The sequence below is a fragment of the Scardinius erythrophthalmus genome, assembly GCF_964197995.2.
Source record: "Scardinius erythrophthalmus genome assembly, chromosome: 18".
NCBI classification, from domain to species: domain Eukaryota; kingdom Metazoa; phylum Chordata; class Actinopteri; order Cypriniformes; family Leuciscidae; genus Scardinius; species Scardinius erythrophthalmus.
Genome location: NC_138238.1, coordinates 146927 through 217872, shown reverse-complemented (window position 1 = coordinate 217872; position 70946 = coordinate 146927). Strand labels below are relative to the sequence as shown.

Genomic DNA, 70946 nt, shown 5'->3' with positions numbered 1-70946 from the left:
CTATAGTATCGAACGCAGCACTAAGATCAAGTAAAACTAATATTGAGATACAGCCTTGGTCAGAAGCTAAAAGTAAATCATTTGTGATTTTAACGAGCGCAGTTTCAGTGCTATGATGCGGCCTGAACCCAGACTGAAACTTTTCATAGGTGTCATTTTCTTGTAAGAAAGAGCCCAGTTGAGCGGACACAATTTTTTCTAGTATTTTAGACATAAAAGGTAGATTTGAAATGGGTCTATAATTTACTAGATTATTCGGATCTAATTGTGGTTTCTTAATGAGAGGTTTTATAACTGCCAGTTTAAATGTTTTTGGAACATAACCTAAAGATAAAGACGAGTTAATAATATTGAGGAGAGGCTCTTCCACTACAGGTAACACTTCTTTCAATAGTTTAGTTGGTATAGGATCTAGTAAACATGTTGTTGTTTTAGATGAAGTAAAAAGTTTATTTAACTCTTTTTGTTCTATAGTTGTAAAGCACTGTAATTGTTCTTGCGGGGTGATAATTGAGGCTGAATTATAAGGCGCGATTGAGGATTGAACGTTTACAATTGTGGTTCTGATGTTTTCTATTTTCTCAGTGAAGAACTTCATGAAATCATTACTACTAAACTGTAATGGAATATTTTGTTCAGGAGACATCTGTTTATTTGTTAGTCTCGCCACTGTGTTAAATAAGAACTTAGGATTGTTATGGTTGTTTTCTATTAGTTTGCGTAGATGCTCAGCCCTGGCCGCTTTTAGGGCCTTTTTATAACGTGACATACTGTCTTTCCATGCGATTCTAAAGACCTCTAAGTTGGTTTGTTTCCATTTACGCTCTAAATTACGGGTTTCTCTCTTTAGAACACGCGTAGTATTGTTGTACCATGGTGCTTTACTTTTCTCTCTGACCTTTTTTAATCTAATGGGCGCAACAATATCCAATGATCCAGAGAGAGTGGTGCTCATAGTGCTAGTTAATTCCTCAAGTTCATCTGTTTGTTTGGGTTCACTGAGCAGCTGAGACAGATCCGATAAGCTGTTTGAAAAATTATCTATGGTGGATGGAAGGATTGTTCTGCCTAATCGATAACGCGGCGCAGCATGATATATTACAGGAGTACGTAATATGCAAGTTACCATGTAATGGTCAGTGACATCGTCACTTTGTGGAATGATATCTATATCGGTTGGATCGGTTCCATGTGATATAATTAAATCGAGTGTATGATTAAATCGATGAGTCGGTCCGGTAATGTTTTGCTTGACCCCAAAGGAGTTTAATAAATCAGTAAACGCAGCCCCTAACGCATCATTTTGATTATCTACATGGATATTAAAGTCTCCAACAATTAATGCTTTATCGAAGTTAACTAATAGGTCTGAGAGAAAATCTGCAAACTCTTTTAGGAAATCAGCGTAAGGCCCAGGCGGTCTATATACGGTAGCCAAGGCTAGAGATAATAGGGATGTTTTTCGAACATCTAAGAGCGTAACATTTAGTACAAGTACTTCAAATGAAATAAACTTATAACCCGTTTTCTGAGTAACATTGAGAAGATGTCTATAGATTGTTGCAACACCGCCGCCACGACCATTCAGACGGGGCTCGTGCTTATAGGAGTATCCTGATGGAGTAGACTCATTTAAACCGAAATAATCATTTGGTTTAAGCCAGGTTTCAGTAAGGCAAAGTACATCGAAGCTATTATCTGTGACTATTTCATTTACAATAACTGCCTTAGGTGTGAGTGATCTAATGTTTAGAAGACCTAGCTTTAAAAATTGTTTTTGATTACCAATAGCAACATTTTCTGGTTTAATAACAATTAGATTTTTTCTAGATCCTGCAGTAGATTTATGATTTGATCTCACTAAACGAGGAATAGACACAGTTTCTATGCAATGTTCTACACTATTTATATCAGTTAAATTGGTGCAGCAGAGACTATGATTTGGACTTTTGGTTACTAGTCAAAAGGTATTTAACATTTTGGAGATGTTATCTGACAGAAGATCCGATCCGAATCTGCTTGGGTGTAAGCCATCAGCACGGTAAAGCCTAGGACGCTCCCAAAACAGATTCCAATTATTTACAAAGAGAAGTTTCTGCTCATTGCACCATGACATTAACCATTCATTAAGCGCAAATAATCTACTAAACTTTTCATGACCTAGTCGGTACGTGGGAAGCGGTCCTGACACAATAATCGTTATATCAGGCGATGTGCTGCGTACCGTATCGATCAGATTCCTGAAGTCTTTCTTCAGAACTTCCGTCTGGCACAGCCTGATGTCGGCCCCTCCCGCGTGCAGGACAACAGTTCCGACGCGCTCGTTCAAAATCTCGGGAACGTGAGCAGCGATTTCAGAAACACGAGCACCAGGAAAGCAGTGACTATGCACCTTACTTTTATTTAACGTAGCGTGTACGTGTCGAACGATGGAATCGCCGATGATCACAGCATCGCGTTCTGTTTCGCGAAGAGGGGAGAAGCGGTTTTGTGTGGATATCTCGAAAACCGGGAGGGTCGGAGAGAGTTTTCTTGGTCTAGACCTGGCTCGCGTCTCCCGCCGCGGAAAAATCCAGGCTTCGTGATGGCATGTTGGAGCCGGAGTGAACGAGACCATGGCTGATCGCGACCTCGACGTTCGGGACCGATGTTGAGGAACGCACGGAGTAGACGAGGTCGGAGTCATCGGGTTAGTAACGTTAGTCTCTGATTTGTGTGCCTCGGCACGTGATGTTTCAAGAGCTAACCGCCGGTCTATCAGCTCGGCTTTTCTTACTAAAAGGTCGTGGATCTGTTTCTCAACAGCTTCCAGCTCAGACTGCACCGCGTGCAGCTCAAATGTGTCCTCACCTGCACCAAAAGGTAGACTACTTACATTTGATATATTCGCCATTTTAACAGATGGACAGTAAGTTAAGTTAGCAACGACGCTACCAGTGGTGCTATCAATATTAATACTAATTTATGGCTTAAGTCTTGGATATAATCCGTCTTTTCAGTGGTACGGGTGTAGAGTAGACGCACGATAGGCGAAAAAATGTTTGTTTGTAAGTGAGTGCGGAGAAGACGCGTTCAGCCGTGATCCACGGACGTAACCTATAAGAGTATCCAGCGTTGGATCACTAGGCTTGAGACGCGTCTGCTCAACAATCCGCGTTATAACTATGAGGTGAGGAAAAGTAGAAAATGTTCGTTGTAAGTGAGTTTAAAGAGAAATCAAGAATTATAAATCAATCGATGGAGCTCCAAAGACAACAACGCGCTCAGACGCGACGCATGCGCATTCGAAACAGGAAGACAAATTTACGTTTGTCTAGTAGGATATTACTAGTCGTAAGTAGTAGGATATTACTAGTCATCCAATTTTTTATATCAGCTATACATTCCGTTAATTTTGTGAATTGGTAAGTTTCGTCTGTGTGTGAAGAAATATAGAGCTTAGTATCATCAGCACAACAGTGAAAACTAATGCCATGCTTCCTAATGATATCTCCTAAGGGTAGCATGTACAGTGTGTGTGTGTGTGTGTGTGTGTGTGTGTCTTCATTTACTGCTACAAACTGATAACGGTCAGACAAGTATGATGTCAGGCACTGTAATTTGCTCTGGCCCCCTTCCTGTTCGCCGGAGTGATGAGATACTTAGTAGATTGTCCTCACTCAATGGCTGGCTGTCGAAGTGGTGTCCGCAAAATAATATAGGGTTCATAGACAATTGGAAAAGTTTTTGGGGCAGACCTGACCTGTTGAAAAGTGATGGTATTCATCCCTCCTGGGATGGTGCTGCTCTTCTCTCTAGTAATATGGCTCATAGTCTTAGAGCTCAAACATGACAATCTGGGGCTCAGGTCAGGAAGCAGACAGACTGGCTAAACCGACCGTCTGCTAGCGGCCTCGCGTCACCAAGGTCAGATAAATCCCATCACATAGAGCCTCTTTCACCTAGATAATATCACATAGTTTCATGATGACTGTTTTCAGATAGGTTTCCCGTCGTCACAGACAGTGCTTCACAGTAATAAACAGGAGAATAACTGTCAATGTTGTAAAGTTCATAAATTCTGAAAATATAATGCTGCTCTAAATACGTTATAGTAGTTATTCAGCTCAAGTATGAATATTACTCTGTTGTATTAACAGGAACAGAGCAGTTCAGCAGATACTCGGGATACTCACACACCTACCGATGGGACGGTAACCATGACGACCAGACGCCAAGGTGATGCCGACATGCAACTCGTCTGACTGTGAGTGTGTGTTCTCAGAGACGCTGATGCGTGTGTGTTTGTCCGTAGGGACAAATGGCAGCGCAGGGTCACGGAGATCGTCGCCATCGACGCCCTGCATTACAGGAACTTCCTGCAGCAGTTTCTCCCCGACAACATGACAAGAGAACTCAACAAGGTCAATCACACAATATAACATGACCAGAGAACTCAACAAGGTCAATCACTAGATATCACTCATCATTATCACTAAATATCCCACATCATCTGTGCAATAAGAGATAAAGCACCTTGATCATGTGACGAGACTCGGTTCGCAGCTGTAAACTGGTCTGGTTTATTGCTGCATTATTAACGCGAGCGGATGAACAGCAGGACGTCTGTTTCTGTGTTTGATGTGTTGCTTTGATCATCTGCACTTCACTGGAAACTTTAATTGCCGTTTCCTTTCAAACCTAATTAATGATGAATTCATATCTGTATTGTTGTGGACAAACAGAGTAAATAAGCATTAATGATTGATTGATTGCAGATTGTAGAGCTTTTAGCATTGTCCATTAAATTTAAATGGTGAATGAATCTGTTGCAGAGACACTCCATATCACTGATCCACGAGGGACAGATAATAAAACATATCCTTACAGATATAAGTGTTAAGATCTGCTCACTGAATGAGACTCAGCTGAAGTTCAGTCCGATTCAGCGATGGTCACTCATGATCTCTCTCTCTCTCTCTCTCTCTCTCTCTCTCTCTCACACTCACTCTCTCTCTCTCTCTCTCTCTCTCTCTCTCTCTCTCTCTCTCTCTCTCTCTCTCTCTCTCTCTCTCTCTCTCTCTCTCTCTCTCTCTCTCTCTCTCTCTCTCTCTCTCTCTCTCTCTCTCTCTCTCTCTCTCTCTCTCTCTCTCTCTCTCTCTCACTCTCTCTCTCTCTCTCTCTCTGTCCATCAGGCCTTCTGTGGTTTTGCTCGTCTTGGAGTCGAGTCGGAGAATCTGTCAGCCGTTGCGACGGGAAACTGGGGATGTGGAGCGTTTGGAGGAGACACTCGTCTCAAAGGTTCGACTGAAAGCCTGAAATCAACAGTTATATGTTTCCATCCTAAACGGCACATGTTATTGGGAACAAATGAACTCTCGTTTACTGAAGAGCATCTGTCTCTCCTCTATTGATCCTCACACAGTTTCTCATTAGCGAGAGAGTAAACGACTCAAACTCACACTGTTATTCAGATGAAGAGTGATTGTGGTGATATTTGTTATTGTTATCGGCTGTTGTTCTCAACGTGTGTTTGTGTGTATCTGTCTGTGTGTGTGTGTGTGTGTGTGTAGCTGTTCTGCAGATGATGGCGGCAGCAGAAGCGGAGCGTGATTTGATGTACTTCACGTTTGGAGACGCTGATCTGCTCAGAGATGTCCACCGCATCCACACACACTTCACACACCGTCACGTCAGCGTAGGTGAGACACACCTGAGATCACAGGAGCATTGGATGCGGGACATCATATTTGTGCAGGTTTTCATCAGTCATTTTCCTCCTCTGTCTTGCAGGATCCGTGTTCAACATGTTGCAGCAATACTATGAGCGTGTGATTAAGGAAACATCAAGAGCAAAACCTCAGGAAACACTTTACAGCTTCCTCTCTGAACACCTCTGACCTCCGACCTCTGACCCCAGCAGCTCTCAGCTCTGACCCCTGACTGACCCCAGCAGCCCTGACCTCTGACCCCAGCAGCTCTGACCCCTGACCTCTGACCCATGACTGACCCCAGCAGCTCTGACCCCTGACCTCTGACCCATGACTGACCCCAGCAGCTCTGAACTCTGACCCCAGCAGCTCTGACCCTCTGAACTGTGACCCCAGCAGCTCTGACCCCTGACCTCTGACCCCAGCAGCTCTGACCCCTGACGACTGACCTCAGCAGCTCTGACCCCTGACCTCTGACCCCAGCAGCTCTGACATGACTCCTGAATTGTTTTCTGTACCTCTGACATCACTGAATGAGCCTCAATAAATCTGTTTAATAGTTTGTCAGCTGTGTTGTGCTTCTGCGGGTGCGGGTCCAGAGATGAAAGCCGCTGGACCCGCTGGGTTTGATCGACCGAGCCTCTCGCTGGCAGAACCCAGGCTTTGTAGCGCAGATTTCAAACGCGGATCTGCGCTCGGTGTGTCCCCCTGAATGAGTTTGACCTTTGAAGCTCACACAGTCAGTATGAATGTCAAACACGCCTGAAGCTCAACCAGTCTCACAGATGGATTAAATCGTTACCAATTCAATCGTTCTTACTCTTACTAAGAAGAGTATTTTAAAACAGAAAATCATATGTCTGATGAAACTCAAGATTTAACATTGAGTTTGTTTGATTTACATCTCAATCTTTCTACGGCGTATGAATCAGATCTTTTACTGTAAATCCCGCAGTGAAACTTTGACCCTTGCTGAAGGATCCTGTAGTTTCTCCAGCTCCAGGAATAACGGCTCATCGAGTGTGTTTCGCGTGCGGAGAGATGAGTGTGTTTCGCGTGCGGAGAGATGAGCGTGTTTCGTGTGCTGAGAGATTAGTGTGTTTCATGTGTGTGGAGAGATGAGCGTGTTTCGTGTGCGGAGAGATGAGTGTGTTTCGCGTGCGGAGAGATGAGTGTGTTTCGCGTGCGGAGAGATGAGTGTGTTTCGTGTGCGGAGAGATGAGTGTGTTTCGTGTGCTGAGAGATGAGCGTGTTTCGTGTGCTGAGAGATTAGTGTGTTTCATGTGTGTGGAGAGATGAGCGTGTTTCGTGTGCGGAGAGATGAGTGTGTTTCGCGTGCGGAGAGATGAGTGTGTTTCGTGTGCTGAGAGATGAGCGTGTTTCGTGTGCTGAGAGATTAGTGTGTTTCATGTGTGTGGAGAGATGAGTGTGTTTCGTGTGCGGAGAGATGAGCGTGTTTCATGTGCGGAGAGATGAGTGTGTTTCATGTGCGGAGAGATTAGTGTGTTTCATGTGTGTGGAGAGATGAGTGTGTTTTGTGTGCGGAGAGATGAGTGTGTTTCATGTGCGGAGAGATGAGTGTGTTTCGTGTGCGGAGAGATGAGCGTGTTTCATGTGCGGAGAGATGAGTGTGTTTCATGTGCGGAGAGATTAGTGTGTTTCATGTGTGTGGAGAGATGAGTGTGTTTCGTGTGCTGAGAGATTAGTGTGTTTCATGTGTGTGGAGAGATGAGTGTGTTTCGTGTGCAGAGAGATGAGCGTGTTTCATGTGCGGAGAGATGAGTGTGTTTCATGTGCTGAGAGATTAGTGTGTTTCATGTGTGTGGAGAGATGAGCGTGTTTCGTGTGCGGAGAGATGAGTGTGTTTCGCGTGCGGAGAGATGAGTGTGTTTCGTGTGCTGAGAGATGAGCGTGTTTCGTGTGCTGAGAGATTAGTGTGTTTCATGTGTGTGGAGAGATGAGTGTGTTTCGTGTGCGGAGAGATGAGCGTGTTTCATGTGCGGAGAGATGAGTGTGTTTCATGTGCTGAGAGATTAGTGTGTTTCATGTGTGTGGAGAGATGAGTGTGTTTCGTGTGCGGAGAGATGAGTGTGTTTCGCGTGCGGAGAGATGAGTGTGTTTCGTGTGCGGAGAGATGAGTGTGTTTCGTGTGCGGAGAGATGAGTGTGTTTCGCGTGCGGAGAGATGAGTGTGTTTCGTGTGCTGAGAGATGAGCGTGTTTCGTGTGCTGAGAGATTAGTGTGTTTCATGTGTGTGGAGAGATGAGTGTGTTTCGTGTGCGGAGAGATGAGCGTGTTTCATGTGCGGAGAGATGAGTGTGTTTCATGTGCGGAGAGATTAGTGTGTTTCATGTGTGTGGAGAGATGAGTGTGTTTTGTGTGCGGAGAGATGAGCGTGTTTCGTGTGCGGAGAGATGAGTGTGTTTCGTGTGCGGAGAGATTAGTGTGTTTCATGTGTGTGGAGAGATGAGTGTGTTTCGTGTGCGGAGAGATGAGTGTGTTTCATGTGCGGAGAGATGAGTGTGTTTCATGTGCGGAGAGATGAGTGTGTTTCATGTGCGGAGAGATGGGTGTGTTTCGTGTGCGGAGAGATGAGTGTGTTTCGTGTGCGGAGAGATGGGTGTGTTTCGTGTGCGGAGAGATGGGTGTGTTTCGTGTGTGGAGAGATGAGTGTGTTTCATGTGCGGAGAGATGAGTGTGTTTCATGTGCGGAGAGATGAGTGTGTTTCATGTGCGGAGAGATGAGTGTGTTTCATGTGCGGAGAGATGAGTGTGTTTCATGTGCGGAGAGATGAGTGTGTTTCATGTGCGGAGAGATGAGTGTGTTTCATGTGCGGAGAGATGAGTGTGTTTCATGTGCGGAGAGATGAGTGTGTTTCATGTGCGGAGAGATGAGTGTGTTTCGTGTGCGGAGAGATGAGTGTGTTTTGTGTGCGGAGAGATGAGTGTGTTTCATGTGCGGAGAGATGAGTGTGTTTCGTGTGCGGAGAGATGGGTGTGTTTCGTGTGTGGAGAGATGAGTGTGTTTCATGTGCGGAGAGATGAGTGTGTTTCATGTGCGGAGAGATGAGTGTGTTTCATGTGCGGAGAGATGAGTGTGTTTCATGTGCGGAGAGATGAGCGTGTTTCATGTGCGGAGAGATGAGTGTGTTTCGTGTGCGGAGAGATGAGTGTGTTTCGTGTGCGGAGAGATGAGTGTGTTTCGTGTGCGGAGAGATGAGTGTGTTTCATGTGTGTGGAGAGATGAGTGTGTTTCGTGTGCGGAGAGATGAGTGTGTTTCATGTGTGTGGAGAGATGAGTGTGTTTCGTGTGTGGAGAGATGGGTGTGTTTCGTGTGTGGAGAGATGAGTGTGTTTCATGTGCGGAGAGATGAGTGTGTTTCGTGTGCGGAGAGATGAGTGTGTTTCATGTGCGGAGAGATGAGTGTGTTTCATGTGCGGAGAGATGAGTGTGTTTCATGTGCGGAGAGATGAGTGTGTTTCATGTGCGGAGAGATGAGTGTGTTTCGTGTGCGGAGAGATGAGTGTGTTTCATGTGTGTGGAGAGATGAGTGTGTTTCGTGTGTGGAGAGATGGGTGTGTTTCGTGTGTGGAGAGATGAGTGTGTTTCATGTGCGGAGAGATGAGTGTGTTTCATGTGCGGAGAGATGAGTGTGTTTCATGTGCGGAGAGATGAGTGTGTTTCATGTGCGGAGAGATGAGCGTGTTTCATGTGCGGAGAGATGAGTGTGTTTCGTGTGCGGAGAGATGAGTGTGTTTCGTGTGCGGAGAGATGAGTGTGTTTCGTGTGCGGAGAGATGAGTGTGTTTCATGTGTGTGGAGAGATGAGTGTGTTTCATGTGCGGAGAGATGAGTGTGTTTCATGTGTGTGGAGAGATGAGTGTGTTTCATGTGCGGAGAGATGAGTGTGTTTCATGTGCGGAGAGATGAGTGTGTTTCGTGTGCGGAGAGATGAGTGTGTTTCATGTGCGGAGAGATGAGTGTGTTTCATGTGCTGAGAGATGAGTGTGTTTCGTGTGCGGAGAGATGATTGTTTCATGTGTGTGGAGAGATGAGTGTGTTTCGTGTGCGGAGAGATGATTGTTTCATGTGTGTGGAGAGATGAGTGTGTTTCGTGTGCTGAGAGATGAGTGTGTTTCATGTGTGTGGAGAGATGAGTGTGTTTCGTGTGTGTGGAGAGATGAGTGTGTTTCGTGTGCGGAGAGATGAGTGTGTTTCGTGTGCGGAGAGATGAGTGTGTTTCATGTGTGTGGAGAGATGAGTGTGTTTCATGTGCGGAGAGATGAGTGTGTTTCATGTGCGGAGAGATGAGCGTGTTTCATGTGCAGAGAGATGAGCGTGTTTCGTGTGCGGAGAGATGAGTGTGTTTCGTGTGCGGAGAGATGAGTGTGTTTCGTGTGCGGAGAGATGAGTGTGTTTCATGTGTGTGGAGAGATGAGTGTGTTTCGTGTGCGGAGAGATGAGTGTGTTTCATGTGTGTGGAGAGATGAGTGTGTTTCATGTGCGGAGAGATGAGTGTGTTTCATGTGCGGAGAGATGAGTGTGTTTCGTGTGTGTGGAGAGATGAGTGTGTTTCGTGTGCGGAGAGATGAGTGTGTTTCGTGTGCGGAGAGATGAGTGTGTTTCGTGTGTGGAGAGATGAGTGTGTTTCATGTGTGTGGAGAGATGAGTGTGTTTCGTGTGCGGAGAAATGAGTGAGTTTCATGTGCGGAGAGATGAGCGTGTTTCATGTGTGTGGAGAGATGAGTGTGTTTCATGTGTGGAGAGATGAGTGTGTTTCATGTGCGGAGAGATGAGTGTGTTTCATGTGCGGAGAGATGAGTGTGTTTCGTGTGTGTGGAGAGATGAGTGTGTTTCGTGTGTGTGGAGAGATGAGTGTGTTTCATGTGCGGAGAGATGAGTGTGTTTCGTGTGCGGAGAGATGAGTGTGTTTCATGTGCGGAGAGATGAGTGTGTTTCGTGTGTGTGGAGAGATGAGTGTGTTTCGTGTGTGTGGAGAGATGAGTGTGTTTCATGTGCGGAGAGATGAGTGTGTTTCATGTGCGGAGAGATGAGTGTGTTTCGTGTGTGTGGAGAGATGAGTGTGTTTCGTGTGTGTGGAGAGATGAGTGTGTTTCATGTGCGGAGAGATGAGTGTGTTTCGTGTGTGTGGAGAGATGAGCGTGTTTCATGGGTGTGGAGAGATGAGTGTGTTTCATGTGCGGAGAGATGAGTGTGTTTCATGTGCGGAGAGATGAGTGTGTTTCATGTGCGGAGAGATGAGTGTGTTTCATGTGCGGAGAGATGAGTGTGTTTCATGTGCGGAGAGATGAGCGTGTTTCATGTGCAGAGAGATGAGTGTGTTTCGTGTGCGGAGAGATGAGTGTGTTTCATGTGCGGAGAGATGAGTGTGTTTCGCGTGCGGAGAGATGAGTGTGTTTCGTGTGCGGAGAGATGAGTGTGTTTCATGTGCGGAGAGATGAGTGTGTTTCATGTGCGGAGAGATGAGTGTGTTTCGCGTGCGGAGAGATGAGTGTGTTTCGCGTGCGGAGAGATGAGAGATGAGCGTGTTTCGTGTGCGGAGAGATGAGTGTGTTTCATGTGCGGAGAGATGAGTGTGTTTCATGTGCGGAGAGATGAGCGTGTTTCGTGTGCGGAGAGATGAGTGTGTTTCATGTGCGGAGAGATGAGTGTGTTTCATGTGCGGAGAGATGAGTGTGTTTCATGTGTGGAGAGATGAGCGTGTTTCGTGTGCGGAGAGATGAGTGTGTTTCATGTGCGGAGAGATGAGTGTGTTTCATGTGTGGAGAGATGAGCGTGTTTCGTGTGCTGAGAGATGAGTGTGTTTCATGTGCGGAGAGATGAGTGTGTTTCATGTGCTGAGAGATGAGTGTGTTTCATGTGTGGAGAGATGAGTGTGTTTCATGTGCGGAGAGATGAGTGTGTTTCATGTGCGGAGAGATGAGTGTGTTTCATGTGCGGAGAGATGAGCGTGTTTCATGTGTGTGGAGAGATGAGTGTGTTTCATGTGTGTGGAGAGATGAGCGTGTTTCGTGTGTGTGGAGAGATGAGCGTGTTTCATGTGCGGAGAGATGAGTGTGTTTCATGTGCGGAGAGATGAGTGTGTTTCATGTGCGGAGAGATGAGTGTGTTTCATGTGCGGAGAGATGAGTGTGTTTCGTGTGTGTGGAGAGATGAGCGTGTTTCGTGTGTGTGGAGAGATGAGTGTGTTTCGTGTGTGTGGAGAGATGAGTGTGTTTCATGTGCGGAGAGATGAGTGTGTTTCGTGTGTGTGGAGAGATGAGTGTGTTTCGTGTGTGTGGAGAGATGAGTGTGTTTCATGTGCGGAGAGATGAGTGTGTTTCATGTGCGGAGAGATGAGTGTGTTTCGTGTGTGTGGAGAGATGAGTGTGTTTCGTGTGTGTGGAGAGATGAGTGTGTTTCATGTGCGGAGAGATGAGTGTGTTTCGTGTGTGTGGAGAGATGAGCGTGTTTCATGGGTGTGGAGAGATGAGTGTGTTTCATGTGCGGAGAGATGAGTGTGTTTCATGTGCGGAGAGATGAGTGTTTCATGTGCGGAGAGATGAGTGTGTTTCATGTGCGGAGAGATGAGTGTGTTTCATGTGCGGAGAGATGAGTGTGTTTCATGTGCGGAGAGATGAGTGTGTTTCATGTGCGGAGAGATGAGTGTGTTTCATGTGCGGAGAGATGAGCGTGTTTCATGTGCAGAGAGATGAGTGTGTTTCGTGTGCGGAGAGATGAGTGTGTTTCATGTGCGGAGAGATGAGTGTGTTTCGCGTGCGGAGAGATGAGTGTGTTTCGTGTGCGGAGAGATGAGTGTGTTTCATGTGCGGAGAGATGAGTGTGTTTCATGTGCGGAGAGATGAGTGTGTTTCGCGTGCGGAGAGATGAGTGTGTTTCGCGTGCGGAGAGATGAGAGATGAGCGTGTTTCGTGTGCGGAGAGATGAGTGTGTTTCATGTGCGGAGAGATGAGTGTGTTTCATGTGCGGAGAGATGAGTGTGTTTCATGTGTGGAGAGATGAGCGTGTTTCGTGTGCGGAGAGATGAGTGTGTTTCGTGTGTGTGGAGAGATGAGCGTGTTTCATGTGCGGAGAGATGAGTGTGTTTCATGTGTGGAGAGATGAGTGTGTTTCGTGTGCTGAGAGATGAGTGTGTTTCATGTGCAGAGAGATGAGTGTGTTTCGTGTGCGGAGAGATGAGCGTGTTTCGTGTGCTGAGAGATGAGTGTGTTTCATGTGCGGAGAGATGAGTGTGTTTCATGTGCGGAGAGATGAGTGTGTTTCATGTGCGGAGAGATGAGTGTGTTTCATGTGCGGAGAGATGAGTGTGTTTCATGTGCGGAGAGATGAGCGTGTTTCATGTGCGGAGAGATGAGCGTGTTTCATGTGTGCTGAGAGATGAGTGTGTTTCATGTGCGGAGAGATGAGCGTGTTTCATGTGTGTGGAGAGATGAGTGTGTTTCGTGTGCTGAGAGATGAGTGTGTTTCATGTGCGGAGAGATGAGTGTGTTTCATGTGCGGAGAGATGAGCGTGTTTCATGTGCGGAGAGATGAGCGTGTTTTGTGTGCTGAGAGATGAGTGTGTTTCATGTGTGGAGAGATGAGTGTGTTTCATGTGCGGAGAGATGAGTGTGTTTCATGTGCGGAGAGATGAGTGTGTTTCATGTGCGGAGAGATGAGCGTGTTTCATGTGCGGAGAGATGAGCGTGTTTCATGTGTGCTGAGAGATGAGTGTGTTTCATGTGCGGAGAGATGAGCGTGTTTCATGTGTGTGGAGAGATGAGTGTGTTTCATGTGCGGAGAGATGAGTGTGTTTTGTGTGCTGAGAGATGAGTGTGTTTCATGTGTGGAGAGATGAGTGTGTTTCATGTGCGGAGAGATGAGTGTGTTTCATGTGCGGAGAGATGAGTGTGTTTCATGTGCGGAGAGATGAGTGTGTTTCATGTGCGGAGAGATGAGTGTTTCGTGTGTGGAGAGATGAGTGTGTTTCATGTGCGGAGAGATGAGTGTGTTTCATGTGTGTGGAGAGATGAGTGTGTTTCGTGTGTGGAGAGATGAGTGTGTTTCATGTGCGGAGAGATGAGCGTGTTTCGTGTGCTGAGAGATGAGTGTGTTTCATGTGCGGAGAGATGAGCGTGTTTCGTGTGCTGAGAGATGAGTGTGTTTCGTGTGCGGAGAGATGAGTGTGTTTCATGTGCGGAGAGATGAGTGTTTCGTGTGCGGAGAGATGAGTGTGTTTCGTGTGCGGAGAGATGAGTGTGTTTCGTGTGCGGAGAGATGAGTGTGTTTCATGTGCGGAGAGATGAGTGTGTTTCATGTGCGGAGAGATGAGTGTGTTTCATGTGCGGAGAGATGAGTGTGTTTCATGTGCGGAGAGATGAGCGTGTTTCATGTGTGCTGAGAGATGAGTGTGTTTCATGTGCGGAGAGATGAGCGTGTTTCATGTGTGTGGAGAGATGAGTGTGTTTCGTGTGCGGAGAGATGAGCGTGTTTCATGTGTGTGGAGAGATGAGTGTGTTTCGTGTGCTGAGAGATGAGTGTGTTTCATGTGTGTGGAGAGATGAGTGTGTTTCATGTGCGGAGAGATGAGTGTGTTTCATGTGCGGAGAGATGAGCGTGTTTCGTGTGCTGAGAGATGAGTGTGTTACATGTGCGGAGACATGAGTGTTTCGTGTGCGGAGAGATGAGTGTGTTTCGTGTGCGGAGAGATGAGTGTGTTTCATGTGCGGAGAGATGAGCGTGTTTCATGTGTGTGGAGAGATGAGTGTGTTTCATGTGCGGAGAGATGAGTGTGTTTCATGTGTGTGGAGAGATGAGTGTGTTTCGTGTGTGGAGAGATGAGTGTGTTTCATGTGCGGAGAGATGAGCGTGTTTCGTGTGCGGAGAGATGAGTGTGTTTCATGTGCGGAGAGATGAGTGTTTCGTGTGTGGAGAGATGAGTGTGTTTCATGTGCGGAGAGATGAGTGTGTTTCATGTGTGTGGAGAGATGAGTGTGTTTCGTGTGTGGAGAGATGAGTGTGTTTCATGTGCGGAGAGATGAGTGTGTTTCGTGTGCTGAGAGATGAGTGTGTTTCATGTGCGGAGAGATGAGCGTGTTTCGTGTGCTGAGAGATGAATGTGTTTCATGTGTGTGGAGAGATGAGTGTGTTTCATGTGCGGAGAGATGAGCGTGTTTCGTGTGCTGAGAGATGAGTGTGTTTCATGTGCGGAGAGATGAGCGTGTTTCGTGTGCTGAGAGATGAGTGTGTTTCGTGTGCGGAGAGATGAGTGTGTTTCATGTGCGGAGAGATGAGTGTTTCGTGTGCGGAGAGATGAGTGTGTTTCGTGTGCGGAGAGATGAGTGTGTTTCGTGTGCGGAGAGATGAGTGTGTTTCATGTGCGGAGAGATGAGAGTGTTTCATGTGCGGAGAGATGAGTGTGTTTCATGTGCGGAGAGATTAGTGTGTTTCATGTGTGGAGAGATGAGTGTGTTTCATGTGCGGAGAGATGAGTGTGTTTCATGTGCGGAGAGATGAGTGTGTTTCGTGTGTGTGGAGAGATGAGCGTGTTTCGTGTGTGTGGAGAGATGAGCGTGTTTCATGTGCGGAGAGATGAGTGTGTTTCATGTGTGTGGAGAGATGAGTGTGTTTCGTGTGTGCGGAGAGATGAGTGTGTTTCATGTGCGGAGAGATGAGTGTGTTTCATGTGTGTGGAGAGATGAGTGTGTTTCGTGTGTGTGGAGAGATGAGCGTGTTTCATGTGCGGAGAGATGAGCGTGTTTCATGTGCGGAGAGATGAGTGTGTTTCATGTGCGGAGAGATGAGTGTGTTTCATGTGCGGAGAGATGAGTGTGTTTCATGTGCGGAGAGATGAGTGTGTTTCATGTGCGGAGAGATGAGTGTGTTTCGTGTGCTGAGAGATGAGTGTGTTTCATGTGCGGAGAGATGAGTGTGTTTCATGTGCGGAGAGATGAGTGTGTTTCGCGTGCGGAGAGATGAGTGTGTTTCGTGTGCGGAGAGATGAGTGTGTTTCATGTGTGTGGAGAGATGAGTGTGTTTCATGTGTGTGGAGAGATGAGTGTGTTTCATGTGCGGAGAGATGAGTGTGTTTCGTGTGTGCGGAGAGTTGAGTGTGTTTCGCGTGCGGAGAGATGAGTGTGTTTCGTGTGTGGAGAGATGAGTGTGTTTCGTGTGCGGAGAGATGAGTGTGTTTCGTGTGCGGAGAGATGAGTGTGTTTCGTGTGCGGAGAGATGAGTGTTTCATGTGTGTGGAGAGATGAGTGTGTTTCGTGTGCGGAGAGATGAGTGTGTTTCATGTGCGGAGAGATGAGTGTTTCATGTGTGTGGAGAGATGAGTGTGTTTCATGTGCGGAGAGATGAGTGTGTTTCATGTGCGGAGAGATGAGTGTGTTTCATGTGCGGAGAGATGAGTGTGTTTCGTGTGCTGAGAGATGAGTGTGTTTCGTGTGCGGAGAGATGAGTGTGTTTCATGTGTGTGGAGAGATGAGTGTGTTTCGTGTGCGGAGAGATGAGTGTGTTTCGCGTGTGTGGAGAGATGAGTGTGTTTCGCGTGTGGAGAGATGAGTGTGTTTCGCGTGTGGAGAGATGAGTGTGTTTCGCGTGTGTGGAGAGATGAGTGTGTTTCGCGTGCGGAGAGATGAGTGTGTTTCGTGTGCGGAGAGATGAGTGTGTTTCGTGTGCGGAGAGATGAGTGTGTTTCGTGTGCGGAGAGATGAGTGTGTTTCATGTGTGTGGAGAGATGAGTGTGTTTCATGTGTGTGGAGAGATGAGTGTGTTTCGCGTGTGGAGAGATGAGTGTGTTTCGTGTGCGGAGAGATGAGTGTGTTTCGTGTGCGGAGAGATGAGTGTGTTTCGTGTGCGGAGAGATGAGTGTGTTTCATGTGTGTGGAGAGATGAGTGTGTTTCATGTGTGTGGAGAGATGAGTGTTTCATGTGTGTGGAGAGATGAGTGTTTCATGTGTGTGGAGAGATGAGTGTGTTTCATGTGTGTGGAGAGATGAGTGTGTTTCATGTGTGTGGAGAGATGAGTGTTTCATGTGTGTGGAGAGATGAGTGTTTCATGTGTGTGGAGAGATGAGTGTGTTTCATGTGTGTGGAGAGATGAGTGTGTTTCATGTGTGTGGAGAGATGAGTGTGTTTCGTGTGTGGAGAGATGAGTGTGTTTCGTGTGCTGAGAGATGAGTGTGTTTCATGTGTGTGGAGAGATGAGTGTTTCATGTGTGTGGAGAGATGAGTGTGTTTCATGTGTGTGGAGAGATGAGTGTGTTTCATGTGTGTGGAGAGATGAGTGTTTCATGTGTGTGGAGAGATGAGTGTGTTTCGTGTGCGGAGAGATGAGTGTGTTTCGTGTGCGGAGAGATGAGTGTGTTTCGCGTGTGTGGAGAGATGAGTGTGTTTCATGTGCGGAGAGATGAGTGTGTTTCGTGTGCGGAGAGATGAGTGTGTTTCGCGTGCGGAGAGATGAGTGTGTTTCGCGTGTGTGGAGAGATGAGTGTGTTTCGCGTGCGGAGAGATTAGTGTGTTTCATGTGTGTGGAGAGATGAGTGTGTTTCGCGTGCGGAGAGATGAGTGTGTTTCGCGTGTGTGGAGAGATGAGTGTGTTTCGCGTGCGGAGAGATTAGTGTGTTTCATGTGTGTGGAGAGATGAGTGTGTTTCGTGTGTGGAGAGATGAGTGTGTTTCGTGTGCGGAGAGATGAGTGTTTCGCGTGCGGAGAGATGAGTGTGTTTCGCGTGTGTGGAGAGATGAGTGTGTTTCGCGTGCGGAGAGATTAGTGTGTTTCATGTGTGTGGAGAGATGAGTGTGTTTCGCGTGCGGAGAGATGAGTGTGTTTCGCGTGTGTGGAGAGATGAGTGTGTTTCGCGTGCGGAGAGATTAGTGTGTTTCATGTGTGTGGAGAGATGAGTGTGTTTCGTGTGCGGAGAGATTAGTGTGTTTCGTGTGTGGAGAGATGAGTGTGTTTCGTGTGCGGAGAGATGAGTGTGTTTCATGTGTGTGGAGAGATGAGTGTGTTTCGTGTGCGGAGAGATGAGTGTGTTTCGTGTACGGAGAGATGAGTGTGTTTCGTGTGCGGAGAGATGAGTGTTTCATGTGTGTGGAGAGATGAGTGTGTTTCGCGTGTGGAGAGATGAGTGTGTTTCGTGTGCGGAGAGATGAGTGTGTTTCGTGTGCGGAGAGATGAGTGTTTCATGTGTGTGGAGAGATGAGTGTGTTTCGTGTGCGGAGAGATGAGTGTGTTTCGCGTGTGTGGAGAGATGAGTGTGTTTCATGTGTGTGGAGAGATGAGTGTGTTTCGCGTGCGGAGAGATTAGTGTGTTTCATGTGTGTGGAGAGATGAGTGTGTTTCGCGTGCTGAGAGATGAGTGTGTTTCATGTGCGGAGAGATGAGCGTGTTTCATGTGTGTGGAGAGATGAGTGTGTTTCGTGTGCTGAGAGATGAGTGTGTTTCATGTGCGGAGAGATGAGCGTGTTTCGTGTGCTGAGAGATGAGTGTGTTTCATGTGTGGAGAGATGAGTGTGTTTCATGTGTGTGGAGAGATGAGTGTGTTTCGTGTGCGGAGAGATGAGTGTGTTTCGTGTGCTGAGAGATGAGTGTGTTTCATGTGTGGAGAGATGAGTGTGTTTCATGTGCGGAGAGATGAGTGTGTTTCATGTGCGGAGAGATGAGTGTGTTTCATGTGCGGAGAGATGAGTGTGTTTCATGTGCGGAGAGATGAGTGTGTTTCATGTGCGGAGAGATGAGTGTGTTTCGTGTGTGTGGAGAGATGAGTGTGTTTCATGTGTGTGGAGAGATGAGTGTGTTTCGTGTGCTGAGAGATGAGTGTGTTTCATGTGCGGAGAGATGAGTGTGTTTCGTGTGCGGAGAGATGAGTGTGTTTCGTGTGCTGAGAGATGAGTGTGTTTCATGTGCGGAGAGATGAGTGTGTTTCATGTGCGGAGAGATGAGTGTGTTTCGTGTGCTGAGAGATGAGTGTGTTTCATGTGTGGAGAGATGAGTGTGTTTCATGTGCGGAGAGATGAGTGTGTTTCATGTGCGGAGAGATGAGTGTGTTTCATGTGCGGAGAGATGAGTGTGTTTCATGTGCGGAGAGATGAGTGTGTTTCATGTGCGGAGAGATGAGTGTGTTTCGTGTGTGGAGAGATGAGTGTGTTTCATGTGTGTGGAGAGATGAGTGTGTTTCATGTGCGGAGAGATGAGTGTGTTTCATGTGCGGAGAGATGAGTGTGTTTCGTGTGCTGAGAGATGAGTGTGTTTCGTGTGCGGAGAGATGAGTGTGTTTCGTGTGCGGAGAGATGAGTGTGTTTCATGTGCGGAGAGATGAGTGTGTTTCATGTGCGGAGAGATGAGTGTGTTTCATGTGCGGAGAGATGAGTGTGTTTCGTGTGTGGAGAGATGAGTGTGTTTCGTGTGTGGAGAGATGAGTGTGTTTCATGTGTGTGGAGAGATGAGTGTGTTTCGTGTGTGGAGAGATGAGTGTGTTTCATGTGCGGAGAGATGAGCGTGTTTCATGTGTGCTGAGAGATGAGTGTGTTTCATGTGCGGAGAGATGAGCGTGTTTCATGTGTGTGGAGAGATGAGTGTGTTTCGTGTGTGTGGAGAGATGAGTGTGTTTCGTGTGTGGAGAGATGAGTGTGTTTCATGTGCGGAGAGATGAGCGTGTTTCATGTGTGCTGAGAGATGAGTGTGTTTCATGTGCGGAGAGATGAGCGTGTTTCATGTGTGTGGAGAGATGAGTGTGTTTCGTGTGCTGAGAGATGAGTGTGTTTCATGTGCGGAGAGATGAGCGTGTTTCGTGTGCGGAGAGATGAGTGTGTTTCATGTGCGGAGAGATGAGTGTGTTTCGTGTGCGGAGAGATGAGTGTGTTTCATGTGCGGAGAGATGAGTGTGTTTCGTGTGCGGAGAGATGAGTGTGTTTCATGTGCGGAGAGATGAGTGTGTTTCGTGTGCGGAGAGATGAGTGTGTTTCGTGTGCGGAGAGATGAATGTGTTTCATGTGCGGAGAGATGAGAGATGAGCGTGTTTCATGTGCGGAGAGATGAGTGTGTTTCGTGTGCTGAGAGATGAGTGTGTTTCGTGTGCGGAGAGATGAGTGTGTTTCATGTGCGGAGAGATGAGTGTGTTTCATGTGCGGAGAGATGAGTGTGTTTCGTGTGCTGAGAGATGAGTGTGTTTCGTGTGCGGAGAGATGAGTGTGTTTCATGTGCGGAGAGATGAGTGTGTTTCATGTGCGGAGAGATGAGCGTGTTTCATGTGTGTGGAGAGATGAGTGTGTTTCGTGTGCTGAGAGATGAGTGTGTTTCATGTGCGGAGAGATGAGTGTGTTTCATGTGCGGAGAGATGAGCGTGTTTCATGTGCGGAGAGATGAGCGTGTTTCATGTGTGTGGAGAGATGAGTGTGTTTCGTGTGCGGAGAGATGAGTGTGTTTCGTGTGCGGAGAGATGAGTGTGTTTCATGTGTGGAGAGATGAGTGTGTTTCATGTGCGGAGAGATGAGTGTGTTTCATGTGCGGAGAGATGAGTGTGTTTCATGTGCGGAGAGATGAGTGTGTTTCATGTGCGGAGAGATGAGTGTGTTTCGTGTGTGGAGAGATGAGTGTGTTTCATGTGCGGAGAGATGAGTGTGTTTCATGTGCGGAGAGATGAGTGTGTTTCATGTGCGGAGAGATGAGTGTGTTTCATGTGTGGAGAGATGAGTGTGTTTCATGTGCGGAGAGATGAGTGTGTTTCATGTGCGGAGAGATGAGTGTGTTTCATGTGCGGAGAGATGAGTGTGTTTCGTGTGTGGAGAGATGAGTGTGTTTCATGTGCGGAGAGATGAGTGTGTTTCATGTGCGGAGAGATGAGTGTGTTTCATGTGTGTGGAGAGATGAGTGTGTTTCGTGTGTGGAGAGATGAGTGTGTTTCATGTGCGGAGAGATGAGCGTGTTTCATGTGTGCTGAGAGATGAGTGTGTTTCATGTGCGGAGAGATGAGTGTGTTTCGTGTGCTGAGAGATTAGTGTGTTTCATGTGTGTGGAGAGATGAGTGTGTTTCGTGTGCTGAGAGATTAGTGTGTTTCATGTGCGGAGAGATGAGTGTGTTTCGTGTGCGGAGAGATGAGTGTGTTTCATGTGCGGAGAGATGAGTGTGTTTCGTGTGCGGAGAGATGAGTGTGTTTCATGTGCGGAGAGATGAGTGTGTTTCGTGTGCGGAGAGATGAGTGTGTTTCATGTGTGGAGAGATGAGTGTGTTTCGTGTGCGGAGAGATGAGTGTGTTTCGCGTGTGGAGAGATGAGTGTGTTTCGTGTGTGGAGAGATGAGTGTGTTTCGTGTGTGGAGAGATGAGTGTGTTTCATGTGCGGAGAGATGAGCGTGTTTCGTGTGCGGAGAGATGAGTGTGTTTCATGTGCGGAGAGATGAGTGTGTTTCGTGTGCGGAGAGATGAGTGTGTTTCATGTGCGGAGAGATGAGTGTGTTTCGTGTGCGGAGAGATGAGTGTGTTTCATGTGCGGAGAGATGAGTGTGTTTCGTGTGCGGAGAGATGAGTGTGTTTCATGTGCGGAGAGATGAGTGTGTTTCATGTGCGGAGAGATGAGTGTGTTTCGTGTGCGGAGAGATGAGTGTGTTTCGTGTGCGGAGAGATGAGTGTGTTTCATGTGCGGAGAGATGAGAGATGAGCGTGTTTCATGTGCGGAGAGATGAGTGTGTTTCGTGTGCTGAGAGATGAGTGTGTTTCATGTGTGTGGAGAGATGAGTGTGTTTCATGTGCGGAGAGATGAGTGTGTTTCGTGTGCGGAGAGATGAGTGTGTTTCATGTGCGGAGAGATGAGTGTGTTTCGTGTGTGGAGAGATGAGTGTGTTTCATGTGCGGAGAGATGAGCGTGTTTCGTGTGCGGAGAGATGAGTGTGTTTCATGTGCGGAGAGATGAGTGTGTTTCGTGTGCGGAGAGATGAGTGTGTTTCATGTGCGGAGAGATGAGTGTGTTTCGTGTGCGGAGAGATGAGTGTGTTTCATGTGCGGAGAGATGAGTGTGTTTCGTGTGCGGAGAGATGAGTGTGTTTCGTGTGCGGAGAGATGAGTGTGTTTCGTGTGCGGAGAGATGAGTGTGTTTCATGTGCGGAGAGATGAGTGTGTTTCATGTGCGGAGAGATGAGTGTGTTTCATGTGCGGAGAGATGAGAGATGAGCGTGTTTCATGTGCGGAGAGATGAGTGTGTTTCGTGTGCTGAGAGATGAGTGTGTTTCGTGTGCGGAGAGATGAGTGTGTTTCATGTGCGGAGAGATGAGCGTGTTTCATGTGCGGAGAGATGAGCGTGTTTCATGTGCGGAGAGATGAGCGTGTTTCGTGTGCGGAGAGATGAGTGTGTTTCGTGTGTGGAGAGATGAGTGTGTTTCATGTGCGGAGAGATGAGCGTGTTTCGTGTGCGGAGAGATGAGTGTGTTTCATGTGCGGAGAGATGAGCGTGTTTCGTGTGCTGAGAGATGAGTGTGTTTCGTGTGCGGAGAGATGAGTGTGTTTCATGTGCGGAGAGATGAGTGTGTTTCATGTGTGGAGAGATGAGTGTGTTTCGCGTGCGGAGAGATGAGTGTGTTTCGTGTGCGGAGAGATGAGTGTGTTTCGTGTGCGGAGAGATGAGTGTGTTTCATGTGCGGAGAGATGAGTGTGTTTCGTGTGCGGAGAGATGAGTGTGTTTCGTGTGTGTGGAGAGATGAGTGTGTTTCATGTGCGGAGAGATGAGTGTGTTTCGCGTGCGGAGAGATGAGTGTGTTTCGTGTGCGGAGAGATGAGTGTGTTTCGTGTGCGGAGAGATGAGTGTGTTTCATGTGTGTGGAGAGATGAGTGTGTTTCATGTGTGTGGAGAGATGAGTGTGTTTCATGTGTGTGGAGAGATGAGTGTGTTTCATGTGTGTGGAGAGATGAGTGTGTTTCGTGTGCGGAGAGATGAGTGTGTTTCATGTGTGTGGAGAGATGAGTGTGTTTCATGTGCGGAGAGATGAGTGTGTTTCATGTGTGTGGAGAGATGAGTGTGTTTCATGTGTGTGGAGAGATGAGTGTGTTTCGCGTGTGTGGAGAGATGAGTGTGTTTCATGTGCGGAGAGATGAGTGTGTTTCGTGTGCGGAGAGTTGAGTGTGTTTCGCGTGCGGAGAGATGAGTGTGTTTCTTGTGTGGAGAGATGAGTGTGTTTCGTGTGTGGAGAGATGAGTGTTTCATGTGTGTGGAGAGATGAGTGTGTTTCGTGTGCGGAGAGATGATTGTTTCATGTGTGTGGAGAGATGAGTGTGTTTCGTGTGCTGAGAGATGAGTGTGTTTCGTGTGCGGAGAGATGAGTGTGTTTCATGTGTGTGGAGAGATGAGTGTGTTTCGTGTGCGGAGAGATGAGTGTGTTTCGCGTGTGTGGAGAGATGAGTGTGTTTCGCGTGCGGAGAGATTAGTGTGTTTCATGTGTGCGGAGAGATGAGTGTGTTTCGTGTGTGGAGAGATGAGTGTGTTTCGCGTGTGGAGAGATGAGTGTGTTTCGCGTGTGTGGAGAGATGAGTGTGTTTCGCGTGCGGAGAGATTAGTGTGTTTCATGTGTGGAGAGATGAGTGTGTTTCGTGTGCGGAGAGATGAGTGTGTTTCGTGTGCGGAGAGATTAGTGTGTTTCATGTGTGTGGAGAGATGAGTGTTTCATGTGTGTGGAGAGATGAGTGTGTTTCGTGTGCGGAGAGATGAGTGTGTTTCGTGTGCGGAGAGATGAGTGTGTTTCGCGTGTGTGGAGAGATGAGTGTGTTTCATGTGCGGAGAGATGAGTGTGTTTCGTGTGCGGAGAGATGAGTGTGTTTCGCGTGCGGAGAGATGAGTGTGTTTCGCGTGTGTGGAGAGATGAGTGTGTTTCGCGTGCGGAGAGATTAGTGTGTTTCATGTGTGTGGAGAGATGAGTGTGTTTCGCGTGCGGAGAGATGAGTGTGTTTCGCGTGTGTGGAGAGATGAGTGTGTTTCGCGTGCGGAGAGATTAGTGTGTTTCATGTGTGTGGAGAGATGAGTGTGTTTCGTGTGCGGAGAGATGAGTGTGTTTCGTGTGCGGAGAGATGAGTGTGTTTCGTGTGCGGAGAGATGAGTGTGTTTCGCGTGTGTGGAGAGATGAGTGTGTTTCGCGTGCGGAGAGATTAGTGTGTTTCATGTGTGTGGAGAGATGAGTGTGTTTCGCGTGCGGAGAGATGAGTGTGTTTCGCGTGTGTGGAGAGATGAGTGTGTTTCGCGTGCGGAGAGATTAGTGTGTTTCATGTGTGTGGAGAGATGAGTGTGTTTCGTGTGCGGAGAGATTAGTGTGTTTCGTGTGTGGAGAGATGAGTGTGTTTCGTGTGCGGAGAGATGAGTGTGTTTCATGTGTGTGGAGAGATGAGTGTGTTTCATGTGCGGAGAGATGAGTGTGTTTCGTGTGCGGAGAGATGAGTGTGTTTCGTGTGCGGAGAGATGAGTGTGTTTCGTGTGCGGAGAGATGAGTGTGTTTCGTGTGCGGAGAGATGAGTGTTTCATGTGTGTGGAGAGATGAGTGTGTTTCGTGTGCGGAGAGATGAGTGTGTTTCGTGTGCGGAGAGATGAGTGTGTTTCGTGTGCGGAGAGATGAGTGTGTTTCGTGTGCGGAGAGATGAGTGTGTTTCGTGTGCGGAGAGATGAGTGTGTTTCGTGTGCGGAGAGATGAGTGTTTCATGTGTGTGGAGAGATGAGTGTGTTTCGTGTGCGGAGAGATGAGTGTGTTTCGCGTGTGTGGAGAGATGAGTGTGTTTCGCGTGCGGAGAGATTAGTGTGTTTCATGTGTGTGGAGAGATGAGTGTGTTTCGCGTGCGGAGAGATGAGTGTGTTTCGCGTGTGCGGAGAGATGAGTGTGTTTCGCGTGCGGAGAGATTAGTGTGTTTCATGTGTGCGGAGAGATGAGTGTGTTTCGTGTGCGGAGAGATGAGTGTGTTTCGTGTGCGGAGAGATGAGTGTGTTTCGTGTGCGGAGAGATGAGTGTGTTTCGTGTGCGGAGAGATGAGTGTGTTTCGTGTGCGGAGAGATGAGTGTGTTTCGTGTGCGGAGAGATGAGTGTGTTTCGTGTGCGGAGAGATGAGTGTTTCATGTGTGTGGAGAGATGAGTGTGTTTCGTGTGCGGAGAGATGATTGTTTCATGTGTGTGGAGAGATGAGTGTGTTTCATGTGCGGAGAGATGAGTGTGTTTCGCGTGCGGAGAGATGAGTGTGTTTCGTGTGCTGAGAGATGAGTGTGTTTCGTGTGTCGAGAGATGAGTGTGTTTCGTGTGCGGAGAGATGAGTGTGTTTCGTGTGTGGAGAGATGAGTGTGTTTCGTGTGCGGAGAGATGAGTGTGTTTCGCGTGCGGAGAGATGAGTGTGTTTCATGTGCGGAGAGATGAGTGTGTTTCGTGTGTGGAGAGATGAGTGTGTTTCGTGTGCGGAGAGATGAGTGTGTTTCGTGTGTGGAGAGATGAGTGTGTTTCGTGTGCGGAGAGATGAGTGTGTTTCGTGTGTGTGGAGAGATGAGTGTGTTTCGTGTGTGTGGAGAGATGAGTGTGTTTCATGTGCGGAGAGATGAGTGTGTTTCATGTGCGGAGAGATGAGTGTGTTTCATGTGCGGAGAGATGAGTGTGTTTCGTGTGTGGAGAGATGAGTGTGTTTCGTGTGTGTGGAGAGATGAGTGTGTTTCGCGTGCGGAGAGATGAGTGTGTTTCGTGTGTGGAGAGATGAGTGTGTTTCGTGTGCGGAGAGATGAGTGTGTTTCGTGTGTGGAGAGATGAGTGTGTTTCGCGTGCGGAGAGATGAGTGTGTTTCGTGTGCGGAGAGATGAGTGTGTTTCGCATGCGGAGAGATGAGTGTGTTTCGTGTGCGGAGAGATGAGTGTGTTTCGTGTGCGGAGAGATGAGTGTGTTTCGCGTGCGGAGAGATGAGTGTGTTTCGCGTGTGTGGAGAGATGAGTGTGTTTCGCGTGCGGAGAGATTAGTGTGTTTCGTGTGTGTGGAGAGATGAGTGTGTTTCATGTGTGTGGAGAGATGAGTGTGTTTCATGTGTGTGGAGAGATGAGTGTGTTTCGCGTGCGGAGAGATGAGTGTGTTTCGCGTGTGTGGAGAGATGAGTGTGTTTCGCGTGCGGAGAGATGAGTGTGTTTCGCGTGCGGAGAGATGAGTGTGTTTCGTGTGCGGAGAGATGAGTGTGTTTCGCGTGTGTGTAGAGATGAGTGTGTTTCGCGTGCGGAGAGATGAGTGTGTTTCGTGTGTGGAGAGATGAGTGTGTTTCGTGTGCGGAGAGATGAGTGTGTTTCGCGTGTGTGGAGAGATGAGTGTGTTTCGTGTGCGGAGAGATGAGTGTGTTTCGCGTGTGTGGAGAGATGAGTGTGTTTCGCGTGCGGAGAGATGAGTGTGTTTCGTGTGTGGAGAGATGAGTGTGTTTCGCGTGCGGAGAGATGAGTGTGTTTCGCGTGCGGAGAGATGAGTGTGTTTCGCGTGCGGAGAGATGAGTGTGTTTCGTGTGTGGAGAGATGAGTGTGTTTCATGTGCGGAGAGATGAGTGTTTCATGTGTGTGGAGAGATGAGTGTGTTTCATGTGCGGAGAGATGAGTGTGTTTCATGTGCGGAGAGATGAGTGTGTTTCATGTGCGGAGAGATGAGTGTGTTTCATGTGCGGAGAGATGAGTGTGTTTCATGTGTGTGGAGAGATGAGTGTGTTTCGTGTGCGGAGAGATGAGTGTGTTTCGCGTGTGTGGAGAGATGAGTGTGTTTCGCGTGCGGAGAGATTAGTGTGTTTCATGTGTGTGGAGAGATGAGTGTGTTTCGTGTGTGGAGAGATGAGTGTGTTTCGCGTGTGGAGAGATGAGTGTGTTTCGTGTGCGGAGAGATGAGTGTGTTTCGTGTGCGGAGAGATGAGTGTTTCATGTGTGTGGAGAGATGAGTGTGTTTCGCGTGCGGAGAGATGAGTGTGTTTCGCGTGTGTGGAGAGATGAGTGTGTTTCATGTGTGGAGAGATGAGTGTGTTTCGTGTGCGGAGAGATGAGTGTGTTTCATGTGTGTGGAGAGATGAGTGTGTTTCGTGTGTGTGGAGAGATGAGTGTGTTTCATGTGTGCGGAGAGATGAGTGTGTTTCGTGTGTGCGGAGAGATGAGTGTGTTTCATGTGTGTGGAGAGATGAGTGTGTTTCGTGTGCGGAGAGATGAGTGTGTTTCGCGTGTGTGGAGAGATGAGTGTGTTTCGCGTGCGGAGAGATGAGTGTGTTTCATGTGTGCTGAGAGATGAGTGTGTTTCGCGTGCGGAGAGATGAGTGTGTTTCGCGTGCGGAGAGATGAGTGTGTTTCGTGTGCGGAGAGATGAGTGTGTTTCGTGTGCGGAGAGATGAGTGTGTTTCGCGTGTGTGTAGAGATGAGTGTGTTTCGCGTGCGGAGAGATGAGTGTGTTTCGTGTGTGGAGAGATGAGTGTGTTTCGTGTGCGGAGAGATGAGTGTGTTTCGCGTGTGTGGAGAGATGAGTGTGTTTCGTGTGCGGAGAGATGAGTGTGTTTCGCGTGTGTGGAGAGATGAGTGTGTTTCGCGTGCGGAGAGATGAGTGTGTTTCGTGTGTGGAGAGATGAGTGTGTTTCGCGTGCGGAGAGATGAGTGTGTTTCGCGTGCGGAGAGATGAGTGTGTTTCGCGTGCGGAGAGATGAGTGTGTTTCGCGTGCGGAGAGATGAGTGTGTTTCGTGTGCTGAGAGATGGGTGTGTTTCGTGTGTGTGGAGAGATGAGTGTGTTTCGTGTGTGTGGAGAGATGGGTGTGTTAAACTGTGTCGTGTGACTCCTGTGTAAAAAGCATCTAGTTTTACATCTGTGCTGCATTAGAAAGTCTGTTACAGACATGTGGTATCAATGCAGCCTTCATGCCATCTTTGCTTTAGTCATGTTCTCAAAATTAGGATCTGCAAAATAATTACATTTAATTAAAACACAATGAAATGAGTGGTTTAACACAAATATTCTGTGTTCTGCATGTGCTTTTTCATTAAACAAAATGAGAAATATTCCCATTATGAATGCTTTTAATGAATCAGTGTTATCGAAATCACACAATAATTCTTGATTTATAAAATACACATGGGCCGCATTCACAGAAGAGGAGTGACACCGCATTCACAGAAGAGGACTGACACCGCATTCACAGAAGAGGACTGACACCGCATTCACAGAAGAGGAGTGACACCGCATTCACAGAAGAGGAGTGACACCGCATTCACAGAAGAGGAGTGACACCGAATTCACAGAAGAGGAGTGACACCGCATTCACAGAAGAGGAGTGACACCGCATTCACAGAAGAGGAGTGACACCGAATTCACAGAAGAGGAGTGACACCGCATTCACAGAAGAGGAGTGACACCGCATTCACAGAAGAGGAGTGACACCGCATTCACAGAAGAGGAGTGACACCGCATTCACAGAAGAGGACTGACACCGCATTCACAGAAGAGGACTGACACCGCATTCACAGAAGAGGAGTGACAACGCATTCACAGAAGAGGAGTGACACCGCATTCACAGAAGAGGAGTGAAACCGCATTCACAGAAGAGGACTGACACTGCATTTACCTGCAGTGTGTTTGTGGTTGTTTCTGGTTTCTAACATCTGCTTTATTTCCACACGTCTGTCAGCAGCGTCTCCGGAAAAGGGAAAACATGCTTGAGTTTCTCTGGCTCTGAGTTCAAAGCCTCCACAGAGCAGCTGTTTGTGCGGTTTGGGGGGTTTTGGTCCTTGATGATGTTAAAGAGGAGTTTGATTAAATCTGCACACATCTGCTGGGGGAAAAGACAGGTGAAAATGAGACACAGAGGAAGGGTTCCTGTGAGGTAGTGAGTGTAACAGCAGTGTAAAAGGCATTGTGGGTTTAACAGCAGTTTAAAAGCCCCCCCCCAAAACAGCTGTCAGTCTGGCAGAGACGAGGCCTCACGGCGCAGCTCCATGACAGGCGCCCGCGGGCCTCACGGTGCAGCTCCGCACTCAGGCCCTGTCTGTCAGCAGGAGCTCCAGGGTCTTAAAGCCTTGGCTCGTCACAGAGCTGTCAGACGCTGGACCCGCTCCTCGCTTCAGGACCCGTTTCTGCACAATATCTGCAGACAAACAGCTTTCCTCCAGCAGGTGATGTAACACAAAACATAGCTTAATACTCAACGATTGCCATGCAACTATTTGCATGGAGCCAGCATACTTCACAGAATACCAAAGAAATGACATAGTGATATGGTAATGAAGTCATGGTCACATGCAAACACGTTTCTCTCATGGCACTTACTGCGCATTTGTTATGTGTTTTCAGACGAGCGTCTCTGCTGTTCGGATCCAGTGACTGACATCAAGCCTTCGAGTGTCATGAATTATTGTGCATCGTTTAATAAGTGATTCCTCTCTCATATCTTTACTGATAATCATGTTTTTCTTCTTCTTCTAAAGGCCTCGGGACGACATACATTCATTTCCTTTCATCAGACAAATAGAGAGAGGGATTTTCGAACGGATCGGAGAGACTGCTGGGAATTCTGTTTCCTGAAGGGCAGAAACACCCGATGAATCTCACGGCTTTTTCATTTCTTCATTTTGCATTAATTCAGTTTCTGCTGCATTTGAAGTGCAAATGTGAGTCTGAACGCAAGAGTCTCTTCAGGTCAGACAGCTGAAAATAGACACAGATCTGCTTCATTAGATTCTTTAAAGGGAAAAGAATAACTCCATTTTATACATCTCCCAGTAGTGCTGCGACTCTTGTGTGTTTTCACCTGGTCAGGACATTTACATTTTTTCATTTAATCATTTAGCAGACGCTTTTATCCAAAGTGACTTACAAATGAGGAGAACAATAGGAGCAGTTAAACTAACAACAGGGCAACAGTGAGTAAGTGCTGTGACCCTTCCCAGCTCCGTCTAACGCAGTAAATGTGAGGACCCGCTTCAGCAGTTTACTCTAACAATAGTGGCTGACGAACAGAAACTAGATGTGCGTTTCATGCAGTAAATCTCACAGATGTTCATTCAGTGAGGATCAACACGACGTGACACCCTGTTCGCTGATGGACCAGATAAAGCTCAGTAATGTAAGAGCGAGTGTGATCCCTGTTTTGTGACCCTGAGCCTTCCTTCAGTACGAGAGGTACGGGCTCAGCTCGACTGTGGGCTTTCGGGAGAGTTTTAATGCTTCGCCATAACCCGCTCCGCACTGTTAGGGTTCTCATGGCTGAATCTCCTGTGAAGATGTTCACCGCACTAAACTGCTTCGATGCCTCGAGTTGAACACGTTAAAGCCATTTGTGAGTTGGTCTAGAATAGAGAGGCGCTTTCCTCTGTGAAATCCAGTCAAAGTCAAAAAATGAAAAGTATTATCCTAGGGAATCCTGGTGCAGATAATTCACACACAGATCATGTCAAACGCCTGAGTGAACATGTGATTTATATAACGTCCTCCTTTAGTCCCCTTTTGCTGTGCAGAGGCGATCTGTCTCACTGGCTGGGAAAGATAACCGATTCATTCTTAAAGAAACTCTGGAAGTCTGTGATTTTCATAACGCTCAGTTCCGTTAATAATCGTTCCTCTGCTGTCAAACACTCGAATACTGTCGTCCAGAGTGTTATTGTTAGAGTCTCACTGTAGCCCCAGTGTCTGCTGGGAACCGGGAATATTCCTGTAAATATATGTGCTGATGTTCATTAAAGGACTGGTGTTCAGAATCATCAGAACATCATCAGAACATCTGCAGGTGAGACTCGCCGACCCTCATAAATCAGGCGAGACACGGAAACCTGTCCTGGATCAAACTAAATTGCTTATTGATCTAAAAATCACCAGATATCCTGGTTTCGCCTCCAGTCTGTTTCTGTCCTGCGCTGCAGATCTCCAGTGTGTGAACCTGAACTGAGGGAGACGACATGTGAGGTTCCTTTTCCTGACGGGAAATCGAGTGTATTTTTACTGCAGCACTACAGTGTAGTCTACCTGTGTTCATCAGCGGATGGAGAGCTGGAGCTGTTTACTGAGGAGGAAAGCAGATAGCCGGCCTAGTCACATAAAGACAGCTGAATGAAAACACTGCTGACCTTTAACCCCACAGCCTTGAACAGAAGCTGCTCAGCATTGATTTAATGCGTCAGGTTTTATTGTGATGAACGGCACATGTGATCACGTTTATCAACATTATCAGCGTTCCTCTCTCACAGCGCCTGAAGAGTCACAGCTCTCGCTTCGCTGTTCGTCGTCTTCGTCGAGTTCAGATGAAGGTTAGGGTTTGATGACATCTGTTGTTCTGAAGTGCCAGTGTCTCTCCATCATCTCTCCTTTCTTTCTGATCGCTTCATTTCAGGAGATGAAGGACTGGATGAAACCTGTTCCCGCTGCTCTATAGATGCGAGTAAATGTTCAGCCGTTTCAGCCACTTTAAACTAAAGTTTGGCTTCATTATGGAGAATGACGGAGCGGCGCAGGACGAGCTCTTCTCCGACTGCCATGTTTTCAGGATCATTAGCAAACGAGTCTCTCTTCCTCGGCCAATTAGACTCTTAAAACCGTGTGCGAGAGGAAGACGAGTACTGACATCTTCCTCAGAAATGCCACTGCGGTCATTATGAGAAGCACTTTATAATAAAAACATTTTTCTGCTCTTTACTTTAATTGAAAGATTTTAAGAACGAGGAAACAATGCTGTCGCATTCACAATCATTTTATCTTTTGAAATGTCAGGAGCTGAATACTGACGAGAGCAATGGCTTCGTTTCACAGCCGACACTCTTAAAAATAAAGATATTATCGATGGTTCTGTGAACTTCCATTTTACATCCATCCATTCTTTATTGTGGAAAAATGTTCTTTAGATTATTTTTTATATTCTTCACACTAAGAATAAAATTGGTTCTTTTATGAACTGATGACTGAAAGTTACTTTGGGAAGCAGGAAATGGTTCTACCACGGCATCGCTGTGAAAACCGCTTTTCTAACCTTTATTTTTAAGAGTGTAGATGAGGGATATATGTTGATCAGTCTCATCAGTGGAATAGGGTTTAAACCTGCTTGTGTTACACAGATATTATATAACGCTAGTCTTCAGCGGAAAGACTTTAATAAGCAGTTCATCAGATGCCGAAATCACCAGCTGAGCTCTGATTGGCTGACATGGCTCAACGGTTAGTCTCTGGTTCATATGACATTCAACACACTTACATGTCAAAATGAACTGAACTAGATCTCCAGATCTAGATCTAATAATCAAGACGTTACTGTTAGATGATCACAAATGTATTTTGTGTGCGTGTGTGTGTGTGAGAAAGAGTGTGTGTGTGTGTGTGTGTGTGTGTGTGTGTGTGAGAGAGAGAGAGAGAGAGTGTGTGTGTGTGTGTGTGTGTGTGTGTGTGTGTGTGTGTGTGTGTGTGAGAGAGAGAGAGAGAGAGTGTGTGTGTGTGTGTGTGTCAGCAGATTTTCTAGAAGTTTCTCTCTGAAAGTGAGCACCAGTTATTGTCTAATGACACTTCAGACCTTTATCAGTTTTATATATATATATATTGATATTGATATTGATTTATTAATGTCTCCATCAGTTATTAACCCAACACACAATAATACAGTAACATAGAGTGGCAAACATTATTCATGAGGAAAATGCATTGAACTTACAAAAATATTTTTTTGTGTGCACTGACTCTTTATTCAGCTGACAAATAGTCACAAATACTGTAAAGAATGAATCCATCAGACATCAATACACACCATAAATAACAAGCAAGATAAACAAGAACCAGAACAGTATTTACAGGAACATGTAAGTCAGAAGTTCATATTAATGAGGATTATTAGTGCATATATCTCTCATATTTCATACGTCTGTAGTGCAAATATTTAAAATCTACCTCACAGCGTTTAACATTGAACTTTAACTGAAATTATTGTACAAAACATAGACAGTACATCCACATACTGTAATAAACACACACTGGATTTTCACATTCATATGCAGTTATCTTTGAGATTAATTATGTTTAAGTTTTTTAAATGCATACATTTCTTGCAGTGGCTACATGAAGTATATTTTACAGGTATTATGTGTTTGTGTGTGTTTGACTAGTAGTAATATTAGCAGCATTAAAGTGTTCTTTTATAGACTACCAAGTAACATGTAAACTTATACGTACTGTAGTTTTTAACTATTTTAAAAGCTATGTAAATGTTAACATGCAGATATCATTACAGATAGATAGATAGATAGATAGATAGATAGATAGATAGATAGATAGATAGATAGATAGATAGATAGATAGATAGATAGATAGATAGATAGATAGATAGATAGATAGATTAGTTATTTGTGGCTCCGGTCAGAGAGATGTTTGAGTCAGAAAGCAGCGTGAACATTCTGCCGGTGTTATTGCACTTTTATCATATTAATAAAATGGAAATATAATCTAAGTATGTTTTTGAATGGAATAATTTACAGTACTGGTTAACAGCAGTTTTATTATAGCATAATAAATATAATAAGTTAAAATCTAATTTCCACAGACAGTAATTCCTTTAAAATGTTTTTTTTTATTTTTTTTTATCAACGTTTCTTTTAATCACTTTAAACTTTTGTGTCTGGTTAGGGTTAAAGACAGTAAGTATTATTTCTACCAGAAAGACTCAGGAGGCAAAATACCGTAACAAGTATTATGATATAAAGTTCTTTGGTGTAGGCCCCGTCCATAGCTCGCAATCCGAGGGTAAGGAAACTGCACATCCTGCCTAAGGAACGAAGGCAGAGGCGCATCCGACCCCCAGGGAGGTACGGGTCAGGGTTAGAGTGAGAGACCCCCCGGGAGGTATGGGTCAGGGTTAGAGTTAGAGTGAGAGACCCCCGGGGAGGTATGGGTCAGGGTTAGAGTTAGAGTGAGAGACCCCCGGGGAGGTATGGGTCAGGGTTAGAGTTAGAGTGAGAGACCCCCGGGGAGGTATGGGTCAGGGTTAGAGTTAGAGTGAGAGACCCCAGGGGAGGTATGGGTTAGAGTAAGAGTTAGAGTGAGAGACCCCCGGGGAGGTATGGGTCAGGGTTAGAGTTAGAGTGAGAGACCCCAGGGGAGGTATGGACAGAGTTAGAGTTAGAGTGAGAGACCCCAGGGGAGGTATGGACAGAGTTAGAGTTAGAGTGAGAGACCCCAGGGGAGGTATGGACAGAGTTAGAGTTAGAGTGAGAGACCCCAGGGGAGGTATGGACAGAGTTAGAGTTAGAGTGAGAGACCCCAGGGGAGGTATGGGTCAGGGTTAGAGTTAGAGTGAGAGACCCCAGGGGAGGTATGGGTCAGGGTTAGAGTTAGAGTGAGAGACCCCAGGGGAGGTATGGACAGAGTTAGAGTTAGAGTGAGAGACCCCCGGGGAGGTATGGGTCAGGGTTAGAGTTAGAGTGAGAGACCCCAGGGGAGGTATGGACAGAGTTAGAGTTAGAGTGAGAGACCCCAGGGGAGGTATGGGTCAGGGTTAGAGTTAGAGTGAGAGACCCCAGGGGAGGTATGGACAGAGTTAGAGTTAGAGTGAGAGACCCCAGGGGAGGTATGGACAGAGTTAGAGTTAGAGTGAGAGACCCCCCGGGAGGTATGGGTCAGTGTTAGAGTTAGAGTGAGAGACCCCAGGGGAGGTATGGACAGAGTTAGAGTTAGAGTGAGAGACCCCCGGGGAGGTATGGACAGAGTTAGAGTTAGAGTGAGAGACCCCAGGGGAGGTATGGGTCAGGGTTAGAGTTAGAGTGAGAGACCCCAGGGGAGGTATGGACAGAGTTAGAGTTAGAGTGAGAGACCCCCGGGGAGGTATGGACAGAGTTAGAGTTAGAGTGAGAGACCCCCCGGGAGGTATGGGTCAGTGTTAGAGTGAGAGACCCCAGGGGAGGTATGGACAGAGTTAGAGTTAGAGTGAGAGACCCCCGGGGAGGTATGGACAGAGTTAGAGTTAGAGTGAGAGACCCCAGGGGAGGTATGGGTCAGGGTTAGAGTTAGAGTGAGAGACCCCAGGGGAGGTATGGACAGAGTTAGAGTTAGAGTGAGAGACCCCAGGGGAGGTATGGACAGAGTTAGAGTTAGAGTGAGAGACCCCAGGGGAGGTATGGGTCAGGGTTAGAGTTAGAGTGAGAGACCCCAGGGGAGGTATGGGTCAGGGTTAGAGTTAGAGTGAGAGACCCCAGGGGAGGTATGGACAGAGTTAGAGTTAGAGTGAGAGACCCCCGGGGAGGTATGGGTCAGGGTTAGAGTTAGAGTGAGAGACCCCCGGGGAGGTATGGACAGAGTTAGAGTTAGAGTGAGAGACCCCAGGGGAGGTATGGGTCAGGGTTAGAGTTAGAGTGAGAGACCCCAGGGGAGGTATGGACAGAGTTAGAGTTAGAGTGAGAGACCCCCGGGGAGGTATGGGTCAGGGTTAGAGTAGCGTTGCTTTCGTCAACGAAAATTATGACGAAATATTGTCGTCAACGAACCGTTATCACCTGACGAAAACGAGACGAGACGAGACGTAAATGCTGGTCATGTGATGATGACTAAAATACATGTATGATGCATTATCGTTGACGAATAAAAACGAGACTAAATGTGGTTTACAAAATAAAAACTATGCTAAAATGTCTCTTCATTTTCGTTGACCAAGACGAGACGAAATGTTATAACGTCACGACGAATGAGAGAGTTGTGCGTGAACCCATAGCTTTGTCGGCTTTAAATTCTGGTTTGCGATCTGGTCACCCGGTTATCAGCGAATTTAACAATATTATTCCATTAGTTATTCTATTAAAATGTCTCATTGATATATTTGACACATTCATAATCATTACTTTTGCCGGTTCTTTGTGACAGCTGTTATGTGCGTTATTGGCAGCGTCTCTGGTTACATGAACGCGTCATCGCATCAGCACCAGAACATGGAGATTTTATTTTAGAGAATAATCGCACAACCTATTCGATATTCTATAATGAAATACAGTAAACTAATTGAATATCCAAAAATCGTGACTCATCCCTGCATGGAATCTCTTGTTTCTTTTCCCAAATCTTCACTCACGTCTCACCCATTTTCTAAAGGGATTATAAATGTTTCTTCATTGGTTCGCTTTTAATTAGGCCTATTATATTCGTATTCTTTACTGTGGTAAAGTATAGCCTACATTTGTAGCCTACTTGCATGTCAAATTCTTTTTAACACAGTTTGTGTTTGTTATATTAGACATAGGCGCGTCAAGTTTAGTTGTAAAGCGCGTTTCACACGCGCGGGTGATTTTTAGTTTCACTTTCTCTGGCAGCGCAATCTCAAACATAGCCTAAATATTTCGCCCATGTGGAGGATAAAATTCGCTATTCAGACCAATTTACATCAAGTAGAAAACACGAAGATATCATAAAGAGATCGATGGTCTCTTTCCTGCTCGTGTCCCACATCCCTCTCAAAGCGCAGAGTGGTAGGCTATATCACGCGTCTTTGTGTGGAAATATAAAACGAGTTTTTATTTTTTTAAATAACCCCGCGGTGGTAAAAAAACTGCCACGTCACAGCCCTAAATATACTAAATATAATAAGATAACCTTGTTTGAAATTCTATATTGACTGGGTTAAATAGAATTGCATTACTAAAAAGAGACTAAAATACAATTTTCATTGACTAAAACTAGACTAAAATGTCATGAGTTTTCGTCGACTAAAACTAGACTAAAATGTCATCAGTTTTCGTTGACTAAAACTAGACTAAAATGTCATCAGAATTCGTCGACTAAAACTTGACTAGACTACAAAGAGTATGAACGTGACTAAAACTAATAAAAACTAAAACGACAGCTTGACACAAAGACTAGACTAAAACTAAAATTAAAACAGGCCGACCAAAAACAACACTAGGTTAGAGTTAGAGTGAGAGACCACCGGGGAGGTATGGACAGAGTTAGAGTTAGAGTGAGAGACCCCAGGGGAGGTATGGGTCAGGGTTAGAGTTAGAGTGAGAGACCCCAGGGGAGGTATGGACAGAGTTAGAGTTAGAGTGAGAGACCCCAGGGGAGGTATGGGTCAGTGTTAGAGTGAGAGACCCCCGGGGAGGTATGGACAGAGTTAGAGTTAAAGTGAGAGACCCCCGGGGAGGTATGGACAGAGTTAGAGTTAAAGTGAGAGACCCCCAGGGAGGAATGGGTCAGTGTTAGAGTGAGAGACCCCCGGGGAGGTATGGACAGAGTGAGAGTTAGAGTGAGAGACCCCCGGGGAGGTATGGGTCAGTGTTAGAGTGAGAGACCTCCGGGGAGGTATGGGTCAGTGTTAGAGTGAGAGACCCCCGGGGAGGTATGGGTCAGTGTTAGAATGAGAGACCTCCGGGGAGGTATGGGTCAGGGTTAGAGTTAGAGTGAGAGACCCCTGGGGAGGTATGGGTCAGGGTTAGAGTGAGAGACCCCCGGGGAGGTATGGGTCAGTGTTAGAGTGAGAGACCTCCGGGGAGGTATGGGTCAGTGTTAGAATGAGAGACCTCCGGGGAGGTATGGGTCAGGGTTAGAGTTAGAGTGAGAGACCCCTGGGGAGGTATGGGTCAGGGTTAGAGTGAGAGACCCCCGGGGAGGTATGGGTCAGTGTTAGAGTGAGAGACCCCCGGGGAGGTATGGGTCAGTGTTAGAGTGAGAGACCCCCGGGGAGGTATGGGTCAGTGTTAGAGTGAGAGTGAGAGACCCCAGGGGAGGTATGGACAGAGTGAGAGTGAGAGTGAGAGACCCCCGGGGAGGTATGGACAGAGTGAGAGTTAGAGTGAGAGACCCCCGGGGAGGTATGGGTCAGTGTTAGAGTGAGAGACCTCCGGGGAGGTATGGGTCAGTGTTAGAGTGAGAGACCCCCGGGGAGGTATGGGTCAGTGTTAGAATGAGAGACCTCCGGGGAGGTATGGGTCAGGGTTAGAGTTAGAGTGAGAGACCCCTGGGGAGGTATGGGTCAGGGTTAGAGTGAGAGACCCCCGGGGAGGTATGGGTCAGTGTTAGAGTGAGAGACCTCCGGGGAGGTATGGACAGAGTTAGAGTTAGAGTGAGAGACCCCCGGGGAGGTATGGAAGAGTTAGAGTGAGAGTGAGAGACCCCCGGGGAGGTATGGACAGAGTTAGAGTGAGAGTGAGAGACCCCCGGGGAGGTATGGACAGAGTTAGAGTGAGAGTGAGATATCCCCGGGGAGGAATGGGTCAGGGTTAGGGTTAGAGTGAGAGAGTATTATTCAATTTACAGTCATCAAACAAAGTGCTGTTGTTTGAGTTTTACTACAGCTGTTATTCTCCTGTTTATCAATGTGAATCTGCTCTGTATCAATCTTTCCTGAATGACACGCTGACGTTGTTGTTCTTCACTGACGTCTGACCCTGTTGTCTGCGGTCGCTGTGTTTCATGCACAGGTGCATCATGTCCCTTAGCCCGGCGTCCAGCTCGCGCACCAACAGCCCTGAACATGTTTCTGTGCTCTTGCTGAAACTGGACACACAGAACAGCATGCGGTCGGCCTGCGGGTTGTAGCACACGCCGTAACCGTCGGCAACCACTGGACCATAGCAACAAAACATCTCCTCTGTCGTGGGAACCTGGAGGGACAAACATCATACAGCATATATATATATATATATATATATATATATATATATATATATATATATATATATATATATATATATATATATATATATATATTCCATTTTGGAATACGGCTGTAACATAACAAAATGTGGAAAAAGTGAAGCACTGTGAATACTTTCCGGATGCACTGAATACATTATTCAGTGCATCCGGAAAGTATTCACAGTGCTTCACTTTTTCCACATTTTGTTATGTTACAGCCGTATTCCAAAATGGATTGAATTAATTATTTTCCTTAAAATTCTAAAAACAATACCTCATAATGACAACGTGAAAGAAGTTTGTTTGAAATCTTTGCAAATTTATTAAAAATAAAAAACGAAAAAATAACATGTACATAAGTATTCACAGCCTTTGCCATGACACTCAAAATTAAGCTCAGGTTCATCCAGTTTCCACTTATCATCCTTGAGATGTTTCTACAACTGGATTGGAGTCCACCTGTGGTAAATTCAAATGATTGGACAAGATTTGGAAAGGCACACAACTGTCTATATAATGTCAGAGCACAAACCAAGCCATGAAGTCCAAGGAATTGTCTATAGACCTCTGAGACAGGATTCTATTGAGGCACAGATCTGGGGAAGGGTACAGACACATTTCTGCAGCGTTGAAGGTCCCCATGAGCACAGTGGCCTCCATCATCCGTTAATAGAAGAAGTGTGGAACCAGCAGGACTCTTCCTAGAGCTGAGCGATCGGGGGAGAAGGGCCTCAGTCAGGGAGGAGACCCAGAACCCGATGGTCACTCTGACAGAGCTCCAGCATTTTTCTGTGGAGAGAGGAGAACCTTCCAGAAGAACAACCATCTTTGAGACATCCTTGATGAAAACCTGCTCTGGACCTCAGACTGGGGCGACGGTTCATCTTCCAACAGGACAACGCCCTCAGCACACAGCCAAGATAACAAAGGACTGGCTACGGGACAACTCTGGGAATGTCCTTGAGTGGCCAGAGCCCAGACTCGAAACCGATTGAACATCTCTGGAGAGATCTTAAAATGGCTGTGCACCGACGCTCCCCATCCAACCTGATGGAGCTTGAGAGGTTTTTAATGGCAGAAACTGCCCAAAAATAGGTGTGCCAAGCTTGCAGCATCATACTCAAAAAGACTTGAGGCTGTAATTGGTGCCAAGTATTGAGCAAAGGCTGTGAATACTTAAGTAAATGTGATTTTTTTCGTTTTTTTTTTTTTTGCAAAGATTTCAAACAAACTTCTTTCACGTTGTCATTATGGGGTATTGTTTGTAGAATTTTGAGGAAAATAATTAATTTAATCCATTTTGGAATAAGGCTGTAACAACAAATTGTGAAAAAGTGAAGTGCTGTGAATACTTTCTGGATGCACTGTATATTACAACATTTCCCAAGCCCCCAAAAACACCTGAAATGCTTGATTTTGATCAGTCAAAAATTGGCTCATTCTCACATCAGATATGTTTTGTTCATACGGGACTGCTAGAGGACAAAGACTGTTTCAATTACGGGCGACAATAAAGTTGTGTTGTGTTGTGATTATATAGTGTGCTGCTCTTACCTGACTGGTTGACAGGATGAAATGGTTACTGATGTGGTACGTTTCATCAGAGAAAATGTCTGGCATCTCCATTTTCATCTCTTTGGCCATTTCTCTTAGTCCTAGTAAGTGATTGTCCGTCCCCATCCCTGCGACGGCCTGCAGGCGAGCGACCGCCACTTACGGCATCACAATACACTTTGCTTTTATATTAACTTCGAATTATCTGAGTTACTTTAGCAAACAAGTAACTCAAGTAATAACTCACCAGAGCTGTGATTTTTGTCTGAGATTCTACAGCCGCTCGCAGTTTCTCCATCTTCTCGGTGTCCTGGAATGAAGTGTGAGTTTAATGCCAGATATTGTTCTGTTTATGGCAGAAAGTAAAGGAGAGACGATGCTGTAACGGAAGGAAACATGTGTGACCTGAGTGGATGTTCTGCCGTCCGTCATTGCCTTGGCGAACACCAGCGCCTCGGGAGTCGCCGAGCGGATGTTGTCCACGCGTCCCTGTCGGAAGCGGCGGAGAGAAGCGCTCTCGTAGGTGGAGACGGGCCTTCTGTGAGATCTGCACACACACACACAGCGAGACGAGGTCGGGACAGTCCAGCAGAGAGAGGTAATATACTCGATCAGGTATATACTAACATAGCACATGTATACAGAGCTCAGGCGTACCCCCACCTGGGTCTCTCTGACCATGTTTCACTCCTTTTATACCCCTGCTATACACCAAAAGCCAGATCCACTAGGCCCTTAGTTAAGTCTGTCAGGACATGGCCTGATGATGGTAAATAAATGGTAAATGGACTGCATTTTATATAGCGCTTTCACAGACCCAATGGCCACCAAAGCGCTTTACAATATTGCCTCACATTCACCCATTCACTCACTCATTCATACACCGACGGCGGTGTCAGCCATGCAAGGCGATCCAGCTCGTCGGGAGCAGCTGGGGTTAGGTGTCTTGCTCAAGGACACCTCGACACTTGGTCAGGTGGAACCGGGGATTGAACCACCAACCTTCCGGTTTGTAGACAATCTACATGAACCACTGAGCCACTGCCGCCCGATGCAATCCCCAAACTCCAGGATTGCTTCGACTCCACCGACTGGGACATCTTCAGAGGACAGGAGGTGCTGACGCGGGGCTCTCTGGATGAATTCACTGAATCAGTTTTGGATTACATCAAGTTTTGTGTGGATACCGTTACATCTTCGAAGCAGGTCCGTGTAGTTCCAAACCAAAAACCTTGGATGACATCAAAACTAAAAACATTAACTAACGCCAGGGATATAGCATATAGATCTGGGGACACTGAGGCATACAGTGCAGCCAGGGCAGCTCTTAGAAGGGGAATCAGATATGCTAAACTGGCATACAAGAACCGCGTTGAGGCACACTTCTACAACTCCTCAAACCCCCGGCAGGTGTGGGAGGGCATTAGGGCAATCACAGACTACAAGGGAGTGCCATCCCTCCCTGTCAATAGTTGTGCCACCTTAGTTGAAGAACTTAACATCTTTTATGCCCGCTTTGACAGAGATAACAAAGACTCTGTGTTGCCCCCTCTCCCCCCTAATGACGCGGCCCTAGTCTTGTGCACCCATGATGTCAGACGTTGCCTACGCAACATCAACCCAAGGAAAGCAGCAGGACCAGATGGAGTGCAGGGTCGGGTGCTTAAAGACTGTGCAGCCAAGTTAACAACGGTCTTCACTAACATCTTTAATCTGTCTCTGGTGACCTCATGGCTCCCTGCATGCTTGAAATCGGCCATAATAGTTCCAGTCCCCAAGCAGGCTAATGTCACAAGCCTGAACGACTTCAGGCCAGTGGCACTCACGCCCATCATTGCAAAATGTTTTGAGAGACTGGTCATCACACATATAAAAACAGCCATACCGTCCTCACTAGATCAATACCAGTTTGAATACAGGAAGAACAGGTCAACAGAGGATGCCATAGCTATTGTGTTACACACTTTGCTAGAACATCTAGAGCACAAGAACACATATGCAAGGCTTCTCTTTGTCGATTTTAGCTCAGCATTTAACACAATCTTGCCAAACAACTTACAGAACAAATTACATGGACTTGGACTAGGCACCACATTATGCAACTGGATATTGGACTTTCTAACAAACCGCACACAATATGTCAGAGTAAGCAAGCACACGTCCTCCACCCTGATCATTAACACCGGGGCTCCCCAGGGTTGTGTGCTCAGCCCACTTCTCTACACACTTTTCACACATGACTGCAGTTCTTCCTCCTCATCCAACTATGTAATAAAATTTGCCGACGAAACAACAGTGCTCGGCCTCATCACCGGGAATAACGAGGCTGCATACAGGCGAGAGGTCCAACTGCTGGCGACATGGTGCAGCAGCAACAACCTGACCCTCAACACAAAGAAAACCAAAGAAATCATTGTGGATTTCCGCAAGACTGGACAGTTAAACCACTCTCCACTCCTCATTGGGAATGAGGTGGTAGAGAGGGTCTCTAGTTTTAAGTTTTTAGGTGTGACTGTGACGGAGGATCTGTCGTGAGGGAAAACCATCGCCTCTGCCACAGCAAAGGCCCAACAGCGCCTCTTCTTCCTCAGGAAGCTGAGGTGGGCAAAACTGCCCCAGAGGCTCATGGTCAACTTTTACCACTGTGCAGTGGAGAGTGTGTTGACCTACGGGTTACTGGTGTGGTTTGCTGCCTGCACCAGCGCAGAGAAGGAGGCCCTACACAGAGTGGTGAGAACTGCAGTAAAGATCATTGGGGTCATCCTCCCAGACATCCCAACTGTGTACACCTCCCGCTGCATGAACCGAGTGAAGAACATCCTCCAGGACCATTTACATCCAGCACATCACCTCTTCCAATTACTGCCTTCGGGGAGAAGATATAGGTCCATCAGGGCCAAAACCAGCAGGCTGGCTAACAGTCTTTACCCCCATGCAGTCAGGCTGCTTAATGAGCAGTCTATCCTCCCATTCCCCATCGGACATCCCTCTGTGACATAATGTCTCTGTCCATACACCCTTAATACCTGTGATCTGGACTTTGCATTGCTGCAAAAATACTCCAACAACTTTACCTCTATAAGATTTATTAATTGTACCATGCACCTTACTGGACATAGCACTTTATGGGGTTTTCTAGGGGTATTTATGGGGGGGTTAAATTAGGTATAAAGTCATGGGTAATTTAATTTATTTAATTTATGGGGACATATATTGATAAGGTAAATGGGTGGACAACTTAAAACTATATGCCTGTCTGTTTTTGCTCTAACAACATTTCGTTGTTATCCTGTAACAATGACAAATAAATAAACTGAACTGAACTGAACTGAACTAAACAGGAGCATCTGTACCTGTAGAAGGCCAGCTGTAGAGCCAGCTGTATGTACGCGTCGGGACTCATCTTCTGCTGCTTGATCAACTCCTTCCCGTGAGCCGTGAATGTGAAAACATTCATGTCCAGATTCCTCACAAGTCTAGAGGGGGGTGAAGAACCAGTGTCAATCAAACCAGTGCTGATGCTTAAGATTTTATAAACTGCTTGAGTCTTCAATAGTCTCTTTCCATGGGTGTGTGTGTGTTTTACTCACCTCTGCAGGTGATCAGCGGCGGAGGCCAGCACACTCTGGATCCCAGCAGAACATTTCCACACTAATCTGCGTGGATGAGGAAATTCAGACGCGCTCCGACCGGAGATCGGCTTACAGGAGCTGCTCCGTCTGCAGGGAAGAGAAAGAGTTCATTCATAACCTTTCATTAATGAGTTAATTCATTTAAGTTGTTGTTGCATCGCCTGGCTGAAACATGTTTTAAACATAATTAGAAATAAATAGAAGAAAGTCAAATGAGAATCTTCTCAAACTTCTCCACTTCCTTCTTGAGTTACTGATCTTGAGTTAGTAAATGATCTGGTTGACTGTTGATGACGTACATGTGTTTCAGGACGTGTTCAGCACACTGCACCAGAACGATGCCCTCGAGTGGCGAGTGCTCACACACAACCCCACACACTCCATCGGCACCAATCACAAACTGAAACAAAACACACAAACTTCCATCACATCCTCAATGCTTCCATTTCTCAGGTCTATTGATGTTCATGCAGCTTTTGGAGAGGAAGTGTGTCAAAAAAACCAACACAACTGCAAAACAAGCCAAAGTTGTGACTCTTGAGTTTGGCTCTGAACATTAGACTGACAGACCAGAGTTTCTGAAACATCAGCAGCTTTAGAGTCCTCTCTGTGATAGATGTACCTGCAGGGTTTTGTCGTACCAGCGGTTCGCCCCGTTCTTCTCCTGTCCTCCGCCGTGCAGCATCAGTGAAGCTCTGTTGGCGTCGCTGGGCTCGAGTCCCGCGGGATCATCCAGGCACACGACACACATGCAGTTCTCCATCAGCTCCACTGACTCTCTGTTCACTGCATCTGTGTGTCAGATTATACACAAGTTGAAATGCATGTCTGTCATGCACAGGACCATGGGAAACTGGATTTCACCTTCTAGTTAGCTGTGAAATTTAGCAAAAGCAATGAAAGTAACCTGAGAGTTCACTGTGTTTCTAGCTATAACCACCGTGTCCATAGCGCGTTTCCACTGTCGGGCCAGTGCGAGCAGGGCTTAAACAGGACCTGGAGCACCGAGCCCAAAACCTGCTGCTTTTCTACCGTCGGGCCTGAAGCTCCACAGCGCTTCACTAAAACACATCCGTAACACGCCTCTCTGGAACAACGTCACACACACCCATCACTTACAACAAATGGAAGTTTTATCTGAAAACTAATCAGAAATACATCACTGGAAACTAGCGAGATCGCAAAACAAACATGATAAAAGCGACCGTTTGCTGGCCTTTTTGTTGTTTACTTGAAGATTTAAAACCCAAGCATCGATGTTTTACCACAGGTATTATGGACCATAATGAATTAACTTGGTCAAGATTGGACATTAGTCACACAGAAATAAAGGGGTTTACCGTTATTTCACAAAAGAAAGAGGACACACTTACCTACTTATTCAGTCGCGTCTGTTTCTGTTTATTTGTAGTCACAGCTTCAGGACATAAGTTTACATCACATTTAAAAGAATGATCATTTATACAAGTATGCCTCCAAAAATACGACCTGAGGAGCTTTAACACAATCTCCCAAATAATACGGTTATATTTTCAATCAGAGAAACAGAGGAAGCTCTCGAAAAACCGAAGTTGCTTTATTTTATGACAAATGCAAAGCTAAATATGATATCAGACAGTCTGGTATAAAGAGACTAGACATACTTTCCCATGTTTCCTATGGTAATGGTTAGCATGCATAGTCTTTTGCATTGCGTATAAATATTTCTGATCAGAATCCACAAACAGAGGGTATTCAAACATGAAAGTGAGTTTTGATCTAAAATGATGTTAAAAGTCTTTAATGCTGATGTTAGTTGGTATATGGAATCATACGGCGCTGTCGTCTCCTGACTCAGGTAAACTCCTCCTCTGTTCGTAACCGCTCCTCAAGCCTGATCCGGCCCGCTTTAGACTAAGGGATTCGGCGGCCCAAAAAAACCCTGGTCTTTGGCCCCGAGGAGGCCCAACGAGGCCCGATCAAGCCCCGGGAGTGACAGTGGAAACGCGACTGGCCTGGCACACGCTAGCAGCTCGCTTTTGGCCCAACAGTGGAAACGCGGCTCATGCAGTGTTGCGTTGAACCTTTGAGCAGCTGTTCTCTGGCTAAAGCCCAATCCGTCCGTCCCTCAGCGGTCAGCAGTCCCACGGGCGGCTGCGTCTGCGCCGTCTGCGGTCGCGTCTGCTCGTAGATCCACTGCAGCTGAGCCTGAAGATCAGCCTCGTTCAGTCGACAGGATCCTTCCGTCAGGTTCAGCACGAAGAACTGAGAACATGAATGAGACACAGGTTTATCCTGCACTTCTCTGGAGAAGGGCTGATGCTGATGCCTATATGCTAATTAAAGAACAGTTAGCATTGTATTATATTGGATGTTAACTAACTAGCACAGTGTTATTGTTTGTTCATTGAAACTGCAGGTCTAGTGCAGTCGTGATCTCAGCGTGACGGACACACACAGCGGCTCCCCGCGGCTCCACTTCTCTGATTGGGTTATTGAGTTTTCTGACCGGACCTCATTAGGGACTCATTTCCAGGTAAACGACCCTCAGGCCCGCAGCGCTCGGTCGCCCAGCTGGACGTCTGCAGAGAGAGAGTCGCTGTGATGCTGAAGAGTGTGTGTCGATGGACTGCTGCTAATTTAAGAGCCTCTCTCGGTTGGACCGTGATTAACTGGATCAGATGAAGGTGACTGATGTCCTTCAGAGATTCTGGCAGAATCAGGACCAACTAAGGCCTTTTCTTGACTGTCATCTCAGCAAACAAACACAGGTGTAACATGACAGAAACACACACACCTGATTCCTGCAGGCCACGATGATGTGTGCTCCGTTCGCTGTGACGAGTGTGTCCCGCTGGAGTCCGGCCCGTCTAGAGGAGCTGAAGAGACGCTGGTACTGATCCATGCAGAGATGAGCATCCAGCAGAGTCTTCCTGCAACACACACACACACACACACACACACACACACACGTCACACCCTGCTGACACACACACTTGTCACGCTCTGCTGAAGTCAGTGAAGAGTTACCCGTCCACCACAGTCTTGTACTGAGAAACACCCAGAATGAGACGAGCAGCAAATCTGTACAAACACAAGAGACAAACATCAGAGTCACATCTGTTGATTTACACCGGATCCCAACAGGCGGAGCGAGACATCGAACCCTTCAAACCCGAGCCATCTACTCACTCATTACTGACCCACTGTGAGTGTGTGTGTGTGTGGGGTGGTGGGGGGTTGTGAGAGTGTGTGTGTTTGTGTGTGTGTGTGTGTGTGTGTGTGGTGGTGGTGGGGTGGTGGGGGGTTGTGAGAGTGTGTGTATGTGTGTGTGTGTGTGTGTGTGTGTGTGTGTGTGTGTGGTGGTGGTGGTGGGGTGGTTGGGGGTTGTGGAGGGTTGTGAGAGTTTGTGTGAGGGTGTGTGTGTGTGTGTGTGTGTGTGTGTGTGTGTGGTGGGTGGTGGGGGGTTGTGAGAGTGTGTGTCTGTGTGTGTGTGTGAATTAATGTGTGCTGTTTATTTACTCACACGAGAGAGTCTCTATAGTCTCTGAAGGGTTGTTTGGGGAAAACCAGCGCCGGACTGGAGTTCACTGGCAGAGCGAGTCTGTTCTTCAGATACATGTCCTCCAGCCACACGTCGTACACCTGAGACACACACACACACACACTCATCAGTTCATCAGTTAATGAGCGCTAATGAACCTGAACCGCTTCAGGCCTGAAGATACAGAGAGACACAATCAAACATAATTTTAATAAAGCGCTATTATTTATCAAGAGCTGCTGTCACATTATCAGCCGTGATGATCCTGGCGATCAATATCCACAGATCAGCGACTGGTGACCCTTCAGTTTTAATGTGACTGTAATAATAGATGTGTGTGTGAGTGAGTGCGTGATAGATCAGTGTCAAGTCAAGTCAAGTCAAGTCAAGTATATTTGTATAGCGCTTTTCACAATACAGATTGTATCAAAGCAGCTTCACAGTATTAAATTAAAATAATACAACAAGTGGAATTTATTGATTGATAAAATAAAATTAAATATCCCCAAATATCCCCAACTGAGCAAGCCAAAGGCAACAGTGGCAAGGAACCGAAAAAGTCCATCAGGTGACCTAATGGAGAAAAAAAAAACCTTGGGAGAACCCAGGCTCAGTCGGGGGCCAGTTCTCCTCTGGCATTTATGAACTAGAGGCCGGATTGTAGTCTGAACTGTAAGATTAAAAATATTATATGAATGCCTGGCCGAAAAGATGCGTCTTTAATCTAGTTTTAAACTGGGAGAGCGAGTCTGAGCAACGAACAGTATCAGGAAGACTATTCCAGAGTTTTGGAGCTAAATGTGAAAATGCTCTCCCTCCTTTGGTGGATCTGGATATCCTAGGTATGACCAAAAGCCTCGAATTTATTGATCTTAAAGAGCGCGGTGGATTATAGGCCAAAATGGGCAGATGTCAATTGAGTGGTTTTGCAGTTGTTATATATGTGTTAAAGATTTTATTTTGGATGTGTTCATTGTGATTATATTGGCTGGGTTTATAAAAGTTTATAAAATTGAAAAGGTTTCTTTCCTTGGGTGCATTTGGAAACAAATCTTGTCTATTTCTAAATGTAATCGCGTGCATCGCTGATGATTATACTCTCCGTGTGTTGAAAAAAACTTCGATTAAACACACTCGCAACCAAAGCAGAGACGTTACAGCGTTGCCAGTGGCACTGAGCGGAGTTTTGCCGCTGTAGTGGACGCGCACCGTTAAAGCCTACTAGGCGTCGGCGATGACCGCCAGGCGAATGAGGATATTCTTCTTGGGGGAGGACAGGAGCGAGGAAGACTCGGGTGAGGAAGAGGACATTAATGAAGGTTTTTTGGGCAAACGTGAATTGACGCTGTCAATGAATTGATGTACATTTTGAATTGAGACATTTGAATAGTGCTCACTGCTCATATGCCTACATGTATGTAGTTGGACAAGTTAGTAAATTACATTTGAGAAATCACCTTGATTATGTCTTCATTTTCAATTATGTTTATTTTATTTTCTGTGTGTGTGTGTATGTGTGTGTGTGTGTCTGTGTGAATGTGTGCTTTGACAATATTGTATGTAAAATAGTCATGCAAATGAAAGGGGGGGGGGGGGCTTTGAGGTATAGTGCCCAGGGGCACCACACTGTCTTAATACGGCTCTGATTATAGGGCGATAGAAGATCCGTTAAATAGACTGGAGCTAAGCCGTTTAGGGCTTTATAAGTCAGATGACATGCAGATGTACACAGACGATACTGTAGTTTACGTGCATGGAAGTGATGCGACCAGTGTAGCTAATAAACTAACCAATGTTATGGGAAACATCTTAAATTGGCTTTCCTCTGCCTCGCTCACACTGAATGTAAACAAAACAGTAGCAATGTATTTTACCAAAAGTCCTCGTTCCCATGTATTTATGCAAACCACAGTCAAATAAAAGTGGTTGAGGAATTTAAATATCTAGGCCTTGTTTTGGATTCAACCATTACTTTCAAAAAACATGTTTAGAAAATTTGCAGCACGTTAAAACACAGTTTGTCTGTTTTTAGACATATTAGGTAGGAATACACTGACTCATGATGCTGCAAAAATTTACTTGGAGGCAATGATAATTCCTCATATTAATTACTGTATTTCTTGTTGGTCACAGACGAGTGAAACAGCAGCAAAACCTCTTAAATCTTTATATAATCAAGCTGTGAAAGTGTTAGACAAGAAGCCACTGAGATATCATCATTGTCTGACTCTTGGAAAATACAGCATGTTAAACTTTGATAATATAATTGTGTATGCCAATGTGCGATTAGTTTTTAAAATTTGGAATAATATTGCGCCTCCATCCCTGAAAACATTTGTCCAGCTCTGTTCTGAGCAGATGACTAGGAGCTCCAGGTCCACGAGTCGCAATGACTGCAGACTACCTAAACGTAGCTCGGCCTTTGCACAGACAGCCTTCTCATTTAAAGGCATCAAAGAATGGAACAAACTCCCACAGAGTCTGAAACTTTCCTTAGATCTGAAGGATTTCTCTCGTAATACAAGGAAAGTGTTATTGGAAAACCAGTCATGTCAGCATAGATAACTGTGTATGTAAATATGATTTTTAGTGATGTTTTATTGTAGTAATTTTGGTATGATTTATATTTGGACTGATGGCTGTAATGGGTGAATGGTTGGATGAATGAACTAATAGTTGTATTAGAGTGGTTAAATACATTTTATATTGTGTTTTTTGTATTGTAATTCACCTGTTCGGGGACTGCAGATGGAAACTAGCTTAAGCTAAATCTGGTGCAAAGCATCTTTAATTAATGTTTTTTGCACATTGTCCCTGTTAAAATAAACAAATAAATAAAATAAAAATAATGAACTAGCTTTTCTGAATCAGAAACTGATAGCATATTACGTAGCTTAGCAATGTTTCTAAGGTGGAAAAAGGCTGTTATTGTAACATATGAAATATGATTTTCAAAAGACAGGTTACAGTCGAGTATAACACCCAGGTCTTTTACTGTAGAGGATAAAGTAACAGGACATCCTAATATGTTAAAGTTGTATTGTGAGAGGTTTTGTGGGTGGTTTTTTGAACTGATGATTAGTACCTCTGTCTTGTCTGGATTTAATAAAAGAAAATGACGCGTCATCCAATCTTTTATATCTTTAACACACTCTGTCAATTTGGATAATTTAGCGTTTTCATCCGGCCGTGATGAAATATAGATTTGAGTGTCATCAGCATAACAATGGAAACTAATTCCATGTTTCCTTATAATATTTCCAAGTGGCAGCATATATATTGAGAATAATAGAGGGCCTAACACAGATCCCTGCGGCACTCCATAGTTTACTGGAGTTATGATCGATTTTTCTCCATTCAAATAGACAAAATGGTAGCGGTCAGATAAATACGATCTAAACCAGCTTAATGCTTGTCCTTGAACACCAGTCTAGTTTTGTAGTCGATCTAAGAGTATTGTGTGATCTATAGTATCGAACGCAGCACTAAGATCAAGTAACACTAGTATTGAGATACAGCCTTGGTCAGAAGCTAAAAGTAAATCATTTGTGATTTTAACGAGCGCAGTTTCAGTGCTATGATGCGGTCTGAACCCAGACTGAAACTTTTCATAGATGTCATTTTCTTGCAAGAAAGAGCCCAGTTGAGCGGACACAACTTTTTCTAGTATTTTAGACATAAATGGAAGATTTGAAATGGGTCTATAATTTGCTAGATTATGATCTAATTGTGGTTTCTTAATGAGAGGTTTTATAACTGCCAGTTTAAATGTTCTTGGAACATGACCTAAAGATAAAGATGAGTTAATAATATTGAGGAGAGGCTCTTCCACTATAGGTAACACTTCTTTCAGTAGTTTAGTTGGTATAGGATCTAATAAACATGTTGTTGTTTTAGATGAAATGATAAGTTTATTTAACTCTTTTTGTTCTATAGTTGTAAAGCACTGTAATTGTTCTTGTGGGGTGATAATTGAGGCTGAATAATAAGGCGCGATTGAAGATTGAACGTTTACAATTGTGGTTCTGATGTTTTCTATTTTTTTTGTGTGTGATAGATCAGTGTGTGTGTGTGTGTGTGTGTGTGTGTGTGTGTGTGTGTGTGTGTGATAGATCAGTGTGTGATTTTGTGTGTGTGTGTGTGTGTGTGTGTGTGTGTGTGTGTGTGTGTGATAGTGTGATAGTGTGTGTGTGTGTGTGTGTGTGTGTGTGTGTGTGTGTGTGTGTGTGTGTGTGTGTGTGTGTGTGTGTGTGTGTGTGTGATAGATCAGTGTGTGATTGTGTGTGTGTGTGTGTGTGTGTGATAGTGTGTGTGTGATAGTGTGTGTGTGTGTGTGTGTGTGTGTGTGTGTGTGTGTGTGTGTGTGTGTGTGTGTGTGTGTGTGTGTGTGTGTGTGATAGTGTGATAGTGTGTGTGTGTGTGTGTGTGTGTGTGTGTGTGTGTGTACCCAGTTGTCAGTGTTCTCTCTCTTCTCTCTCAGTTGTTCCTGCAGTGTCTCTCCAACTCCTCCCGCTCTCCCGAACGCCTCCACCGTGGCTCTGGTTTTCCCGAACTGTGTCTCGGAGACCAGGTGTTTCACGGATCTCAGGTAAGAGTCCAGCGTGAGCCTCAGATCTGGGACCGGCAGTTTCGGCAGCGTCTACAGAAGAGGAGATATTGCAGGAGATATTAATGAGATATTGCAGGAGATATTAATGAGTGATAATTGTTCAGCGTCTCTCTGATCTTCTGGTGTTCATCTCTCTCTCTTTAATAATTAATAGGAATAGCTTTAAGACAAATGGAGAAAAGATTTTTAAAAGAATTTCCTGCTGGTCAAAAATATTGTTTTGAATAACTATAATAATATGTATTATGTATTAATGTAGCACAACCGTCTTCTAGCAAATGCCTAACATTAAGAGTCTTTACGGAGTGAAGATTTTGTAAAAGTTTTCTTATTAGATAACATTTGTAAAAAGTTGTAAAATTGTTGAACGCATTCACTATATGAATATATATAAATTTTAGGATAATTGAACTTAATAGTTTTGGAGAAAGTTAAGAATGTTAACCTGATTCAACTAAAAGGCATTGAATTAACCTTATGTAATAAACTTAAGTCTACTGAAATAAAAAATGTTAATTAAATGCCACATAACCCAGTAACGTAGAGCCTGTTGACGTAAAAAGTTAAGTAAATCCACCATATATTTTAGATTTTCCAACAAAATTTCGATTAAACATTACATGGTCAAAATATATGCACGGGTGAATTGTTCGCAATAGATCCATAACATGCATTTAGAAAGGAGAGATAGGATGGAATTTCTTTTTGTGCAGACTTTAAGTTAACTTTTACCAAAGATTAAAATGTTAAAGTTCAGTCCCTGAAGCGTTTATTAAATTGTCTCTATAGTGAAATTAAAACACAATGTACCGATTGTATATAACCCTACACGTCAACTTTTAAACAGAAGTCTAAGTTATGAATAAACACATTACGTCTGTAAGATTCTTTGAGGTGTGAAAATTGGATCACGGTTTAACAAAAACAAATAAACATATAGCCAGAAACACTGAGATAATATCTAGTAACACAAAAACAGAGGCAAAAACTCGATACATTACAATATCGTTCTACAAATAGTGGTTTTGCTGTAACACAATGGTCTTTTCAAGACATGTTGACACTCACCAATGCTTAAACTCAACTCAAACAGCTTGTCTACTGTTGAAAATATGTTGTGTAACACAGATATGGATATAATACACAGCATTCGAAGTTATTACATCAAGCAAATTCATGTAAATACTATCGTATATGAACAAATAGAAGACGAGAAGACCTCGAGTTCACTAACATTACACAGGAAACAGATATCGTTTGGTATTCTGCTGATGAGGGACAAAAACTGTTTTTTTTTTTCTTAAAGAAGAACAAATTGTGAAGACAAACATGACAAATTGTGTGTCTGCGACACCTTGACTCGTAATGCGTAACTTAATTGATAGGTTTGTTTTAAATGTAACAGTCGTATGTGTATCAGAAAAACATCAAGACTCACTTTTCATGTTGGGCCTATTATGTGTCTTGTGACCGTTTCGTAGACAGACCTAAAAGAATATTGCACTTTAAAGTTAATTTTTTTTGTAATTTTCTTATGCTGTATTTGTTCATTAATTCCTATATGAACATGTTTGACAGTGCTCAAAGTGTAGTCTTCATCTAAAAACTGTGCAAAGAAACAAGATGTAAACGGTGTCATCCGCTAGTGGGGAAAAATTATATAAATCACATTATTCCTCAAATGTGATTGCCTAACAATAATGTGGTACAGGCACTCTAACAAATCTGACAGAATCTATTTATATATTGTAAATGTTTACTACAACTATAGGAGGATCTGGGTGTGTTTTGTTTTTGACGTTTTAAACTATTTGTATTGTTGCTGTTTTTTTTTTATTATTAATTCGCCTTTGCATAAATTACTACTTATTGGATGTTAAACCCCACGGGTATAATTTAAAACGTATGTTTGTCAAAAGAAAAATCATCTGTATTTTAAAACACTGCTTTTCTTAAAAACATTGTGTCAGACGTATTTGGTAGCATGATTCACCTGTTTCATCATGTGTTAACTCTATATTTATCCAGTTGAAATTTGTAGAAATAAGATAAGTAGGCTACATTTATAACTCAAAAATAACCAGTTTTTGTGTCAGAACACAACAGGTATGAAGCTATGATTGGTTTTAATTTTTTTATTCTAACTTTAAAGCTAGATTATCCTTTGAAAAAAGTGTAATACAAAACATACAGTCTTTGTTTTTGTTTTTTTGGGGGGGGGGGGGGGGTATTTGGAAAACTACCTTACATACGCTGTGTTTTCACCGATTGACGTGAGCCGTTGACCATCCTTAATGCTTTCATTGTGTGAGGAACTGTTTGGAGTATTGCAACAACTATTTCTTAAAAACATTGCGTCAGACATATTTCTCATATTTTTTACTTTATACTTGCTAGGAAATGAATTGAAATTGAATGAAACTTTGTAGACATAAGAAAAGTACATTTTATAAAAGAAAAAGTACCAATTAATGACATTGTGTCAGAACACAACAAAAAAGTGTAATACAAATTGTATACAGTATTAGATTTTGGTAGGGAACACTGGAAACTAGTGTCTTTTAGCTTAATCTTTGCTTTTAAGGGAAATTAAATATTCTCAGGATCCCCATTGACCCCTGAAGTTATGACTTCTGAAGACCTTAAGATGGGTACAATTAAATATTCACTCAAGACAAAGTTTATGCTGCGTCATGGACCACAGAGGCTTATGTGTGCTGATTTTCTAAAAGATACACTGTAAACCCTAACGCTCAAAATAATTAATTGGTTGAGTAGGGCCAACCTAAATTATACAAAATTAGTTCAATCAAATTAACTTTTATGAGTATTTAGAACTTTCTTTTCTTTTGAGTTCACAAAACTTACACATTTTAATTAAGTTGAATTGTTGAATTGTTTTGAGTTCTATGAACTTGTTTCTTTTAATTTAGACAAACTTAAATTTAACTGAAACTGGGCTGGGATCTCTATTCCCCAGCATGCTTTGCCATGACACTTAAAAGGGAGAGTAAATTCTAAAATTGTTTTGTACCAGATTAATGTTAAGTGGGAGATTTTGTAATGTTTAATGTTTTGTTTTGCTATAGTTTAGAAAAGTTTCTGATATTTTGTTTTTTGGGGGTTACCACCATTGTGACGAGTGGAGCATGAGCTTGGTTTGAGAACAGTGAATTAAGCCTTTAGAACCTGAAGCTAAAATAGGTGATTTTCACATATTTTGTTTTTGACTGTAAAATTAAAAAACTATGTGCTATCTTCAAGTGTAAGGTGTCGTCTTTTCAGAAAAAAAGATGGCTTTCAGTAAATAATAGTTATTGGCCATTAGTGTGTGTGGTGAGTTTGTAAATAGAATTTAAATAGACAAAAATAAAAGACACGTGAATACATTTTTCTTTTTTGTGACACTGGTTTGGGTTTTCATTTAGGATACTTTTTCATACATGCACGCATATACAAATACATACATAGGGTTACATATGCACGCCCCCACATGCTAAGATACGTGAGAGAGTATTCGGCCGTCAAAAATCATTCCAATCGCCTCTTCTGACGCCTACCGCTTGATTCGCCATGTTTTTGCTAGTTTTTTCTTTTATTATCTTATGCTGTCAAAAACACCCTATCCTGTTGCCATCTTGAAGGACATCTCAATTCTCTAATTGCACCGCGAGGAGTCGAGGAGTGAGGAGTGAGGAGTCGAGGAGTGAGGAGTCGAGGCATCGAGGAGTGAGGAGTGAGGAGTGAGGATCGAGGATCGAGGATCGAGGATCGAGGAGTCGAGGAGTGAGGAGTGAGGAGTGAGGAGTCGAGGAGTGAGGAGTGAGGATCGAGGAGTCGAGGAGTGAGGATCGAGGAGTCGAGGAGTGAGGAGTGAGGAGTCGAGGAGTGAGGAGTGAGGAGTAAGGAGTGAGGAGTCGAGGAGTGAGGAGTGAGGAGTCGAGGAGTCGAGGAGTGAGGAGTCGAGGAGTCGAGGAGTGAGGAGTGAGGAGTCAAGGAGTGAGGAGTCGAGGAGTGAGGAGTCGAGGAGTCAAGGAGTGAGGATCGAGGAGTCGAGGAGTCGAGGAGTGAGGAGTGAGGATCGAGGAGTCGAGGAGTGAGGAGTGAGGAGTGAGGATCGAGGAGTCGAGGAGTGAGGAGTGAGGATCGAGGAGTCGAGGAGTAAGGAGTGAGGAGTGAGGAGTGAGGAGTTGAGGAGTGAAGAGTGAGGAGTGAGGATTGAGGAGTCGAGGAGTCGAGGAGTGAGGAGTGAGGATCGAGGAGTCGAGGAGTGAGGAGTGAGGAGTGAGGATCGAGGAGTCGAAGAGTGAGGAGTGAGGAGTCGAGGAGTGAAGAGTGAGGAGTGAGGAGTCGAGGAGTGAGGAGTGAGGAGTGAGGATCGAGGAGTCGAGGAGTGAGGAGTGAGGATCGAGGAGTGAGGATCGAGGAGTTGAGGAGTGAAGATTGAGGAGTGAGGATCGAGGAGTCAAGGAGTGAGGAGTGAGGAGTGAGGAGTCGAGGAGTCGAGGAGTGAGGATCGAGGAGTAAGGAGTGAGGAGAGAGGAGTGAGGATCGAGGAGTGAGGAGTGAGGATCGAGGATCGAGGATCGAGGAGTCGAGGAGTCGAGGAGTGAGGAGCCAGGAGTCGAGGAGTCGAGGAGTGAGGAGTCGAGGAGTGAGGAGTCGAGGAGTCGAGGAGTCGAGAAGTGAGGAGTGAGGAGTCGAGGAGTGAGGAGTCGAGGAGTCGAGGAGTGAGGAGTGAGGAGTCGAAGATCGAGGATGGTGATTTACATTTACATGGATGTTTGAAAGTGGTGTGAGGAGTGGACCGAAGAGTGGACCGAAAAGACAGAGGACCGATTGAGGAGTGAGGATCAAGGAGTTGAGGATCGTGATTTACATTTACATGGATGTTTGAAAGTGGTGTGAGGAGTGGACCGAGGAGTGGACCGAAAAGACAGAGGACCGATCGAGGAGCGAGGATCGAGGAGTGAGGATCGAGGATTGAGGTTCGAGGAGTCAAGGATCGAGGAGTGAGGAGTGAGGAGTCGAGGAGTGAGGAGTGAGGAGTGAGGAGTGAGGAGTGAGGATCGATGAGTCGAGGAGTCGAGGAGTGAAGGAGTGAAGGAGTGAGGAGTGAGGATCGAGGAGTCGAGGAGTGAGGAGTCGAGGAGTGAAGGATCGAGGAGTCGAGGAGTGAGGAGTCGAGGAGTCGAGGAGTGAGGAGTGAGGATCGAGGAGTCGAGGAGTGAGGAGTCGAGGATCGAGGAGTCGAGGAGTGAGGAGTGAGGAGTAAGGAGTGAAGAGAGAGGAGTGAGGATCGAGGATCGAGGAGTCGAGGAGTCGAGGAGTGAGGAGTCGAGGAGTCGAGGAGTGAGGAGTGAGGAGTCGAGGAGTGAGGAGTGAGGATCGAGGAGTCGAGGAGTGAGGATCGAGGAGTAAGGAGTGAGGAGAGAGGAGTGAGGATCGAGGAGTCGAGGAGTCGAGGAGTGAGGATCGAGGAGTCGAGGAGTGAGGAGTGAGGATCGAGGATCGAGGAGTCGAGGAGTGAGGATCGAGGAGTGAGGAGAGAGGAGTGAGGATCGAGGATCGAGGAGTCGAGGAGTGAGGATCGAGGAGTCGAGGAGTGAGGAGTGAGGATCGAGGAGTCGAGGAGTCGAGGAGTCGAGGAGTGAGGATCGAGGAGTAAGGAGTGAGGAGAGAGGAGTGAGGATCGAGGATCGAGGATCGAGGAGTCGAGGAGTCGAGGAGTCGAGGAGTCGAGGAGTGAGGATCGAGGTGTCGAGGAGTGAGGATCGAGGATCGAGGATCGAGGAGTCGAGGAGTCGAGGAGTGAGGATCGAGGAGTCGAGGAGTGAGGAGTGAGGATCGAGGAGTTGAGGAGTGAGGATCGAGGAGTCGAGGAGTGAGGAGTGAGGAGTGAGGATCGAGGAGTCGAGGAGTGAGGATCGAGGAGTCGAGGAGTGAGGAGTGAGGATCGAGGAGTCGAGGAGTGAGGAGTCGAGGAGTGAGGAGTGAGAAGTGAGGAGTGAGGATCGAGGAGTCGAGGAGTCGAGGATCGAGGAGTCGAGGATCGAGGAGTCGAGGAGTCGAGGAGTCGAGGATCGAGGAGTCGAGGATCGAGGAGTCGAGGAGTGAGGAGTGAGGAGTCATGAACGAGGATACATGGGTGTAACCTATGCAGAAGAGTTTTATCGACTAAAACGTGACGCACGTATAAATTCTCCTCCCCCTTCACATCGGTCACAATAATTTTGATTTATACTTTACCTTTGCAGTTTATATAAACCACACATCTGAACATTAATATTTATTATGAATTTCTTAAATAAACAAACTTCAACAACATAAGGGCAGATCCTCTGAGCGCTGCTGATGGCGCGGTGAAGTGACGCTCGAGTGATCGAGTATTCCAATGTATAAAAAAAGCTTTCATTGATCCCTCCGTCCTCGCGTCTTTTCCTTGCCTCTCCTCGCATCCTACAGGAGTGGAGCTGAGACGCCAGGAAAGGAAGCGAGGAAAGGAAGCGAGGATGCACAAATAAGAACTGAGAAGCACCACTGCTCTGCCAGAAAGCGGCCGGCATTTGCTGACAGAAAGCCTGACATTACCGTAATAAGCCATATATTTCAGAAATGCGGCAATTTGAAATGTTTTGATAGTGCAAACGGTTAAAACGTTACGGTAACATTAATACATCTTGCTGGTGTGTGTTGGTGGATAAAATACTGCTTGAATATCTTTGTATAAATAAGATCTAAGACGACTAAGCACTGTTTTTGCTTTAAAATTGTAAAGTTTTTTGAGCAGATGCTGTTTAGTAAAAATAACTCCTTCATTTCTACCATACAGAATTCTTCTAGGAAGATAAATAGAAGATATGATTTACATACAACTTTAAAGATTTGATTTAAAAAGTCTTTTAATTTTAACAGATCTAATTGAAACTTTTAAGATTATGCTTTTAAATAAATTAAAGAGCATCTTGCAGGTTAGAAGACCCAACGAGTCAATGTATAGAAAAATAATGTAAGAATTAGATTTTCTTTAAAAAACAAGTAATAAAAACTCAGTGAGTGTTTTAGCGCAATTTTCTCACGTCATGGGATCACAACACTAAGAGTTAGTAAATCTTTTCCTGGATTTTTTTTGGGCGTTCCCGGGATTAGACCTTCCTTAACATATGGCCGAAAACCCGAAGTCTCTAGGTGGTCTGGTTGAGGAGTAGATAGAAGTGCAAGATTGGTGCGCACAGACAGAACAGAAATCATGAGTTAACAATTGCAATTTTGTCCGGTGGAAAATTGCGCTAAAAATTATAAATAGGCTACAGTGGCTTCTGGAGTCGGTTTTGTGAGAAAATTTTACTTCCGCATCTGAAAATGGGCGTGACGGGCATGACGTAACACGAGGGAGAGCGGTCGATTCAAACAACAGGGAAAAATGGATCGCAATGACATTTCGGACGCTGAGGAAATTGTTCATACTTACTCGTATGACGGACCACAGCCATACAATTATGAGCCTGCTAGGCTGCCAAGAGAGCAGGGAAAGGCCAGGATTAATGTTAGACAGAATATATTGGAACTTACAATAACAGAAACTAAGCTTTGATCAGGCGTTTGTCATGCTCATTAATATCCGCCCAGACTAACGTTACGTGATAAAACTTAGCGGTTTCTCATCGAGAGACAGAGAGATATTTATTCCTGATACATTTTTTGTTACATAGGTGCTTGTGTGGGAAATGCGAGGCAATGTTTACAGCTGAGGAAAGTCAGTGTTGCAGGGAGGTGGATGCATAACGTTACTGGGCCTTATGCCGAGTTCAGACTGCACGATTTTCAAAGTAGTCGGGTCACTGTTCTTTTCACACTGCATGACTATCCAGGGTAAAATTCAGTTGCTGGTGTGTTCACACTGCACGATGCATCGGCGACTGGAGGTTTCACACTGCATGACTTTCAGGAGGAAGAATCGCCGACAACTCCTGTCTGGCCCGCAAACTACGTTTCGCAACCAAACACACGCGAGAAGTGATAAGGAAATAACGCAAAATCCCGCGTGCGTAAGACCGCAGTTCTCGCGCGAGTTTGAAATTGTTATTAAAAATGATAGCCTGCAAGAAGCTTGCGATCCAAATTGTCTGTGCACTGATTTGCAGCGAAAAGGAGAAAAAGAAAAACATTATGCGTGAGGAAATGGCTGGGAAGACAAGGGGAGCAAGGACTGTGTGTTCTGCAAAGAGAGTTTGGGGTAAATAAATAATGTTGCAATGTGCTGCTGGTCAAGCAAATGTTTGTGCTTTGTTTCTGTTTGATATAATTGTAAATATATCTATTAAAATACTGATATTGTGGTCTATAACTCCTCCCCGAACTCCCCGCTGCTCTGTCTCTTGCTCTCTCATTGGCTGTCGGTCATCGCCGATGTAGTTTTCAGTCAGAACACTTTCACACAGCAGGATTTGGAATCGCCGACAGGTCCAGATATTTAGCATGCCAAATATCTCACGTTCGTCGGCGACTCGTCGGTGATTCTCTCAGATCGCGTCTTTGCTCATTCACACTGCGTGATTGTCACTCGCGTGAACGAGCACCGATTTGCCTGTGATTTCGGGCATTTGTCGGCGATTTCTCAAAACCTGTCGGCGAGCCAAAATCGGGGCTAAAATCATGCAGTCTGAACTCGGCATTAGTGGAAAATGCCAAACTTCCATGGTTGCAGTTAGTGTTACTACAGTAAAGCCATGGTGAATGTTGCTGATCTGTGGACACTGGATAGTTCATTCATTCATTGCACAATGTTTATTCCTTGTTTCCACGTCAGCGCTGTTTGATCCGTTAATAACGGAGAAATGTGAATATTTCTCACTAGATCTCGCAGCGATGTTATTACTTCAGTGGTGAATTCAAATGCTTTATTTAACGTACTGGATCTCGCAGTTACAGTGTTGCTTGATCAGGCTCGCGCTGCACTGGTCCAAACTGATAAACGGTCCACCACACAAACACAATAACGAGTAGCTCAGTTTCGTTCGTTTGCCAGTTGATGTTGTGCTCGCGCCTACATCCGGCGGGAGAACCCGAAGATGCGTGCACTGAAGGAACCGCACCAGCTCTGAGTCTCACCCGGTTCTTACTTCGGTATCCCATGTTGAACTCCATCATATCGCCGGGACGATAATCCTCCGATCTGAAGTGAACGCTACACACGACCGCCTTTTCCGAAGCCGATGCGGAAGAGAAATCCCGTCTCTTCACCTGCACAAACCGCACCCAGGCACGAAAGATAGCACCGTCCTTTTTCTTGTTAGGAAACCGGTGGGGGTGGACTCGATGTCCTGACAGGCTGGAGTTTTTGCAAGTTCCACAAACACAAAAAATTACCATGACGATGATAAATTGAAATACAAAAACAGTAAACTACTGAAAACACACTGACTCAAGACCGCTCTTACTGAATACCAACCTATTCTGCACTGAGCTGCGGCAGAGCACAGCACACGTCTCCCTCGTGTGACGTAAAATGACGCGATGTTGAAAAAAAGCGGTTTGTACGAGCAGTCAAAGAAACGCTCACTTTATCTACTAAATTGGTGTCCTTATGTCGTTTTAAAACATTTTAAATCCTGCATTATCTTTTCATATGGTCTTTTCATACACGGTTATATATTCATTTAGATTTTTTTTTTTTACCTACAAGATGCTCTTTAAGTAGGAATAAACCTCTGGAAAGCAGTGACATCTGGCCTGTAACGTCTCTCGTCTCTGAGCGTCTGAAGCTTCAGCTCACACTGTAGTTTATCCCTGAGGATCTGGGGCTGTTTTGTTTACGACCACTTAAACTATTTGCTTTTTGGATTGTTTTTTATCATTGCATGAACAACTACTTCTTCAGCCCTCTGAAAATGTAAGGTATTTTTATATTTATTTATTTATTTTTGCCAACTTATTTATTTAACAGTTTATTTACTAACTAAAACTGTTTAAATCAATTTTGTACCAATTCTGATATTATTCATTGTGTTATACATTTTATTTATAATAATTTTATTTAAAATATAGATAAGTTTATTTTTATAGAACCCTTGTGTGTGTGTGTGTGTGTGTGTGTGTGTGTGTGTGTGTGTGTGTGTGTGTGTGTGTGTGTGTGTATGTGTATGTGTGTGTGTGTGTGTGTGTGTGTGTGTGTGTTTGTGTGTGTGTGCGTGGTTCAGGTATTTTTGACCTGAGCAAAATGTGTCCCATGAGCAAAACACCTTATAAATTATATTTATTTATATTTTTGAAAATGAAAAAAAACAGAGACAGTTTTCTGTGAGGGTCGTGTGTAGGTATACAAGCAGAATATACAGTTAAAGTATCATCATGTCTATGGATCCCCCACCGCTGTGACTGTCACACCAGTTTAGATAAAACACACAGCTCTGTCACTCTAAGAATCACTCAAGAGAGTTTATATTACATGTTGTCTTTAAATAAATGCACGAAAATATAAAAAAATCATTAAGCAGTCATTTATGTGTATTCATAAAGTCAAAGGGTGTTCTAATGATGTGTTCTAAGTTTAAATGTTAGAAAAAGAAATCTGATCTTCAAAAGGCTTCAGAATCGAGGTGTTATTTTTGGGTTTCATCTTTCTTTCACGCGTTCTCCAAGAACAACAGGGTGGGAGACAGATCCCCCGGGAAGGAAGGGAGATTTAATTTATAACAATCATTGGATAAGAGTAGGCTTTATAAAATGTAACTTCCTGGCCATTTTGTTTTGACCCCTGACTCTTTCCTGAAGACACAGGTATAAACATCTAATTATACTGATCTCACAGCCTGGTCAGTGTAGAGGAGTCAGAATGGTCAGATATTGGGGTCTCCCTGACAGACAGGAATGCTTCAGATAGGAGATTTTATGATAGGAGACAGTTGTGGTCTTTGATTTTAAAACACCAGGAGACCGGCCTATCTTTTAATTTCTTGATGTTTTCTGAAACAAACTGCAAATGCTCATACATAGCAAAACAGAGAGGAAGGGGAGGGCCTGTGATTGGAAACAATCTTCATTCTCAGTTTTGCAAACGGAGAGCAAACATCTCTGCTCAGAAAGTCAAGGATCTATGATTTTAACCAGAGACAAAAAGACCTCCTAATTTCACCGATGGTCAGTTCACTTCAACACGTTTAAAACTAACTTTAAAATACTTGACCATTTAACGTCTTATTTCAAACGATATGAAGTATTATTCACTTTTTTATGTTTTACAGTATGTATCTGTGTAAGTCAGTATATTGTGGCGTCCGCATGATGACCCTATATCACTGATGTATTAGATTAAAATACTAATACTTGATAATTTAACATCTTATTTCAAATAATATTAACTATTTTTCACTATTTTATGGTTTATTTATCTATGTAAGGCAGTATAACGTATTAGATTAAAATACTTATAGTTGATAACTGTATTCTTATCTCTTATCTCATATATTTTTTTAAAATGTTTTTATTTTATTTAACAATAGCCTAATGGATTTGTTTCTTAAACTTAAAAAAGTTCCTTTCAACATAGTGTTTAAAACTTACTTTAAAATACTTATACGTAATAAAGTTAACATCTTATTTCATATATCTGTTATTTTATATGCTTTAATTTGCCAATGCTATTTCTTAATTTCATTATGGACGCTGTCAAACGCAGTCAAATCTGAAAAACAAAACCATGACAGATCTCTTCATGTTCATAACCATTCTGCGGACATTATCTTGCAATAAAAAAAAACACCGCCTGAAAAAACATTCACCTCATTGTTACAGATCACAGTCATAACCACACATCCATACCCCCCCCCCCCCCATAAAACCATAAATCATTTTTGACACAAGCTACAGCATATAGCTACTTTTGTACATTCATCCTGTCAGAAATAGGACACTAACAAAGAAAAGACCTACTGTAATCCTCTATAAACATCAGCTGTTGTGTCTGACAACTCTTTGAATCAGAAGAACTCAACAATATGAAAGCGTGAATGCGTCTGTGTGTCTGATTCCTGCTCCAGGTTCTTCCACAACCCGAAGAACAGCTGGAAACAGGCCAGATGTTTCATCAGGAAGAGCTGTAGGGTAAGAGTTCTTCATTTCTGTTAACGACAGACCGCAGCAACAACACTAATAACCCGAGTCTCGGCTTCATCCTGAACACACACGTTTGATTCCTGTCAATCACCTCGAAACACGGTGACATCATCACATTTGAGCTCTTTTAGGAATAACCTGCAATCCTCATGAAAAAATGGTCACTTTCTAGATAATATTTAGACAAATTTCTAATACAGATTGCAACGATTGTTTTATTGTGATGGATGGACCTGAACGCTTTCATAAAGTTCATCAGAAGTGGGAGTCATTAGTGTTTTACTCAATTTCATTTTAATTTAGTTTCATTGATCGAGGGAACTGGGGAGTTAAGAGAATTAGACTAAAGTTTGAAAATAGAGGCAAATGTTTCTCACTCTTTAGACTCGCGATAAGAGGAACGATCTGTTGCTGATGATGATGACGATGATGATGGTGATGATGATAAAACACTGACGCGCGTGACAGAAAACATGCACAGCTTCAATCAGGTTTAGTGACAGACGTGCAGAAGTACTGTAGGAAAACTATACCACTAATAAATGATTTCAAATACAAACTCTTTCTTTATAAACTTTTCTACAGAAGTTCTAGAGAGTAGAGATCCGCTCACCTGCTCCATCAGTGTGTCGCTCCAGCAGCTTCAGGTGTGTGTCAGCCGTGCGCGCGCGGACAGGGTCCGTGTGTGTGTGTGTGTGTGTGTCCGTGACTCCGCCCACCCGCGTCCGACACACACACACTCACACACACACTGATGCTCCTCCAGGTGTTTCCAGAGGTGCTGCTGCTCTTTCATCCCTTCCGACCATTTGTTTTATTTGATAAATTATTTTATGCTGTCTAGCTACATTTTCTGATTTTGTTTATATGCAATTAACAACACACATTCTAGAGTAAATGCTGATTATTAAACAGTTTATTTTTTTATCATGTTAGATGATGAACGGTGCATCTATTTGTATTTTTCGTCGTGTGGAAAATATTTTAGTCTCATATCTGTTCCCACCTTAACAGGGTTTATGTAATTTAATTAATTTAATTGAATTCATTATATATTTCGTTTCAATTCAACGAAATGAAACCCACACAAATTCAAACGGACTCCCTCGACCGTCGTTAAAAGATATTATTTATCAAGAATCTTTTTTTACAAGAAAATTTGAAGTTACTAAAAAAAAAACTACTAAAGATAATTCATTGTCATATTTATTGATTCAGTCAATAAAAAGACATGTGTAGGAAAATATGAGCACTGGTTTTATTCGGGTTTTGTGCAGTTACATCACATCTTCTACAGACTACAGACACACTGTCGTTTAGAGACAAACCTCTAATAGTTTCCATCGAAATCATAAAAGACGAGGTAAGCAGACACACTTCTGTGAGCTGAGGGATAAATATTACACACCAGATGCTGAATGTTTGCGATATAATCTCTGGCTCAAAACAACATCAAATGAGTCTCTATAGCTCGCATTGTGTTTATCGTGCAATTTATACGCGAAAATGAGTTTTTACGTGCATATGAGACGAACCGTAAACCCCTTGGGTAGGATTAGTGGTGTGGGGTACGTGGGTTATTCCACGCAATAAACTGCATATCATATGCACGTAAAAACTCATTTTCGCATATAAATGGCACGATAAACACAATGCGTGCTATAGATACGCATTTCATGAGATCAGGATGGTTAAGTTGTTGAGTTAAGAGTTTAGTGAGTGTGTGAGTGTTGTTAAGTGAACTCGGGTCCGGATGATTCCTCCGAGCAGGATTTGGAGCGCGCGAAGAGCCCGTTCTCGTCCACGGGAAGCGCGTTGGTCGCCGTGACGCACAGGCCCTTCCGCGCGCGTCGTCGCTCCTCCAGTCGGATGGTGTGGTACAGGCCCGCGGGCGGGTCCTCCAGCAGCGCGTTGCTCTCGGAGCGCGACGGCTTCATCTGGCACACGGAGCGCAGCATCAGCAACGCGGGCGCGTACAGCACGTTCACCAGACCCATGCCCAGGTTCAGCTGCACAAACCCCAGGTGGTGCACGATCTGCCCCGCGACCACAGGCCCTAGCGCGTACGCGACGCAGTAGGAGATGTCCGCGATGGCGTACACGCTCCCGTACACGGACACGTGACGCACGTCCACCAGGAACGCGAGCGTTGGCAGGAGCGCCGTGTCCACCAGCGCGATGCCGAAGCAGATTCCGCACAGCGGGACCATCAGCTGGCCGAAGCTCCTGCATGCGGGAACAGTGCACGAACTGGCCCCTATAATCACCATCCCGAGGGCCCCGTAGAACCACTGCAGGTCCGGGAACTTTGCGGCTAATCGGACAGTGACATAAACACCCAGCACGTGCGGCAGGAACGCGGGCAGCCAGACGAGCCCCATCTCCCACTCACTAGCGTTCATCGTGCTCTCCATCCAGCGGGAGATGGTGGGCTCCAGGAACGCCAGCGGGATGTTGCACACGGTCAGCGCGCCCGCCACCACGGCGATGTACGGGTCAATCATGAGCCGGTGAATGGGCGTCCCGACCGGCATGTTCTCGCGCGTCCTGTCAGAGAAAGGTTTGATCACAGTCAAGACCAGAACGCTGTCTGCCAAGCACACGCAGGCCAGAACTATGAAAGGGACCCGTTTACCTGCGAACTCATACAGGATCCCGCCGAACGGAGGCGCCACGAGACTCCCGAACGAGATGAAGGCGAGCGCGATGCCGAGCGCGCGACTCCTCTCCGCTTCCTCCGTGTATTTATCCGCGATCATCGCGATCCCTGACGTGTCCGCGAACGCCGAGCCGAAGCCCTGCAGACTGCGCGCGCAGAACAGCGTCCAGTAGTTCTCAGCGAACGCAAATATACACGTGGAGACGAACATGACCAGGAGTCCGATCAGCAGCGGGATGTCGTACCCGACGCGGTCGATGAAGGTGCCGGTGAACGGGTTCACCAGGAGCTGCAGGATGGCCTTGGACGCGAACAACACCCCGATCTGGATGTCCAGGTTCTCCCGGGTTGCTCTGCTCAGGGAAGAGTTGGCATGAGTGCGCAAAGATTGCGCGTTCTCTAAATCTGTGAGATAATCGGGAATAATGGGAACGATCACCATGTAAAGCATGTTGTCCAGCAGAAGCGCGACGCAAACTATCACCAGAATGACGCGTCTCTGCCGCTCCGGATCCCGCAACGCGCTGCCCAGCTGTTTACTTCTTTCGCCCATCTCAGACAACTTTAGTGCGGCTGATTTAGCCAGCCCAGCAGACCCAGCAGAACCAGCAGACTCCATGCCTGTTTCCCTCAGGAGAAATGTCCTTCAGAATGTCTTTTCATTCCCTTTATGTACAGCGACACTTCTGGTTTTTACGCACGAACTTTCCTGGTGTCCGGCGCGCGCGCTCGGGTTGCTTTGCTCTGGTCTGTCGGCTGGTGACGTGCTAGTCTTTTCTCTTCACAATCCTGAGCTTTGCATCTTGCATTTCCATTTCTACTGAGCCTTTTTCATTTACATTCCTGTTACGCGCGTATTGAGTTTGCGCTCTCTCGTGTGCGCGCAATGTCTATCACCTGTGGTCATTCACATCAGGTTTTATACTGAAATATCAATCAGAAAATACTATCAGAAATAGTAGACTTGCTATGAGCACAAATTAAGAAGTGTGCCAAATCAGTTTCCTCTTATTTCCTCTGTGCTCTCTCCAGGGGTGTGTGTCGCGCGCGCGTGCCCGCTGGTCGTCAGCTGCGGCCGTTCTAAAACTGACCAATCATTGACCAATCAGAGTCATCCTCACATGATGAAGAAAACAGCTCTCGGACGAGCTCTAACTCACCCTGGATCAGCTCTTAGTCTGTTCTCCAAACACTGGAGAAATAATGGCAAGAACAAAAGTTCATCAAAGCTCGTCTTGCGTCGTAAATGACCGCTGATAATAATCAGAATCTGTATGCTGGACAAATAATAAATGCATGAGCAAAACAAGAAATGCACATTATATGAGCGCCAGGGTTTCCAGTCAGATCCGGATAAAATGTATATTAAGTGTTTTCTTGATGCAAGTTCTCATTAAACACACACACACACACACACACACACACACACACACACACACACACACACACACACACACACACACACACACACACACACACACACAAAATGATAATTGTTATAGTTTCTTTTTTATGCGACTATTTCTGTGAAACTTGACATTACAAGGTTAAATAATTTAAATCATTCACTCACTGTCATTCACTTAATATTCATCAGTGTTATTGATCTGACTTTACTGACGCTGCTGTTTTTTTTATTGCAAGAAAAGAAACAGCACTGCATTGAATTCATTAACATAAAATGAAAAGGAAAGAAATAGAAAATAAAAATACAGAGAAATAACAATAACACCTCAACCAGTGAGAAAAACATGATCATAATTGTCTGACGCTGATGCATGAGAACTGAACTGAGCTGGACGATGACATCATTTATGTTTTTTAATTAATTAATTAACTTAAATACTTTAATTAACTTATTCAATAACTGATGATCTTTACAGCAGAACTGAATCAACACTGAACTGACTTCAGCTGAGCAACAATGCATAATTTTCCTGCTATCTCTGTAAAGCTGCTTTGAAACACTCTGTATTGTATAAAGCGCTGTAAAATAAAGCTGACTTCACTAGACTTGTGTTGGCTGGTTAACCGCTATTATTAGGACAAATAAATTATCAACTATTATTAAAATAATTCAATTCACGGACATGAGACAAGACAATATGAAATCACCTTTTGGGAAGTATTTGGGGAAATAATAAAGCATGCACAGACTCAGTTATTCTGATCATCAGCACTAATGAACTGCGCGACACTGACATCTATCGGGCGTTTAATACAAACGGTCTGATTTCTCCTGTTTCTGTTCCTGCTCGAGCTTCTTCTCTAACTAAACTGATGCATCGTTGCAAATCTATGATTGGACTGTTTCCAGGAATAATAAAGACGATAAATAATAAACACTGATAAGCATAACTAACTAATGGAAATTGAGAGTTCTCAACACTCATAATGGTGTTGATTTTACAATAAGATAAATACCCGAAAATGATCTAGGCTATAACTAAATAAAGTGAAGAACTGATATTTTAGTGACACTGTGTTAAATGAACAGTCTGTCACATATCGCGTTTACGGGAAGCTCGAAAAACTAAACCAGAGGATTGTTCCATAAAGGCCGCTTAGAAAAGCAGAGATTAAGTCCAACACCTGACTTGAATGAACCGAACTAATCAGCTGCGCTTAAATCGGTTCCAGCACGGTAAATTGAAGGTCATGTGATCTTATTAATTTAAACCAGGTTCAAATAGTCTAGATAATTGCGCGTGCACGCTATTCTTAAGAAGCCCTGATGGTGGAACATGGATTTACCATGGTAACTAAGGGGAAAGAAAGAGCAGCGTTTGCTTATCGAGACTTCTGAAGAATTTAAACATATGATTTCCAAAAAAGGGAATACCGCAGCTATTAATAAAACAAGAGAGAAAGGCTGGCAGGAAATTGCTGATCGCCTCAATGCGTAAGTAGCAATTAATTTGAAATGTACATTAATATATTTATTAAATATAAGGAATGACTACATAAAGGTGTTTTAATTTTTATTCTTGCATTCCTAACCAAATCTTTTTGTTTCATAGTGATGCCAAATTCTGTGTGTTTGCTGGATCCACCAGACATCATGCTGAACCCTGTGAGTATGAGAGTGTTTAAAGCACTCATTTATTGTCAAGTAGTGATTTATTAAACTGAGTTTAATTAATGGTTTCAGGTTTGAAGGCCTGACCACAGTTGAGGATGAGGATGAGGATGAGGATGAGGATGAGGATGAGGATGAGGATGAGGATGAGGAGGAGGAGGAGGAGGAGGAGGAGGAGGAGACTGTGTCAGTATGTTCAAGGAGGCCTGAGGGTTAGGCACAGATTTGAACATTATATATGTAAAAGCCTGTGAGGTGCTAATAGTGTGTATTTCCCCTATTATTATTATTACCCTTCTAGAGCCCTCTCAGTCTGGGACCACATGTGACCATGTGACTGAGTATTAAGAAATTACAAAAAAGTGCCAAGAGCACTCAATCAAATAACTTAAATTTCTGTTCCTACAGAACCCAGAGAACGATCTCCTGAAACAAATGGAAGCCATAGATGCTGACATACAATATAAAAAACTCAAATCAAAATGCAAGTAGAACTGCTATATTTAAAACAATGACACATGACCTTTTTTTGGACATTTAATTGTTTGTTTTCACCCCCAACAGGCAGCCTCAACCTGAAAAAAAACTAAAACTAATTGTGACTAGTGTGTCTGGTAAATTAAGGGGAAAGTTGAGAAGAATGTGAAAACCTAACATGGTTTGGACCGTAGTCTTTTATGACCCTGCCTGTTTCAATGTCCTCAAAACGGCTTCAGCGCCCGAGTCTTCCTCCACAGCCTCTCTCCTCAGACAGGCGATGTGATGTAGCACAACACAACCACAGTGTCACATGCCCTATGTGGAGTCACTCTGAGGTAATCCAGGCACTGGACCCTTGCCTTGATGAGCCGCCGTCTCTATACGAGCTCCTGTGAGTGCATGGGCGATACTGCAGTGTGGCGCCTCAGGCTGGGTCGTCTGACAGGGACATCAGGCAGGCGCGCACATCCCTCGTCTCCCAGCTAAACTCATCCCTCGTCTCCCAGCTAAACTCATCCCTCGTCTCCCAGCTAAACTCATCCCTCGTCTCCCAGCCAAACTCATCCCTCGTCTCCCAGTCAAACTCATCCCTCGTCTCCCAGTCAAACTCATCCCTCGTCTCCCAGTCAAACTCATCCCTCGTCTCCCAGTCAAACTCATCCCTCGTCTCCCAGGTAAACTCATCCCTCGTCTCCCAGGTAAACTCATCCCTCGTCCCCCAGGTAAACTCATCCCTCGTCTCCCAGGTAAACTCATCCCTCGTCTCCCAGGTAAACTCATCCCTCGTCTCCCAGGTAAACTCATCCCTCGTCTCCCAGGTAAACTCATCCCTCGTCTCCCAGGTAAACTCATCCCTCGTCTCCCAGGTAAACTCATCCCTCGTCTCCCAGGTAAACTCATCCCTCGTCTCCCAGGTAAACTCATCCCTCGTCTCCCAGGTAAACTCATCCCTCGTCTCCCAGGTAAACTCATCCCTCGTCTCCCAGGTAAACTCATCCCTCGTCTCCCAGGTAAACTCATCCCTCGTCTCC

At 45.0% G+C, this 70946-nt stretch overlaps 3 protein-coding genes across 6 annotated transcripts in view; 1 reads left to right on the top strand and 2 right to left on the bottom strand.

The window, feature by feature from the left end:
- The window catches only part of LOC308706481 (poly(ADP-ribose) glycohydrolase), a 39057-nt gene extending 32805 nt beyond the window's left edge, over window positions 1–6252 (top strand). For all 4 annotated transcript variants that reach the window (XM_081392158.1, XM_081392159.1, XM_081392161.1 and 1 more), the window contains 5 exons: window positions 4140–4218; window positions 4295–4403; window positions 5175–5280; window positions 5553–5681; window positions 5773–6252. In XM_081392158.1, the coding sequence (XP_081248284.1) occupies window positions 4140–4218; window positions 4295–4403; window positions 5175–5280; window positions 5553–5681; window positions 5773–5879 (530 nt within the window). In that variant the 3' untranslated portion in view covers window positions 5880–6252. The remainder of the gene's footprint in view (window positions 1–4139; window positions 4219–4294; window positions 4404–5174; window positions 5281–5552; window positions 5682–5772) is intronic.
- A 31709-nt stretch (window positions 6253–37961) lies between these two features.
- Window positions 37962–60733, bottom strand: chatb (choline O-acetyltransferase b; the record flags this gene model as incomplete). Its single annotated transcript, XM_081392674.1, has 14 exons — window positions 37962–38231; window positions 39820–39957; window positions 40067–40129; window positions 40225–40366; window positions 43173–43295; window positions 43410–43538; window positions 43706–43851; window positions 44074–44243; window positions 45515–45695; window positions 46228–46363; window positions 46461–46514; window positions 46957–47075; window positions 51422–51613; window positions 60695–60733. 14 exons carry the CDS (start codon window positions 60731–60733, stop codon window positions 37962–37964), a joined length of 1902 nt encoding a protein of 633 aa, XP_081248800.1.
- Window positions 60734–65430: 4697 nt separating this feature from the next.
- slc18a3b (solute carrier family 18 member 3b) lies at window positions 65431–66975 on the bottom strand (the record flags this gene model as incomplete). The annotated part of the gene is made up of 1 exon (XM_081392242.1): window positions 65431–66975. The coding sequence occupies one exon, from the start codon at window positions 66973–66975 to the stop codon at window positions 65431–65433; it is 1545 nt and encodes a 514-aa protein (XP_081248368.1).
- Window positions 66976–70946: the final 3971 nt, after the last annotated feature.